General features: G+C 43.0%; 1 non-coding gene across 1 annotated transcript; it reads left to right on the top strand.

The window, feature by feature from the left end:
• Window positions 1–56,145: 56,145 nt before the first annotated feature.
• On the top strand, window positions 56,146–56,259 carry LOC114770915 (U5 spliceosomal RNA). The gene has a single exon (XR_003743502.1). It is a non-coding gene; the product is annotated as a U5 spliceosomal RNA (small nuclear RNA).
• Window positions 56,260–72,089: the final 15,830 nt, after the last annotated feature.

The raw sequence follows: 72,089 nt of genomic DNA, 5'->3' as shown, positions 1-72,089 counted from the left end.
CATTTTAATAATATGGCGAGCTTTTGCTCTGCGCTCATTCTGTCTGGAATAAGAGCTTTTTATTCTACAAGCTGGAAGCCAAAGTCAGCATTGCAACATGCCCATTCTTTACTTACTGACTACTGAGAATGAGGCTGCTTTTCTCTCTGGCATCACTGTGAGGGAAATGTTAAAGCAAAGTGTTTTAATGTAAAAGAAGTGTCTGCTCATCTACACTAAATATATTTACATTTACATTTATGGCATTTATCAGATGCCCTTATCCAGAGTGACTTACAATCAGTAGTTACAGGGACAGCCCCCCCCCCCCCCCTGGACACACTCAGCGTTAAGTGTCTTGCTCAGGGACACAATGGTAGTAAGTGGGATTTGAACCTGGGCCTTCTGGTTAATAGGCTAGTGTGTTACCCACTAGGCTACTACCAACCTAGTGGGTACCACTAAAATGTGTTTAACCACCATAAAACACACATCTCAACATGCAACATTCAACTATCTACATCCAATCAACTCATTTACTTTTCTTTCTCTGAAGTGAAGCAACACAGTTCCCAATCAGAGCAATGGAGTAACTTCACGAAAAAAGGGGTTTAATACATGGTAGACAGGACAAGGGGAACATCACCAGCAGTTCAGCGAGCAGTGTGTGTTGATGAGATGTGAGCTGAGCTGTGACTGAGCTGACTGAGGTGGGACAGCAGTGTGAGTGGTGGTGTCTGCAGCCGACGTTGAGGACAGCATTCTGGTTGAATCAAACATGTTAAAGAGGTGATTCAGTTTAAGAAGATAGCAGCACCTAGTGTTGTTTTAGTCAACGATAAACCTAACCCTTTTCACACACAGGAAATATGAAAAATCCTTTTGTTAAAACGCATTAAATTAAATTAGATACACATTTACATATACAAAAAATCCACATACACATTGATGAAACTTGATATAATCAAACATTCACCAATGCTATTTATTAGCTTTTGCTACATTTTGTAATTTTAGGCTTGCTGGGAAAGGATGATGGATGGCAAGGTGCCAGGTGAAGAACAGTTTATTATTAAAGTTTAACGAAAAGCCAGGGAAATGTCCAAAAAACAGTCAACCAATCCACCACGCCGTGCGCTGAACAAAGTGAAGGGGCAGGGTTCCACTCGACCCTCGGGCTGGCACTGCGGTTGTCCGGGAAGTCCTCTCCTGTATGAGATGTCAGTCAGGATCGTGAAACTCCGCCGGGTTCTTGGATTTAAACACATACACACGCACACTCCACAGACACAAAGGGATAAGACTCCGGATGTCGCGTTGGGAGAATCGCTCTGTAGACTCCAGATTAGATGTAACCAGCCGAACCTGACGCTCGTTATCCCGTAAGGATCACTATCCGTGCCGGGGGAGCCTGGGGAGGAAACGTGTTGAACCCATGACTCAGGACTGTGATAGCAGACACGCCCAGTGCACACTAGGGAATTGGTACTTACAAGGGCACCCGCAGCAACACGACATGACAGGGAGACACAGACGCACAGTCTAATACTCTGGGGAAGGTGAGCGTGCCGGGGGGGCCGAGATGGCATGGACGTGACACTTGCTTTATATCAAATATAGTAAAAAGAATGGGGTGGTCAAAATATTAGCCCCATGTGAATGTTTGCTTTCAAAACAGACCTACAGTAATTAACCAATCAGCTTTGAAACCATACATATAGTCAATTGGCTTCCTAACTACATTCAGTAAGCATAAAAAGACTCCAAGAAACAGGACACTTTAAATAACTTTGGATAAAAGCTTCTGCTAAGTAAAGCAAAGTAATGGCTACAGCAATTTACAGTCTCTTGAGCAGCATTATGCTGCATAATTGCCAAGTACAAGGAGACTAGTTCTGTATGAAACAAACCTGGTCGTGGCTGTAAGCGCAAGATTTTGAGGTGCTGGAGAGGAAAATAGTGAGAGATGTCAGCAAGGAGCCCTGGACATCTGCCAAGATGATTGTTGCTGACTTGACTCTTTTGGAGTCAGTATTTCAAGGAACACAGTTGTTGGAGGTCTTCATCGTAGTGGGCTTCAGGAAGAACATCTCAGAAGATCACAAAAAACACAAAAACATCAGAGCTTGACTAAGGATTACGTTTGAAATGCAAAGATGAGTTTTGGAAATCTGTGCTTCTGATGAGACTAAACTGGAACAGTTTGGGCACATAGGATGCTGCTTATGTTTGGCAAAGAAAGGCAGAAGCCTTCAACCCTTAGAACACATTTCCCACAGTTAAAAATCATGCTGTGGTGGTTTTAAGTGAGAATATGCAAAAATCTGTGGTCTAGTCTTTGTCATTGCTGGTACTTCCAACAAGACAGTAACCTAGTTCCTTAAGGACAAAATCATGGTCCTGCAGTGGCCCTCACAAAGCCAAGATCTCACTCCTATTCAAAATCTGTTGTGGGTGCTCAAAGTACATGCTCGGAAACCATGCAATTTGAACCAACTAAAACAATATGCAATAGATGATTGGGCCCAAATCATGACCTGTGTCAAACCTAGTAAACAACTACTCTAAGAGATTGGTGTTAGTTATGGCTCAGAAAGGGTACACTATTGATTATTAATGAACTTAAGTGAAAATGTAAGTAAAAGTGATTAGTTAATGGACAGGGGGCTAACAATTGTGTCTCATTTTGGCCCTTCCTTGTTTTAACTCAGTGTACTAATATAAATAACAATGTCCACAAAGTTTATTTAGGATTTGTTTCCAAAATTAAAAAAAACGTATTGTTAGTGGCCATTTACATTAAGAAACCAAGAGTGTTTTCTAATTTAATGGGGTGGTGGGGGCTAACATTGTTGGCCTCAACAGTACAAGTGAAAAGCTTTTACGTACATAACTGACATAGAATGGGTAAAATTACAGCAAAAAGTTAAGGAAGCTAAAAAAAAAGACAATATAATTACATTGTGCTGCTTTATTACATAAGAACATGAATATTTAATTTAATTATAATGAAATTGATCCATCAAATTTTCCCTGTACATTTATAACATTTAGTAGATGCCATTATCCAGAGCACCTAACAAACAGTAGTGACAGGGACAGATCCCTTGTAGACACTCTGGGTTAAGTGTCTTGCTCAGGGACACAATGATAGTAAGTGGGGTTTGAACATGTGACTATGATCTTCTGGTTCATAAGTGAGTCGCTTACCCACTAGGCTATTAACACCCACAGTGACTCATTAGTATAATATAACAACAACAACATTTATTTCTTATATAGCCCAAAATCACATACAGTATGTCTCAATGGGCTTTGACAGGCCCTACAGTTGACACCCTCCACACTTGACCCTTCTGCACACAAGGAAAAACTCCAGAGAAAAAAACTCTAGGAGAGAGAAACCTTGGAAAGGAGGGACAGAGAGGGACCCCCTTCCAGGGTAGATTGAGCCTGCAAATGGTGTCAGTGCAGGGCTGGTGATGATTTGTACAATATAATAATAAGTCCTACAGTTGTAGGGTTGGAGAAGTCCAGAATGTGGTCCAGTATCATGGTCTAGATTACGTGTCCATAATGATGCTACTGGTCCACTGTAGTTGTAACGGTGGTGGTGGCTGTGGTGACCCTCTGGTTCGTTTCATGCTATGTCCTCGTTTAGCAGTTGTCAGGAACCAGGATTTATTTGTTTGACTCTTCACTGGAGTCTTCCCGTAGTCTGGGTGCTTGATTCCGTGTCTCGGAGAAAACAAACAGAAGTAGCAGCAGACGGTGGCTGTACGACCGATACTTAAATAGTAGTATATTGGTGCTATAGTGGCCCGGTACCCTAACTAGGACAGCCTAACTAGGGTGAATTTAACTTTGTCTGTGACTGTGCCTAACAGGGGGACTTCTGTGATAGAGTGTCAATTCTAAACTCCAGTTTGTCAAAGTGAAGTTAAATGAGTGTCTAGGACTTTAACAAAAAGCCAGAGAAAACAGATTGTATTTAAACACTGAGACTGTGTCTGAGTCCCGGACACTGACAGGCAAGCCGTTCCACAACTGCGGAGCTCTATAGGAGACGGATCTGCTCCCAGCTGTGACTTTCTGTACCTTTGGTACCAGTAGTGACCCCTCACCCATTGATCGAAGGGGGCATGGTGAGTCGTAAAGAACTAAAAGTTCACTCAGGTACTGCGGGGCAAGATCATTTAGAGCTTTATAGGTCAAAAGTAGGATTTTGTAGTCAATCCTAAATTTGATGGGTAACCAGTGCAGTGATTGTAAGATGGGTGATGTGGTCAAATTTCCTTCTAGTTAGAACTCTGGCTGCAGCATTCTGTACTAGCTGGAGTTTACTCATGCACCTACTAGAGCATCCAGACCATAATGCAATATTTCTAAGGTGAAAGAATGCTATCCTAGTGACATTATCTACTCGCGAATTGAATGAGAGTCCTGCATCAATGATGACACCTAAATCCTTTACTTCAATACTTGGTGAAATAGAAAGGCTATCCAGGGTTATGGTGTAGTCAGCCAGCTTATGCCGGGCTGCTTGAGGCCCAAGTACAAGAGCTTCTGTCTTGTCAGGGTTTAACAGGAGAAAGTTGGTGAGCATCCACTGTCTAATGTCCTTCAGACAATTCTCTTTTTTGTTCAGCTGCTGTCCCTGTAAGTCCAAAGTGACTTACAGGGACAGTCCCCCTGGAGCAAGTTAGGGTTAAATGTTTTGCTCAGGGACACAATGGTAGTAAGTGGGGTGGTTCATAGGCGAGTGTCTTAGTCTACTTCCACCCTAGATGCCACTGAGGTATCGGCGAGCAAGGTACCATCCCCGCTCACTGCTCCTCCTGCTCACAGGAGCCAATTCTATCACAAATTTCAATAGGCTTTGAAAAGCCCTACAGTTGACACCCCCCACACTTCACCCTTCTGCACACAAGGAAAAACTACACACAAAAAAAACTCTAGGAGAGAGAAAAAAAGAAAGGAAGAAACCTTGGGAAGGAGTGATACAGATTCCAGGGTAGAGAAGTCCAGAGTGTAGTCCAGTGTCATGCTCTACATTACATGTCCATTATGACGTTACTGGTCCATTTGAAGATTACTGAAGCTGTAGTTGTTACAGTGGTGGTGACCCTCTGGTTCGTTTCATGCTGAGTCATCGTTTAGCAGTTTTCAGGAACCAGGATTTATCTGCTGGCATTGTACGACTGATACTGAAATATGTGTTTATAGTGGTATATTGGTGCTACAGTGGCCCGGTACCCTAACTAGGACAGCCTAACTAGGGTGAAATTAACACTGCCTGTGTCTAACAGGGTGACTGTGTGATAAACTGGACTTAATTGACACTGTGTCAAAGTGTAGTGAAATGAGTGTCTGGGACACAAATGCGGAGCTCTATAGGAGAAGGATCTGCTTCCAGCTGTGACCTTCTGTACTTTTGGTAACAATAGTGACCCTGCACCCATTGATCGAAGGGGGAGTGGCGGGACGTAAAGAACTAAAAGTTCACTCAGGTATTGCGAGGCGAGACCATTTATAGCTTTATAGGTCAAAAGTAGGATTTTGTAGTCAATTCTAAATTTGATGGGTAACCAGTGCAGTGATTGTAAGACTGGGGTGATGGTCAAATTTCCTGGTTCTAGTTATAACTCTGGCTGCAGCATTCTGTTCTAGCTGGAGTTTACTGCACCTACTAGAGCTTCCAGACAATAATGCTATCCTAGTGACATTATCTACATGCTAATTGAATGAGAGATCTGCATCAATGATGACACCTAGATCCTTTACATCAATACTTGGTGAAATAGAAAGGCTATCCTACTTGAACCCAATTATGAGAGCTTCCGTCTTATCAGGGTTTAACAGAAGAAAGTTGGTGAGCATCCACTGTCTAATGTCCTTCAGACAATTCTCTATTTTGTTCAGCTGCTGCCTCTGATCTGGCATTGCTGACAGATACAGCGGTGTGTCGTCAGCGTAGCAATGAAAGCTAAGACCGTGTTAGCGGATGACATCACCTAAAGATAACATGTATAGGGAAAAAAGTAATGGACCTAGGATAGAAACTTGTGGAACACCTAACTTTACTATGTGAAGACAAATCACCATTAAATGTCAACAAACTGATACCGGTAGGTCAGTTATGATCTGAACCATTCAAGGGCTGGTCCCTTAAACCCCAACATTCTCTAACCTGGCAAGGAGAATAGTTTGATTGATAGTATCAAACACTGCACTCAGAAGCAGCGAGATGCGTCCCTGATCAGAGACCAACAGCAGGTCATTAACCACTTTAACCAGCGCTGTCTCAGTGCTATGATGAGGTATAAATCCAGATTGATATACTTTATGGATATTGGTACTGTCTAGGTATGCACTCAGCTGCTGGGCTACAACTTTTTCTAAGATTTTTGATATAAACGGAAGGTTGGATATCGGTCTATAATTTGAAAGCCGACTGCGATCAAGACCAGGCTTTTTAATCAGGGGTCTAATAACTGCTACCTTAATCAGGTGCTATTTGTTTAAGGAACCTTGAAGGAAGCGGATCCAAAGTGCAAGTACATTGATTTGACGACGAGATTAGTTTATTTAGTTCATGCTCTTTAATAAGGTTGAAGCGTTCCATAGAAATATCGACAGAGCTGTTTGCTGTGTTTTTAATCTTATCTCTACTCGTAACTATTTTAGTATTAAAGAAATTCATAAAATTGTCGCTACTATGATGATATTGAGTGGTAGTATCCGTTTCTGTCTTATTCCTGGTTATCTTGGCTATAGTGTTAAACAGCAATCTGGGATTATTTTTGTCTATTAACGAGGAGAAATAGGTCGATCGAGCTGCGCTCAGAGCCTTCTTATAGTTAAATAGGCTCTCCTTCCACGTAGTGCCATGTAGTGACCAGCAAGAACAGACTGACTTATACAAGTAAAAACTACAACTTAGTGAATAAAATGACTGTCCTTAATTTCATGTAAATTCACATAAACCATGAATACAGTCTTAACTTTTCTGTGTAGCTTGATGGAAACAACGCTGATGGAATGAATGAACAATCATACAAATAAATTCAAGTAGAGAACCTGCACTTCTGCATATATTCCAGATATTGTCTTACTGGGATACTATGTAAAATACTTAAGTTAAATAAATAAAAACAAACTTTGTATCATTAAAACAGAACATCAGATTTTTATTCAAGTCTTAACCCAAAGTTGCCCTATGGGGACTGTCCCTCTAACTACTGATTGCAAGTCGCTCTGGATAAGGGTATCTGACAAATACATTGAATGTAAATATTTAGGTTGTCTTCTTCGTTGGCCTATCAAGTGCTAACTATCAAGTGCTAAACAACTCCCTATTGCTTTTTTGCAATACAGATAACAGGGGGCAGTGGCAGTTAAGGAAGCGGCCCCGTAATCAGAAGGTTGCCGGTTCGAATCCCGATCCGCCAAGGTACCACTGAGGTGCCACTGAGCAAAGCACCGTCCCCACACACTGCTCCCTGGGCGCCGGTCATGGCTGCCCACTGCTCACTCAGGGTGATGGGTTAAATGCAGAGGACAAATTTCACTGTGTGCACCGTGTGCTGTGCTGCTGTGTATCACATGTGACAATCACTTCACTTAACTTAAAGATAAAAAGGGAATTGCTTAGCTTTCATCACATGCAGATGCTTTTTTTTCCCTCCTGATAAAAAAAAAAAAAAACAAATATTCAAAAAAACAAACAATTAAAAAAACAACAATATTCAAGTAATATTATACAGCATGCTCAAATTCAACCCGGGGAATACAGGGTCAGTAATTCATCTCTAATTATCTGGGAAACTAAACATCTAAGTTGTGTACATACCTAGTCTATAGCAAAGCACTCTCAGAAAAGATGGCCTGGTGAATCAAAAATGGCATTTATGCACACAAATTCCAAGACAGAGATGCATGGTCCAGAAAAAATTATTCTGCTTCATTCTTCAGTTATCATATCCCTGTGTGGTGCCAAATATCATATTGCCATGCTGGTGAATTTCCTGCTGATTCAATTTCGTGAGATTAATTAAAAGGCATTACAGAGCAATCCCCTTCTACAGGCACATCACAGTCAGTTCAAAAGCACTTAATTGCTACTCAAGATTTTTGAATGACATCGTTCCTCTTCAGTGGCTGCCTCACATCTCATAATCGCTTCTTTCTGTTCCCATTCATATCAATCATCCACAAAATGCCAAGCCTGACAAAGTCTCTCTCTGCTGAACTCTCTATATCGCTTTCCATCAACTCCACTGGCTAATTCTTTTATGCACACATCATAAACTGATTACATCCTCTCCTATCTTGAAATAGACCAGTAATCAGCTAGCATTTTAGATGGTCTAATGGCCTATTAATTGGGTGCAGTGAACCACAGCTGATAAATACAGGTTTTTGTAGTTGTGTGCATTTACTTTTTTAGCAATTCTGAAAAAATAATATTTTTCTCCAGTTCAGTTCCAGTCAGTACATTTTGGTTCAAATTTGCATATTGCAAAAGTCATGAAATAAGACATTGTAATTTGATTCAGACTTGTGTCTAAAAATATAGGCTCTCATTCCACGCTATTGTGAATATGTTTAATTTACTTTGACGCCATTTAGGGTAGGGTATTAATAAACCTCTGTGCCGTACTTGATGTAATTGTCCGTTTGTCTCTATAACGAGGGGAGTCTGAGACATATTTTAAAAGCGATGAGGAAATTATCTTAGATCATTTCAGATTGTGGAAGAATAACTATATCTTCTATATTTAAACCGAAAGCCAGTACGAGATCGAGCGTGTGACCGCCTGAGTCTAGTAAAGACAGGACGGCTGTTCTTAGTGAGTCTTCTAATTTATCACCGTGGATGTTAAAGTTGCCGACAATTAGGGCTTTATCCACAGATACAACTAAATTGGAGAAAAAAATCTGTAAATTCAAATTCAAATTGTGTCACATACACAGTCATACACGGTATGATGTGCAGTGAAATGCTTTCTGCAACTGCTACAGACCACAGTATTGCAAATGTTGCAAGTAAACAATGAACCAATATGCAAATATTGCAAACATAACCAAGTATTACACTTTTACGTCTTTTTTTTTTTTTTTACAATGTTTAAAGAAAAGAGAGAAAGAGCCATAAAAGAAAGAGCAGTAAGGACCTAAAAAGTGCAGTCATTTTGTGCAAAGTGGTTTTGTGCAAAGTGATTTTGTGCAAAAGAGTCCGGAGTGATTGGAGTTGAAAGTGCATGAGTTCTATGTACTGTTGTTGAGAGCTTGGACAGCCTGCAGGAAGAAGCTCCTCCTCATTCTCTCTGCGAAAGCGCTTCCCTGATCGCAGCAGAGAGAAGAGTCCATTGTTGGGGTGGGTGAGGTCCTTCACTATCTTCCTGGCGCTGGTACAGCACCGTTTGCTGTAGATAGATTGAAGGTCAGGGAGCTTGGTACGGATGATTCGTTCGGCTGATCGAACCACCCTCTGTAGGGCTCGCCTGTCCTTCATGGTGCTGTTCCCGAACCAGGTTGAGATATTTCCCGTCAGGATGCTCTCTATGGTGCAGGAGTAGAAGTTCCTGAGCACCTTGGAGGGCAGTCTGAAGTCTCTTAAGCGTCTGAGGTGGTAAAGACGCTGCCGGGCCTTTTTCACCACGGTGTTGATGTGACAGGACCATGACAGGTCCTGCGTGATGTTAAAACGTTAACATTCACTAAGAAACTCAATGGAATTAACTTGTGGTTTTTATTTTGTGAGACTACATGAGTGATATTGGTATGTAGAATCTCAAAAGAGCTAAATCCATGTCCGGGTTCATGAGTAATACCAAGGTTATCACTATAAATGATAACCTATTCCAGTTAAGCGAGGTTGGTGTACATAGCTGTATCCAGGAAGACTAGACTCGTTCAATGCTACAAATTTGTTGTTTTAACCAAGTTTCGGTCAGGCACAGTACATCAAACCCAATCTGCAATAATTTCATTAACAATGAGTGTTTTAAGGTGTAAGAGATCTAACATTTAATAATCCTATTCTTATATCGGAGGTGCTGGTAGTATGTTCAGAGGGAGTGATGGTAACGGGTAATAAATTGCTGAAACAGACACCCCGCCTAGCCCAGGGAACAGACACATTGTCAGCATATTTATGAGTTTTTTTATTATGTTTCTTTTAGAATCTATTGTTTTAACAGAGCGAGGTAAAGACACAGTGTCAATATTGTACACGCTGGGTGGCGACTCTACGCAAATGGCACACTCAGTTTAGCCAGTCTGTCTGCCGCCTGGTTTTGGCTCTGGCAAGTTAGTTTTGTTTTTTGGCGCTAAGTTGGGGTGGATGCCATCTCGCCCAAAAAGACCCCAGGCTTCCCCCGAAATGTTGGCCAGTTATTAATAAAACCGACTTTATTTTTTGGACACCACTCCGACAACCAGTAATTTATATCGAGGAGCATGCTACAGGTCTCGTCGCTACGCCGAAACTGCGGTAATGGGCCAGAGCAGGTTACTTTATCCGACATTGTTTTAGGCAATTCAAGCATAAAATATACATAATTTTATAGATATTTTATATAAAAAAAATTATCGTTAGTGCCGACGTGAATCGCTAAACTGGAGTACATTACATTTACATTTAAGGCATTTGGCAGACGCCCTTATCCAGAGCGACTTACAACGTGCTTTCAAGTTACCACCGATGAAGAGATCAATTCCGGTTCACTAGGACCCCAAATATGAATACAATCTTTTGATTCACTCTGTTGTAGATTCTGTACACAAGTTCGACAATAAGAAAAGTTACAAGTTAATCTAAATATTCTCTAAAGAGGAAGGTCTTGAGCTGTCGTTTGAAGGTGCTCAGTGACTGAGCACTGAAGTTCATTCCACCACCGAGGGGCCAAGACGGAGAAGAGTGTAGATGAATGTTTTCTTTTTACCTTTAGCGATGGAGGGACCAGGCGAGCAGTACTGGAGGCTCGGAGTAAACGAGGTGCAGTGCGAGGTGTACCTGCGGTTATTTTTTGCCAGCGCTTTTAAATTTGTCGGGCGCTCTGGCTCCAGGAAAACACAGGATTTTATTCGCTGGTGCCGCTATCCTCACGTTCACGCTATCAGTGGAGTCGCCAATGACTAGTGGTTTGTAGGACCCAGCGGATGCCTCGCTGAGGGGGGAGAAGCGGTTCTGAACGCGAACCGGTGTGTGGTGCCCAGGTGGTGGGGGAGCGGGGCGGGTCGCCACGGAAGCTCGCTTGCGTGATTTACGCCGAGCCGTCACCCAGCTGCCCTGCTGTCCAGAGGGCGCTACTTGTACCGGCACCGGGGTAGAGACACTCACCGGCTGACTGGGCTGGTGCGCGTCCAGGACTAGAAAAGAGTCAATTAAGACTTCTGTTTCCCTAATTAAATAAAATTTTGAATGCGCTCCTCTAGCTCGCCTATTTTCTCCGTCTCCTACACTTTCCACAGGTGAAAGGTGAGTTCGTCAAGCTGTACATTTCGTATACTGCACATGGGATTAGCGAGGGAGCCATAATTTACATTTTGTTGAATTTAAGTGATTAATTCTGAGGTAATTCAGGAAGTCCTTGGAAGTAATATCAGCTCACACCAAACAGTGCAGCACCGGAAACGGAACTGGCGGTTTTCCCACCCCTCTCCTCCTCATTTGCATTTAAAGCAACACACCAAAATGGCGCGTTCTGGAGAAATCTCATTGTGGGACTGGCTCAAAGTGGCTGTAATCCCGGACGAGCCCATCTCAAAGGGGAGTGTCCCACACACACTGCTCCCCACCGCCTCTCATGGCTGCCCAATGCTGACCAAGGGTGATGGGTAAAAAGCAGAAGACACATTTTGTTGTTCTGCTGTGCTTCACTTTCTGCACCAAGGCTGAATTTCGGAAAGAGACTTAAGATATAATATTAGGGGACCACAAAGACCTAAAACCAATTCATGTCAGGGAACCTTTAAATTTGAAATAAATCAGAGGTTTATTCCAATCATTTATAGCACAGATATCATGTAAACAAAACTTTGGTGAGGCTTGCAAGGCTTGACTGTTAAGGCTTGGCTCAAGTCGACATGTGACGAACTCATGGAGAAAAGATGGCCAAATTAAAATTTTATTTGTTACATACATAGTCATACCCGGTATGATATGCAGTGAAATGCTTTAGCGATTGCTACAGACCACAGTATTGCAAATATTGCAACATATATGCAAATTTTGCAAACATAACCAAATATTACACTTTAACATAAAAACATAAAATATGTGTAACAGGTAGGGTGAAGGTGTTGTTTAATTTCATGTAAATTCACATAAACCATGAATACAGTCTTAACTTTTCTGTGTAGCTTGATGGAAACAACGCTGATGGAATGAATGAACAATCATACAAATAAATTCAAGTAGAGAACCTGCACTTCTGCATTTATTCCAGATATTGTCTTACTGGGATATTATGTAAAATACTTAAGTTAGATAAATAAAAACAAACTTTCTTATCATTAAAACAGAACATCAGATTTTTATTCAAGTCTTAACCCAAAGTTGCTCTATGGGGACTGTCCCTCTAACTACTGATTGCAAGTCGCTCTGGATAAGGGTATCTGACAAATAAATAAATCAGATGTTTATTCCAATCATTTATAGCACAGATATAATGTAAACGAAACTTTGGTGAGGCTTGCAAGGCTTGACAAGTGGGCTGTTAAGGCTTGGCTCAAGTCGACATGTGACGAACTCATGGAGAAAAGATGGTCAAATAAAAATTTTATTTGTTACATACATAGTCATATGATATGCAGTGAAATGCTCCAAGTAGGCCGTCTTGTTGTTGTCAGAGATCAGGCCCACCACGACAGTGTCGTCAGCAAACTTAATGAGGGTGGTCCACTGGTGGTCCAACTGAGATCCACTGACAGAGAGATGAGCTGAGTCCCAGGTGCTCCATCTTGGTGGTGAAGGGATTATGCTGAACTATAGTAAATGAAAAGCTTTTTCCCTTCCGAGTGTCCAGGTGGGTCAGTGTTGTGTGGAGGAGATGAGAGATGGTGTCGTCTGTGCATCGAGTGAAACGGTAGACAAACTGTGGTGAGTCGAGTGTGTCCAGTAGTGAAGAAATCATGAAGTCTCTGACCCGCCGTTCAAAGCACTTCATCTCTACTGAGGTGAGGGCTACAGGGCAGTAGTCACTGAGTGTCATTGGTCTTATAAAGTTAACAGACTGTCCCTTCTATCCAAGTACAGCGATTTCAAAGAGTACACACTCCAAGGACCCTACCATCAGGCACCTCATTAGTTTGCCATGGTTGCAAGAAGGCTTTGAGAAGGCTTGGTAAAGAGCAGGCATCACACCAGACACTGCACCTGCTCTGAACGACCCTATAACACCAACAGTCAGCTTTGAAACAATTAAAGACAGCTCAACCTCTGAGGGTTCAGTCCCTAGGGATCGGAGAAAAGTTCTAGTTTGATTACTGGTGTCGGCTATTAGAACAGGGCATGGTACTGCCTTAACAATGTCATTGTTACTAGTTAATATTCTGCCCAATGTTAGTTAGCTGAATACGTATTGTGGATTTACCAAATGCATATTAGATGCCTGTAAGCAAGGTTATAAGCAAGTTATATGTACAAAGTATTATTTATGTATATTTTCTTTCTTTTCCCACTACAAACCACATACATCCTCACACACACGTGTCTCCACCCACGCATTCATCCATATCTGTTCATGCACCTGTGCATGCACCACCTCTATTTCTGCATGATTGCATGAATTTATTCATTATGTGCTGGACTGATTAATGCCGGAAAGATTAATAAATACGATAAAGGATATGCTGGCCTTAAGATTTTGTGACTGGAATCTTTAGCGATATTGCTGCTTTGCCATTATAAACTGTTGTGGGAAGTGATACAACAATACAAACAATTAAATAAATAAAATAACTGTATTTTAATGTGTTTAAGCCAAACTATCAAAAGCACTCTTCTTTTCTTACGTCACAGAAATGAAAAATATTTGCACATTGTGCACATTGTAAAATACAAAGAGAGAAGTGAAGACACAGACATTCTTATAGTTGACTTATTCCAAGAGTATTGGCAATAAAACAAGAGTAGTGGCAATTTAAACATTTATATTACGTTTGAACAACAACTTTACTCCCCTCTCAAAACTATTCAGAGTGATGTAGACAGGCTGCTCACTGCAATACTTGTAGTCTGCCGATGATTTCTGTGAACCAGCAGATTATTAATTAATTAATTCGCATCTGAGAATTATCAAGAAAATAAACTTTCACTTTACAAACCCCTATTCATCATAAAGCTCAAATGATTGACTTGACACTGAACATCAGTAAAAGGTTGACATCAGCATACAAACAAAAACAACCCCCATTATGCAGTATAATTCTATAATACATATTAATGAGTATTATGCAGAATATGACCTCAGCAACCATTCTGTACTCCCACTGCAAGTGTGCTTCCTTCTATAAAGAGGGATGACAGAAATAAAAGCTCACCATCACTCCAACCATCCTCTATTACAGCCCTCCATCCCCCATGCCTTTACCCTCTTCTCTCTCTGCAAGGCCTTTCTTCTGTAAATGTGCATTAATAATGCAAGGCACATTTGTCAGTGTCGACCCTGGAGGCACAGGGCCTCTCCTGGCAAAGAGGCGGAGTGCGTAGGAAAAGCCACGATGGAGAAATAAAGAGATAGCTTCCACTGAAGGCACACACATACACACACATAATGACACACACCATGATCAAAGAGAATAAATAAGTGATATCATAATTCAACACACATCTCACACGTTAAATATGTATATGTGTAGCACTGTGGTGATGGTGAAATTGTGTGTCCTTTTCTGTGTGTGCCCACTATTGGACTTGATTTTTTTCTCACTCCTGTCTACTTTCTCGAGAAGAAGAGTTTAATTCAGTTCTAATGTACATTCACCCAGGATTTTATTAAAGACTAATGTTAAAAATCACTCACATTTGATCTTCTTCGCATTTAGTAATTGGTTTTCTAACAGGCATAAAGGCAGGCGGCCTATTGAGGGGCTCCCTGGTGTCCTTACTACTTCTGAGCAGGAGGCTGCATGTCATGCTGCAGGGGAATAAAGGAATTTAGGTAGTACAGAGAGAATTCAGCGGCTGCTGTCATGTGAATGAAGTAATGGACAACACAGGCTGTTGGTGGCCATGTGTGTTAATTTAAAAATGTAGCATAGTTCAGCAGGGTAAAGAGCTTTGCATCTTATTATAATGGAGGAGAGCAGGACCTGAGACAAAATGTAGAATAAGCATCTGCTCATGTTCATAGTGACAGATTGAATGGGAGAGGGAGATCATGGTGATTTGGAGCTATTTTAGTGAGATGAAAGAAAGAAAAGAAAGCTGATTTAAAATAATTGCATGCATTCAAGATTATTTCAGTATGCCAGTTACATTAACATTTAAGGCATTTGGCAGACGCCCTTATGCTGAGCAACTTACAACGTGCTTTCATGTTACCATTGATGAAGTGATCAATTCTGGTTCACTAGGACCCCCAACTATGAATACAATCTTTTTATTCACTATGTTGTAGATTCTATACATAAGTAAGACAATAAGAAGGTTACAAGTTCATCTTAATATTCTCTAAAGAGGAAGGTCTTGAGCTCAGTGGAGGCTTGGAGTATACGAGGTGCAGTGCTTGGTGATAAAAGGGCTGTGAGGTAGGATGGTGCTACTCCATGTTTGGCTTTGTAGGCCAGCATCAGTATTTTGAACCTGATGCGTGCAGCTACTGGGAGCCAGTGGAGGGAACGTAGCAGAGGGGTGGTGTGGGAGAATTTGGGAAGGTTAAAGATCAGTCATGCTGCTGCATTTTTTATAAATTGTAGAGGTCAGATGGTACATAGATGTAGACCAGCTAGAAGGGAGTTACAGTAATCCAGTTGTGAGATTACTAAGGACTGAACCAGTAGCTGGGTTGCCTGTGTTGACAGATAAGGATGGATTACTCCCAGGTTGCAGGCTGTTGTAGAGGGAGAGAGCTGTGAGTTGTCCAGGTAAATAGCAAGATCCTGATGTGGTGAAGAATCTGCTGGAATGAATATTAGTTCAGATTTGGTGGGATTGAGTTTGAGGTGATGTGCTGCCATCCAAGATGAGATGTCGGTTAGACATGCAGAGATTTTTGGAACCGATGACAGTTTTGCCAATCTGGCCACATGTAACTGCTCGCTAACAGCCAGAAGGGCCGTATCTGTAGAATGAGCTGTTCTGTAGCCAGACTGGCTAGAAACCAGGAGGTTGTTTTGTGACCGATTAAGTGATAGCTGATTGTAGACACACCGCTTAGGATTGGAACCCTGGCTGTTTTAAAGGCAGATGGTAAATGGCCAGATGAGATTGAGCTGTTTATGATATAAGAAATGAAAGGAATGAGGTCAGGGGAGATGGTTTGAAGCATTGCGGAAGGTATTGGATCTAGTGGACAGGTGGTTGGATTGCCTGTAGATATTATCTGAATTATTTCATCAGATGTGATCTTAGAAATTGATTTAGAGCAGTTGTAGAAAGTTCAGAGGGTAGAGTAGGATTTGTGGTGTCTCTCAGATTTTTTCAATCTTCCCTGTGAAGAAGTTGGGTTGAGTAGGGATAAGAATATGTTTTTGAGAGTTGAGGGCTGAGGCTTCCAGTTTTGCCTTGTAGAAAGCCGTTTTAGCAGTAGTGAGGTTAGTAGAAAATTTGCGCAGAAGATTCTGGTAATGCACTAGGTCTGAGTGAAGCTGAGATTTGTTGTATTTTCTCTCTGCTGCTCAAAGTACTCTTCGATTACTGCGCAATGTGTCGGAGAGCCAGGGTGCAGGGGGAGAAGTCCTTTTGGGTTTAGAAGATAGAGGACAGAGGTGATCCATGGAAAAGGAAAGTGAGATGAGGAAAGAGGATCAGGAACAGCACCTCCAGCACCATCACACTGAGCACTGAAGCTCATCAGGGCTGTGTGCTCAGTCTGATGCATAGCTCCAACCACATCAAGTTTGCAGATGACACGATCGTGGTGGGTCTCATCAGCAAGAACGATGAGTCAGCATACAGAGTGCAACGACTGACGGACTGGTGTAAGGTCAACAATCTATTTCTGAATGTGGACAAAATGAAGGAAATAATTGTTGACTTCAAAAGACAACCAAGGGTACCACTCTCCACTGAACATCGATGGTTCTTGTGTGGAGATCGTCAAGAACATAAAGTTCCTCAGTGTTTCATTTCGAGAAGAACCTCTCCTGGAATCAGCTCAACAGCCAAGAAAGCCCAGCAGATTCTCTACTTCCTGCGGAGGCTGAAAGAAAAGTGAATTGATTGTCATTGTGATACACAGCACAGCACATGGTGCACACAACAAAAATGTGTTCTCTGCTTTTAACCCATCATTGGGGAGCAGTGTGTGGGGACGGTGCTTTGTTCAGTGGAACCTCAGTGGCACATTTGCGGATCGGGATTCGAACTGGCAACCTTCTATTTACGGGCCTCTTCCTTAACTGGTAAGCCCCCACTGTCCCACTAGCGCAAAACCCATCTCCAAACCACCATCCTCACCACCTTCTATAGAGGTGACAATTGATGACCAGTTGCATTACTGTCTGTTTTGGGAACTGCACTGCATCGGAAGATGCAAGACCCTACAGCAGATAGGACAGCTGAGAAGATCATCGGAGTGTGTGTGAGGGTGTCAGTCCAGAGGGGTGAGTCCCTGAGTGTTCAGGTGTCTGATAGCTTGTGGGATGAAGCTATTGTATAGTCTGGCAGTGACTATGCAGTGACTATACCACACATGCTATACCACACTATCTACTGTCTAACGTGTATAGAGCTGAAATGACAATAAAGCTCAACTTCTATAAAATTGCTCCCAATAACTTGTGACTGCTTGTTTTGTAGGAATTCACCCGAATTATTTTTCATGAGAAGCCATTGATACAACCATTAATGCACACTACAAAAATATTTTAACTTGTCATATGAATCAATTTCCCAAATATAATTAGGTTTCTTTGAGAAACTCTACTATGAAGTCTCCGTTTACACCTTATGCTTACCCCACAGAATCCATCTCTGCTAATATGATTCTTACATCTTTGTTTTCTCTGCACTTTGTGAACATCCAACTATAACCATGCATTTCCCAGACCTTGTAATTGTTCCTGTATATTAATAATGTTTATTAAATTATTTTAAATAACTTTAAAAAAATGTTTCCAGTTCATGGTACTTTAAGTGCTCCTGTCATGGCCAACGCGCCTCCAGCCCGCTAGAGGGCACCTCACCAGCCTGGGAGATGGCAACCCGGAAGAGGAAATGGAAGCGGGCGGTGGCAAGTATAAAAGGGAGGTAACACCAAGGAGACACGCCCGCTCTTGGTATGAGTTAACTGAGTTGTATGAGTTTACTCGCCAGAGACGCTAGCTCTCTCACCCACAACCTACGATAATTGAGATTCCCGTAATACGACCTTCGCCTGCCCACGACTTCGAGAATTGCCTGATCCCCTGGAAACCACGAAAGGAACCCCGACCGGAACTTCCTGACTACAACCTCTTCCTGCCCCTGACCTTGAACCTACCTGACCCCTCGGTTAAGACGGGATTCCATGCTCCCCTACCTTTCTGCCGCCCAAGACCTACTCCCGTCCTCCCAAAGATACCGAACCATCTTGAAACCCGCCGTCTTCCGGTTCTCCTCTGCCCCGGTCCTTCCCAAAGATCCCGAACTGACTCCCCGCTGCGTTGCAGCGCGTCCATTACTTCCTCATTCCTCGCCGGCCAGGCGCCCCCGGTACTCCTGCCCCGCTCGCCCAGCGTCCTCTACCGGTACGACGGCTTATCCCCACGCCGAAAGTATGTCTGCAAGTGCGTCATCGAATTCTCCCTGTGACAGTAAGAGCGGGCCATTTCCTGACGTAGCGGACATAGGGTCCATGCAGGAGACACTGGACCAGCTGATCACGTCCCTGCAGCTGCAGCAAGCCACGATCCAGGACCAACGCGACATGCAACTGCAGCAGCAGCACGCGCTTATTCAGGTTAGCTCCACACTCGCTGATCTGTCGGCGCAGATCCAAGCGCTGCAGTCTCAACCTGGTGGACCCGGTCATTCAGTGTCCGCGGCTGCGGCTCCCCCGCCACTCCCACTTACGTCTGCACTGGCGGGCCTCGCACCGCCTCCGCTTTACGACGGTAACCCCAAGAAATGTCGCGGTTTTATAACCCAGTGCCGTCTGATACTTCGGCTCCAAGCCGCACACCTTCCCGATGACGAGACGGCGGTCGCGTATATAATTACCCGGCTGACGGGACGCGCGCTGGAATGGGTAACGCCGCTGGTAGAACGACGTGACCCGGTCTGCCTCTCTGTCCCCGCCTTCCTGGACCGCCTCCAGACTGTGTTCCAGGGCGAAACCGGGCGGCGCGCTGCGTCGCTGCAGCTCATGTCGCTGCGCCAGGGAAATCGGAGCGTAAGTGATTACGCGATTGAATTCCGAACCCTGGCGAGCGACAGTGAGTGGACGGATGCCGCGCTCCCCGTCGCGTTCTACCAAGGCCTCCGCGAGGCGGTGAAAGACGAGATGGTGAATCGCGATTGGGGAACCACGCTTGACAGCATAATCACGCTGGCCACGTCCATCGATCGACGTCTCGCCGAGCGCGGCCGAGAACGGCGTAACCACGCCCCTTTCCCTAGTGCTCCCACAGCACGCTGGCCGGACGCTCCGACGACTCCGCCCCCCCTGGACGTCGACGAACCCATGCAGCTTGGCCGAGCTCGTCTCCCCTGCTCACCCGAGGCGCAGAGCCCCCTGGTGAGCACCAAAGCCTTCCCCTGCTCCACCACCCGCTGCTTGTTTCCCATCACCATCTGCTGGAGGACACCCAAACCTGGCCGTTATGAGGGACAAGCTCTGGTGGATTCTGGGGCAGCCATGAATCTAATTGATATCGACCTGGCCACCCAACTCCAGCTCCCGGTCACCCGGTGTAACCCACCACGTGCAGTCAGGGGGCTGGATGGAAGCCCGTTGGGCTCGGGTCGGGTCCTGTTCCAAACCAAACCCCTACTAATCTGCCTTGAGCCCGACCATATCGAAACCCTGACCTTTTATCTGACCACGACTCCCCATGACCCCATCGTGCTGGGTTACCCCTGGCTGACCGCCCACGAACCCCACATTGACTGGACCACAGGCACCATTAAACAGTGGGGATGCCAATGCGTCCACCACAACCCTCGACATGCCACAGCAGCGAATCATTCTTGTCCCCAGAATGTCGCTATGGGACGACTCGGCCACACCCCTCAACCCAAGCCATGTCCCCAAAAATGTGGACCCTTCCGAGTGCCTCGCCGCATCGGCCCAGTCCTCCGTGTCTCCCACCTCCGCCAGGCTCACCCATCCCCTCTGCAACCTCCCCAGTCTCCGTCTCCGGAGCGACTCAACGGCTCTCCGACCCACACCCTGATCTACCGGGCCCGTCAGGAGCCGGGCCTAAGAGGGGGGCTCTGTCATGGCCAACGCGCCTCCAGCCCGCTAGAGGGCACCTCACCAGCCTGGGAGATGGCAACCCGGAAGAGGAAATGGAAGCGGGCGGTGGCAAGTATAAAAGGGAGGTAACACCAAGGAGACACGCCCGCTCTTGGTATGAGTTAACTGAGTTGTATGAGTTTACTCGCCAGAGACGCTAGCTCTCTCACCCACGACCTACGATAATTGAGATTCCCGTAATACGACCTTCGCCTGCCCACGACTTCGAGAATTGCCTGATCCCCTGGAAACCACGAAAGGAACCCCGACCGGAACTTCCTGACTACAACCTCTTCCTGCCCCTGACCTTGAACCTACCTGACCCCTCGGTTAAGACGGGATTCCATGCTCCCCTACCTTTCTGCCGCCCAAGACCTACTCCCGTCCTCCCAAAGATACCGAACCATCTTGAAACCCGCCGTCTTCCGGTTCTCCTCTGCCCCGGTCCTTCCCAAAGATCCCGAACTGACTCCCCGCTGCGTTGCAGCGCGTCCATTACTTCCTCATTCCTCGCCGGCCAGGCGCCCCCGGTACTCCTGCCCCGCTCGCCCAGCGTCCTCTACCGGTACGACGGCTTATCCCCACGCCGAAAGTATGTCTGCAAGTGCGTCATCGAATTCTCCCTGTGACAGCTCCGTACACTATAAAATCACTAACTGTAGATCAGTGAACCAGCACTGTCTTAATGTTAATTTGACAAATACATTTACTTCTAGTGATTTAAAGAGTGCCAGTGAACATTTGAGAGCCAAATGTCCATTGTCTTCAAGTCAAAGCAAAGGATCATTATGTTACAGATCCCAGTGCCCTGGAACTGTGACAGATTTAAAAAAAAGTGTATTTATTTGTGTCTGCGGTTTCTGTATTTAACAGAGAAAACACAGGCAGTAATCATTAGTGTTGTCCAATTTTCAATCAATTTTACACGCAACTTTACAAACAATTTACATATACTCACTTCCTGAATTACACTGTTTCCAGTCCTCTCACAGGTTAATCTCAGTGATATATCTCAACAGAAATACATATTATTCGAATATTACATTTGTTCAATATCTGCTATCCCCTTTACAGAATCAACCCACATACCTGTACTTTCAACCCATCGAACAACCATTCTCATTATAGTACAAAACAGTTTTAACTCAATATGAATACAATAATAACTTTCAAAAGCACCTTGTACAGAATCTTTCCAGTATTTTCCCATTCCACAGCACATCAGTGGTCTTAACATATGTACACATACACATATGTATGTACACATACAGCTTTTATGAGTAATTTCTCCATTATACCCAATGGGTGTATTTAGAAATAGTGGTACACTATACTAATGTCAGGATTGACTACAGCTGTGCTAATCACCGGTGGCCAATCCTGACAGCGCTTAAATTCCCTAGTTTTCTGCCCCTTCAGGAGGGACGGCATTTTCATGGACGTTAGAGATCGTATGTGAATGTGTTTTTGAGTTCTGGCAATCGCCACACACCTGCGGGCTCGTTTATGTTCTTTCATTTAGTTAAACAGTTTTCGGTCACCGAGCCGCGTTTATGTTTGTTTATTGTTTGTTATAATAAAACCCCTTCCCAGCATGTCTGACCTCTGCGCTTCTTTTCCCCGTAAGTCCGTAGTCGTGACAACTAACCTGTATTTCACAGAGAAAACACAGGCAGGACTCATTAATGTCGTTCGCTCATGCAGGCATTTCTTTATCTGAAGTAAATACCATGAGAGTTAACACCAATGACCCCCTCCAGTGATAGCTCCCCCTGGTGGTAAGACTGAGTGTGTTCCAAGATATGGGATAAAATACAAGAAACTGAAACACCTAATTATGACCACACTTTTGTGTGTGTCATAATTGCATTGCCATGTTTATAGCTTACCTGAGGACTCTGTCCCTGGTATAAGAGACTTAATATGTTTCTGGTACATCTATTGCCGTTAGCAAGGTCTGATAGGTGGTTAGGATATAATTGCTTAGAATATTGTTTTCAATCAGGCCTTGTAAGTGACAAACCAGGGAAATTTAATATGAGAGACATATATAAATTATAAATGAAAAGATTACACTTTATAGCAATGCCTTTTCTCTACAGCTGATTTAAATAACGTAATGTTGATTCTAGACCCAGTATTTTTTCAGTTCTGGTCTTGGTCTCGACCAGTCTTGGTCTGGGTCTCGCCTTAGTGTTTCTTGGTCTTGCTCTAAGTACCCTCAAATGTCAGCAATGTCTTGGTCTAGGTTTAGACAGTCTTGACTTCCACATAATATGCATGTCTTGAATTCAATAGAAATGAGTATGGGTAGACTATGCAGACTCAGCACACTCTCTGCAGCGGGCACTGGTGCTGCGCTACTGACCTCCTAGGGAAAGCCTCCTCGCTGCTCACCTTCACAGACCTGGAAGGGGTGGGGAATGATGAAGGACTCCCGCCTCGTCAGGAAGTAAGTGGTGGTGCACACAATGCGCCAGTCGCCCACCAGTCAGCCTCGTCTTCACTTACGTCTTCTCGGTTTGCTTTTTCCCAATCCACATGGGTGTTGGTGTGGATCCTGCAGAGGTTCATGCTGGTCAGTGCATGCGCAGTGATGTATGCGATCCTCACGCCGTCGCCCCACGCGTCTCCCTCGTTGCTGACCATGTCTTCCTGGCTGTTCCTCCAGCAACTCACCCACAGCAAACCCGACGTCCAGGTGTCCATGATCACCGCGGGGTCCATCCCGGTGCGTCACGCCCTGACTCCACGGGCGGACTTCCAGAGCTCCTTATTGGCACCCGCACTTACCACGACTGGAGGAGCTTTGCTCCGTCATCTTCCTCTTTTGCCTTTTTGCCTTTTGCACTTCTGATTAATGCTGAGGAATTCTGTCATGTCCTAGGGCTGATGGGGGAAGGAAGCACAGAAACGGGACAACTGGGAAAATTAGATTTATTAAACAAAGCAAAAAATGTCTCAATGGCCAAAACTGGGAAAACAACAAAAAGGATTGCCAGGAGCTGAAAACATATAGTACAGGCCAAAAGTTTGGACGCACCTTCAATGTATTTTCTTTTTTTTTCATGCTTTTCACTTCACTTCAGGTGTGCCTTATGAGGGTTATTCAGTGTAATTTAGCTTTATCAATGGTGTTCGGACTATCAGTTGGGTTGTGCAGAGGTCAGGTTACTACACTGCCGACAGCCCTATTGTACAACTGTTAAAACTCATATTATGACAAGAACCAATCAGTTAACTAAAGAAAAACGAGTGGCCATCATTACATTAAGAAATGAAGGTCAGTCAGTCCAGAAAAAAAACCATCAAGCACTACAGTTGCAAAAACCATCAAGCACTACAACAAAACTGGCACACATGAGGTCCGACCAAGGAAAAGAAGACCAAGATTAACCTCTGCTTCTAAAGACAAGTTCATCCGAGTCACCAGCCTAAAAAAGATATCTCCAGCTCAGATCAGAGACCAGATAAATGCCACACAGAGTTCTAGCAGCAGACCCATCTCTAGAACAACTGTTAAGAGGAGATTGTGTGAATCAGGCCTTCATGGTCAAATAGCTGCCAGGAAACCACAGCTAAGGAGAAGCAACAAGCAGAAGAGATTTGTTTGGGCCAAGAAATCAAGGAATGGACATTAGACCAGTGGAAATCTGTGCTTTGGTCTGATGAGTCCAAATTTGAGATCTTTGGCCATGTCTTTGTGAGACGCAGAAAAGGTGAACGGATGGGTTCCACATGCCTGATTCCCCCTGTGAAGCATGGAGGAGGAGGTGTGATGGTGTGGGGGTGCTTTGCTGGTTATACTGTTGGGGATTTTAAATTAAAACAGCATGGCTACCATAGCATCCTGCAGCAATATGCCATTTCATCCGGATTGCATTTAGTTGGACAATCATTTATTTTTCAACAGGACAATGACCCCAAACACACCTCCAGGCTATGTAAGGGCTATTTGACCAAGAAGGAGAGTGTTAAGATGGATGGAGTGCTGCGGCAGATGACCTGGCCTCCACAGTCACCGGACCTGAACCTAACCAAGATGGTTTGGGGTGAGCTGGACCGCAGAGTGAAGGCAAAGGGGCCAACAAGTTCTAAACACCTCTGGGAACTCCTTCAAGACTGTTGGAAAACCTTGGGGCATCACACTACCAACAGCAACAATATTTCTCACCATATCACATATGGTTAGAATTATTTTTGCTGTTGGTAGAGATGATTAAAATCTGACATTGCTTCAGGACTGAATTAGTTTTTAAATATGTTTTAAATATGTTTTATAGGAAAGTGTTGCTTATTCTCTGGAACATTTTGGTATCAGTTTCAATTGGTAGCAAAATCATTGAAAAGAGAAGAGAATTAGCATACAGCCTCACACTGTTCAATGTATCAGGGAACAGGACAAGAAAGTGAGGGGAAGAAGAATAAAGGGAAAGACAGAGGCAGAAAAGGGAACTTCGTAGTGCTGACAGATGAGAACACAGAGGTTGGCAGATCATGTGGAGGAGGCACCATGTTGGCAGTGGCTCCCCTTTGGAGAGTAAAGGTAAGGGTAGGCAGGGTGTTAATTCTGTAAGACAGGAGGGTCGCACACATCACTGTGTCTTTCTGACACACTAACTATCAAACAGCACATCTCAGGCGTCTGACAATTCTCTCCATATGCTGTGGTTGATACAGTAAATGTACACACACAGATGCTCACATACACACTTCAAAGACTGTGCATGTTTCACATCAAATTCAAACACTTTGGTTTGAAACATTAAGGACTTAATAAAATATTGATCATTGGTTGACATGTTTTTACTTTTACTGAGGTATTAGCACAATAGACTTAGCTATCTTTTAAATTAGATGCATTATTTCAATTGTACTTTATTGTAGATTTTCTTAATTATAATTTAAAAGTAAAAATAAATACATTCTTTTATACATCTATACATACATTATTACATCTGTACCTTTACTCACTTTACATAACTGATCTTTAGCAGGGTTGCAGCTGCCATAGTATATCCCAGGGCACTGAGCACAGGGCAGGAACTCACCCAGGATGGCGCGCCAGCCCACTGCTGGGTGTGCACATTATTCACTCTCACACGCACATGTCAGTTTACAGAACTTAGTGTGCAAGCCTTTGGGCAGTGGGAGGAATCTAGGTTACCCAGGGGACACCTGCATCAACACTGGGAGAGCATGCCAATCCTACACATATGGGTGAAGCTCTGAAACTTTTACTGTCTACTTTCTTGAGGTCAGGGAAGTCAGAAATATTGACAGAACAGACAAACTCCATCTCATGTTTAACATCCTGTCAATCAAATTTCCCTTGGGCTCCCCACAGTACACAGAGGAGCAAAAACCAACCCTAGAAACCCTCATAACTCTAAACCGACTAATTCCGGGTGAATTAGCCATTGTAAATTTGCTGTCTATTAAATAGGAAATAAAATACAGAGAGTGGCAGTGTTAGGCTATCTTGAACGACATCATAAATCTCCCCGTCTTGCTTATAGCAAGATAAATGAAATAAAAAAATCATGAGCGATCAGGAAGTACACTAATCAGCCACAACCCACAGCTCATCACAAAATTGTCACAACCAGCTGAGGGTGTGCACATTTCTGAAGGATACCATATTTCTGGTTCCAGTTCAAAGAAATCTCTGTAGCACAGGAAACTGGGTCATGGACTATAAAAACAAACAATAACATTTGCTTGCTTGTTTACCAAGTGTACCCCATGTGTTTTGTACTGTTGTTCTTTGTACCACCTGTATTTGTTTCTTAGCATTTTGATTGAGAATCCCACAATTGTTACTTGCTACAAAACCATTTTATGAATTTCTGCTTATTGTTAAGTAATCTCTCTGACTAGTCCTTTGATCCCGTGACTGTGTGCTCCTACACCAACATTTCTGACAACAACAGTAGGTATTTTCTCTTCATGTGATTCTGACCATGCCTTGCTGTCCTACTCTCTCTAACAAATAACAAATATTTTATCAGGTTGAGTGAGAGAATGCTCTAATCACATCAAAAAGTGGCTACTTGAATGAATCAAAATTGAAAAGCATATTCTGATTTGTTTAACTTTCTCATTTAGTATATAATTCCATAGGTGTTTTTTCATAGTTTGGATGGCTTATGAATAAAAGAAATTAATGAGAAGTTTTACCAACATTCTGACTGGTACTTGTCATCCATACAGTACATCCTCATGTAGCATCTAAAATGTTAAATTCTGTAGAACCTTCATGGGTTAGACTTTTTCTCTGAAGCAGGGTTGAATGTAGTTTCAAAAGAAGAGATGTGTGAAATGTTCAGGTATGTAGACTTTTCTCTGTCTTGGCCCCTAGGTGGTGGAATGAACAGCACAGTCACTGTGAATTTTCAAGCGACAGCTTAAGACCTTCCTCTTTACATAATACTTTGCGTCACAAATGCCACTCTACCATCAGGCCCACAGGGGGCAAACAAACATCCACAGGGATGCAGACCCGGAAGAAGACTTCTCTCGCTCCACCACCCGGTGCACACAACCCATTACTCTCAGCTAGGAGAATATTTCCTAATTCTGGGAAGGGGGCTGTAAGGGATCAGAGATGGTACCGCATTCCACAGTTCATTAACATCCTTCCAAAAATAACCCACACAGACCAGGGCAAGATGACCACTCTAAGGATTACAGAGCTCTCTCTGTTGATCTAAAGATAAGAACAAGTGGACCAGGGGAGGGGAGAAGCAATTCCAGCCCTTCTTGCAGCATCACACAATTGGCTAAGGCCTCAACCTGGGGTGTGGTCTTACTGCAGATAAAGTTGGCATCCCATTGGGGCAGGGAAGCAAGAACAAACAAAAGGAACAAAAAAATGATACTGAACCCAACTGAGCAGAGCAGCTAGAGGAACAGAAGAAGATGATTACCAAGCAGAAAAACCAGCAACTTCTTTCACTTTCAGCCTTAACGACACCCTGCCATCACGAGTCGACATGAAGCAAACAGCAAAAGACTCAGCCATATCACCTATAATGTAGGACCGTTCTTTGCCATTTTGTGTAATCATCCATCAGACAGAGCACACGTTATTAATATTAGCATTGACTACTCATTGCATAAGTCTGTGTCTGTGGTACTCACGAAGCCTAGCTGTATTATAAACATTATCGTCTGCACCTTAAATTTGTACCTGATAATGTTATTAACGTAAAATCCAGCAACTTAACATCTATCAAGATAGCTGTATGAATGAGTGTGAATGAAACATACCTCCCTTTCCTCTTTCATATTGTTGGTAATAACTTTAAAACTTACCAAAAAATTACCAAAAGACATTTCTCCTGAGTACATTGAATATCTGCATTAAAATCGGATAGGTTTCTCCTATCCCATTGAAAGAGTTTTTGGTGTTGGAAATAAGACAGCATAGGCACCCTGATGTACCTGCAGCTATGAAGCCACATAAACAAAGAAAAATTAAATTAACTTTCATATATGTGTATATGTGTGACAGCAACCTCTCAGTAGTTAGTGTGTATTCTCTTTATCTGAGTCTATAATTGTATGATGGGTTTTTGTACACTCATTACTGGGAAGGATATTTCATGCTGCGTGTGCTTTCTCAGCAGGAATGACATACCAGGGAAGGGAATACCACACAGGCCTCAGTCTGCTGACAGTCAGTCTGCATAATGGAGACATGCAGTTAAAGCGATGGAGGGCAGAAAAGAGCATTCATCATCAAAAAAAAACTTATTAAGTGTATGGTGTCGTGTATATATTTGCCTTTGCAGAGGCTGAATATAATACGATTTTTACTAAAGTAATTTACAGTTGGAAGGCACCACCCTGCGGCACCACCCTGCGCTATGGTAAGTGGTCGCTGGAGGGTCCGGGACCGCCTCCCTGCACAGTGCAGGTGCGACGAGTTAACTATTTTGATGATAGAATTTATAATATCAGGTGCTACTTGTTTAAGGAACCTTGTTGGAATCGGATCCAAAGCGCAAGTACATTGATTTGACAACGAGATTAGTTTAATTATTTCATGCTCTTTAATAAGGTTGAAGCGTTCTAATCGGTGGTCAGCAATTTGAATATTATTTTCCATAGAAATATCGGTGGAGCTATTTGTTGTGCTTTCTTATCTCTATTCGTGACTATTTTAGTATTAAAGAAATTCATAAAATCATCGCTACTATGATGATATTGAGTGGTAGTATCCGTTTCTGTCTTATTCCTGGTCAGTTTGGCTATAGTTTTAAACAGGAATCCGGGATTATTTTTGTTTTTGTCTATTAACGACAGATACGTTGATCGAGCCGCACTAAGAGCCTTCTTATAGTTAAGTAGGATCTCCTTCCAAGCTATTCGGAATATGTTTAATTTACTTCGACGCCATTTACTGTACGTTCTAATTTCTTTTTAAGCGAGCGCGTGTGATCATTATACCAAGGAATTAAGGTTTTTATATCTTACTATCTTCTTTTTGAGGGGAGCGACTTTATCTGATGTACTATGCAGTGTTAATTTTAGACATTTGGTCGCTTGGTCGAGCAGGGTCTGATGGTGAGTTTATCAGCGTTGATAAATCTGGTAAGGTTACCTCTGTGCAGTACTTGATGTAATTGTCCGTTTGTCTCTATAACGAGGGGGGTTGAGTTTATTGTGTCTGAGACATATTTTAAAAGTGATGAGGAAATGATCTGAGATCATTTCAGATTGCGGAAGAATAACTATATCTTCTATATTTAATCCGAAGGTCATTAAGTGAAGTGATTGTCACATGTAATACACAGCAGCACAGCACACGATGCACACAGTGAAATTTGTCCTCTGCATTTAACCCATCACCTTGAGTGAGCAGTGGGCAGCCATGACAGGCGCCCGGGGAGCAGTGTGTGGGGATGGTGCTTTGCTCAGTGGCACCTCAGTGGCACCTTGGCGGATCGGGATTCGAACCGGCAACCTTCTGATAATAGGGCCGCTTCCTTAACCGCTAGGCCACCACTGCCCCAAGATCAAGCGTGTGACCACCTTCATGAGTAGGTCCTGTTATATGTTGGTTAACTCCAACAGTAGTAAAGACAGGAATGCTGTTCTTAGTGAGTCTCCAAATTTATCACAGTGGATGTTAAAGTCGCCGACACTTAGGGCTTTATCCACAGATACAACTAAGTTGGAGACTAAATCTGTACTGTACTTGGTATGTAGAATGTCAAAAGAGTTAAATCCATGTCCGGGTTTATGAGTAATACTGAGGTTATCATTATAAATTACTGCTACGCCACCTCCTCTTCCAGTTAAGCGAGGTTGGTGTACATATCTGTATCCAGGAGGACTAGACTCGTTCAATGCTACAAATTCGTTTTGTTTTAACCAAGTTTCGGTCAGGCACAGTACATCAAACCCCTGATCTGTAATAATTTCATTGACAATGAGCGTTTTAGGTGTAAGGGATCTAACATTTAATAATCCTATTCTTTTATCGGGGGTGCTGGTTGTACGTTCAGAAGGAATCATAGTAACGGGTAGTACGTTTCTGAAACAGACACCCCGCCTAGCCCAGGGAACAGACACATTGTCAGCATATTTATGAGTTTTTTTTATTATGTTTCTTTTAGAATCTATTGTTTTAACAGAGCGAGGTAAAGACACAGTGTCAATATTGTACACGCTGGGTGGCGACTCTACGCAAATGGCACACTCGGTTTAGCCAGTTTGTCTGCTGCCTGGTCTTGGCGCTGTTTTTTGGTTCTAAGACTATGAGCCAAATTTTTAGGCAACTGAGTGGCGCCTGTCCAGTTGGGGTGGATGTCATCTCACCCAAAAAGACCCCAGGCTTTCCCCTAAATGTTGTCCAGTTATTAATAAAACTCACTTTATTTTTTTGGACATACCTCCGACAACCCGAGATTTATATCGAGGAGCATGCTACAGGTCTCGTTGCTACGCCGAAACTGCGGTAATTGTCCAGAGCAGGTTACTTTATCCAACATTGTTTTAGCCAAAATTATCTTTGGTTATTTCCGACTGCCGTAGCCGGACGTCGTTAGCGCCGACGTGAATTGCTATACTGGAGTACCAGCGGTTATTTTTTGCCAGCGATTTTAAATTTGCGCGGATGTCGGGCGCTCTGGCTCCAGGAAAACACAGGATTTTATTCGCTGGTGCCGCTATCCTCATGTTTCTAACTATGGCAACGCCAATGACTAGAGCCGGTGGACTGTAGGACCCAGCGGATACCTCGCTGAGGGGGGAGAAGCGGTTCTGAACGCGGACAGGTGTGTGGTGCCCAGGTGGTGGAGGAGCTTGGCGGGTCGCCACGGAAGCTCGCTCTGGATAAGGGCGTCTGATAAATGCTGTAAATGTAAATGTAAATATACATTTCGGATGCGCTCCTCTAGCTCGGCTATTTTCTCTGTCATTTCGACTAGTCTCCTACACTTTCCACAAGTGAAATCCTCACTACTGACGGAGTTCGTCAAGCTGTACATTTCACATTTTGTTGTGTGCAACATTTGTATCGCAATGACAATCACTTCATTTTTACTGTGGTTCCATTCTGGAAAGACAGATAGAGTAAGCAGCACTATACCGCATGGTGGATTCACGAGTGTCAGACAGGAACTCGACGAACTTATGTAGAATTCCTTAATTTATCAGCCAGTCTGTGGCAGGTCCCATCAAATCACACAAAACATTGAATTTAAGATATTCTCTAGCTTAAAGCACTTTTATTTTACAAAAGGATGAATGTGTAATAGTGTGAAATAGCTGCATTTCATGTTTACAAATGCAAAGAGTAAACACCCAAACAGTGATTGAATGTGATTTGTCATATTGGAGATTTTTTTTTTTTGCCACAATCACATAGTTAAGTGAATAAATATGTTTATAATGGAAAACATTGAATTCATAAGAATTATTTGAGAACAAAATATAACGAAATTCAGCCATGGTGCAGAATGGCATCCACTGTTAGCCAGTCACAATGAGATTTCCCAAGGACACACTGTTTCTGTGTCTTTAGCTTTAAATGCTAATGAAGAAGAGAAACTTAGGACAAGGAGGAGAGCAGCCTATAGAGTGAATTAGCAGTATAGTAGTTATTTACGGAAATTAAGTAATCAATAACATTCACCATTACAATGATTAACAATAAATAATATAATTTTTCTTAATTGACAAATGAGCACACTGACTGCTGATGTAATTTCTTATCCAGCAATGTCTGGGATACAAAAAGCATATATAGTTAAAAGTGAAGTGATTGTCACATATGATTCACAGCAGCACAGCAGACAGTGCACACAGTGAAATTTGTCCTCTGCATTTAACCCATCACCCTGAGTGAGCAGTGGCCCGGGGAGCAGTGCGTGGGGATGGTGCTTTGCTCAGTGACACCTCAGTGGCACCTTGGCAGATCGGGATTCAAACCAGCAACCTTCTGATTACCACTGACCCTACCCCTATAGGCAACTCTACTTACCACCATATGGTTTCACAGATTTCATGAGAAAGTTTTAAAAGCTGACACCTCTGTCAGACAGAGCAGGCGCATTTGGCCTTGCATGATGACGTTATTGCCTTGTTTGCGTTTGAACACAAAGATCTGTCTGCAGGGCTCTCAAGAATTGAAGAAAGGTAAGACTGTCACGTCAGCAAGCTGATGAGGTAAGTAAGCACAGAGACGGGACATTCTGAAAACAAGGATTTATTACTAAATACAAATAAACACGGCGCAATGTCCGAAAACAGGGGACATAAAGGGGAGAACAAAAACTAGCCGCAGGCGTGTGCCAGAACCTAAAATACACATACATTGCAGGGTTTACAAAAGAATTAATGAAAATGCTGCCGCTGCCAATTGGCGACTGCATGGCACCTTTTAACTTCTGGCTTGATTGGCCCCAGTTGATGTCTCCAGCTGACACCAATCCTGACAAAGTCTGACATGCCACTAAACCTTCCCACCACCACCACCCTGCCCCTGGATTGGCTGCATGAATTGGACTGTGTCATTAATAATTTATTATTACAGTTGTTGTTATTAATTGCTCAGACTTGTGGAAGAAAATATTTGATACATTGCACACACAATTCAATTATTTATAAAATTATTTGGCCTATTTGGAGAGAGATGATATGTCAATCATCCTGTGATAACGAAATATGACCTAGACCAGTTATCTGGTTCTCATGCAGGATTGCGAATTAATTCAGACAAACCACAGAGAGAGATGAATGAGGAATCATAGTAAGATTTGTCTGTTTACTGTGAGATCTCGTCATACACGCACACACACACTCATGCGCGCGGTTTAAAAAATGAAAAACAGTAGCACAAATCAGTGCTTATAAACCAAGGAAAACATCACATGAATACAGTTATATCTGTATACTCCTCACTGAAACCAGAAATGACGTCATTAACGTGCAAGACATTGAGATGACATCCCTGACATATTAAACCTACGTCATCACTCGAATTTAAACAGATATTAAGGAAGCAGTCCCATAATCAGAAGAGTGTCGGTTCGAATCCTGAGCCACGAAGGTATCACTGAGCAAAGCACCATCTCTACAAACTGCTCCCTGGGCACCTGTCATGACTGCCCACTGCTCACTTAGGGTGATGGTAGGGTAGGGTAGTAGCCTAGTAGGTAACACACTCGCGAAATGTATCCTCTGTTTTTAACCCATGTCATTTATATTTTTACATTTACAGCATTTATCAGACGCCTTTATCCAGAGCCTTATTCATAGAACCAGAAGACCCAGGTTCAAATCCCACTTACTACCGTTGTGTTCCTGAGCAAGACACTTAACCCTAAGTTGCTCCAAGGGTAACTACTGATTGTAAGTCACTCTGGATAATGCTGTCTGAAATGCTGTAAATGTATAAATGTGATGGGTTAAAATTAGAGGACACATTTCGTTGTGTGCACTGTGTGTTGTGCTGCAGTGTTTCACAATGACAATCACTTGACTTTTTACTTTCTACCTGCTTGTAATGGTGTTGAACAAGCAGCAAGGAGACATAACTGTCTTAGGCAGGATTACTGGATTCTTTAAAGCATGTTCAAGCTGAGAATGTGTCAGTCGACCACCAACACAGAGGAGATCATTCTCCAAAGTTGGGCTGAGTGTCCATAAAGGACTAGTTCTAGACACCATTCTGTTTGCTTGAAGTGCTTTCAGCTCTTTCGAAAATGCTGACCCTTGTACTGCTTTCAGGATGACATCCTTTGCTTGGGTCATTTCGTCAGTAGTGCGTGGAACACAACATCTGTGCATCCCCATACATCTGCTGTTCTAATTAGAACTTAGGGAACGTAGGCTCGGATAAGGGTGCTAGTTTAGCTTTATCAATGACAAGTCCTACCTCTGCTTTGCCATATTCTTGTATTGTTCTAGTATAGCCTTGGTCGAGGCATCTGAGAACACAAACAGTTCTTTGGACACTGAATTGTTAAGTGGGGTTGACACATACATGCGTGTCAATGTGAAGCTGACTCAAGTATTCAAGGAACCTTTTCCAGGTTTCCCATTTTCTTTGTGTTTCTGAAGGGAGAGGATCATCCCACTCACATAAGCTCCCTGAGAAGGGATCTTCCTTGGATGGTAACAAGTGACAGCATCCCCAAGGAATCAAAGACACTATTGACTGAATCAAGATGGCACTGGTGAGGTCGGCTTTTTAACTGCTCCGGATCAGGACATGACGCAAAGAGGCGGCCCCAGGGGAATGAGCCCGCATCAGGTGTGCACAGTGCACACCTCTGCCTAGCATCCTGCTCGCAATGTCCAGTCACTGGAGAACAAGCTTGAGGACCTCAGGGCCAGGGTAAAGTTCCAGAGAGACATCCGGGACTGCCATCGGCTCTGCTTCACTGAGACATGGCTGAACAGCGGTGCCGAATCACGGCAAGGGAAATACAACAGCTGGTGCAACAGCGCTTGTTATTTCTCTCACCTGCTCCTGCACACCAAATCTGACTGTGTTATTAAGTGGACTTAGTAATTGACACTGTGTCAGGGACGCAGAGAGAACGGATGTCTTTTCAGTTTTGATTTAAACAGTGAGACTGTGTCAGAGTCCCGAACAGTGACCGGCAAGCCGCTCCACAACTGCGAAGCTCTATATGAGAAGGATCTGCTCCCATCTGTGACATTCTGTACTTTGGGTACCAGTTGTGACCCTGAACCCATTGAATGCAAGGGGCGTGGTGGGTCGTAAATAACTAAGAGATCATTCAGGTAAGGTGGATTTTGTAGTCAATCCTAAATTTGATGGTTAGCCAGTAGAGTGGTTGTAATACTGGGGTGATGTTGGGTGAAAACAGTCACCGTGCAGTGCCAGAGCAAGAAGTAGACAGGAGAACCATGTGCCATACACTGCTCAGCTGAGGAGAAAGGGTCCACCGAAATGCTGACCGATTTCTGCCTAAGTCGACCTTGCAGTCTTTATTTATACACAGAATTGTGACCCCACACAGGTGAGTCACGTAAAAAACATAGGAATGCAGGCAGAACAGAAATAAAACAACTCCATATATGGTTGGAGACTAAAGGGAGACTGAAGACTAAAGTAACACCTTCTAAAGAGAAGAGTCAAATTCTTCTAACATTTCCCTCCTGTTGTAACTTTGTTACATATATACAAAATATACAAAAATTGCACATTCGAGTACATAAACAGTTAGCATCAGAGAATTACCACCTGTCACCACTTTCAGTGGGTTATCAATAATTGTTCTTCCAACAGACTGACAACTTGGTTAATTAATCAAACAATCAACGCCCTGATACATGGAATACAGCAACATCCACACAATTTCAAAATGGATGTAAACACCATGAGGGATAGGAGTGTTGTTGCTACCAAATTTTTATATCGTCCAAACGCACTCATCCACGAGTCCCACATGGATCAGCCATGGTGCAGCCATGTATCAACTCCAGAGTGTTCTTTCATTTTGTTATTTAATGATCGTAAACTACCACCTGGCGGGGTATTATTGGGAATAAATGTCATCTAACATCGAGCAGTTTCCAGTAGGTACTGTTTCATTCATTAAATCTATGACACACCCGGACTCCACTGGTGCTGGGATCTGTAATATTGGTCTTGGTCCCAAACAGATCACGCAGTCAGTTCTCAGAGCCTGTCCTGCTTGCTCGACCATCAATAACCAATTATTATTTATGTGCCCAGAAACCCCTGTTGACACCAAGAACCAATCATCTGTTGTTGGTTTTCCGGTTATTATTTTAACGGTTTTTGCTTGCCGATCCACCGGACTAGGGATCAGCCACTGGGCTTGGGCTCCACTGTCACCAAGTACCAAGGTTAAGGTAGTCTGGTCTCTGGTCTTACACATGGCTATTGGCCAACAAGGGTCTGCCCCTTTTGCCCAAGCACATATCAGTATTATTGTATAATTTTGACCCCAATTAGGCTTAAGGGACACTTTGGTAGTCCATGCGAAAAGTGACTAAAGTATCAGTGACAGAAAAATTGTAGAACACAGCCCGCGCTCCGTCAGTGTCCCAACCATAGGAATCAGGTTTGTCTGTGAACGACCTGTCAGTTCCTGTGATTGTCCGTGACCAAGAATTGCCCCCACTGTTATAGGTGCGAGCTTCTAAGTACCAGGTGTATCCATTCGAGTTGGTTGATGCTCCGGGCCACAGTCCCCGATTCTCGACCAAGGAACTCCTTGGGATCAACAGGAGTGCGTCCACTGTTCCGTTGTAGCAGAAACAGAGTATCTTTCCTCCAACCTTGTCTCTTGGGCTGAAGTACAAACTCTGATCGTCTGCCGATCCTCCATTACAGGGGTCTCTGGCATGGGGATTGTATCGAACTGCCAGAGCCCCATCCGTTTTTTGCTGAGCTTGAGCTAGGAAGAGAGCGAGAAAACACCACCACACCACACTTGCCATTCCCAAGAGACTCTACCGTATACCCTATAGCTGGGAGCGGGGATCTGTCGATTTCTTCTGCAGCCAACGGTTTTGATACCGGCCGACTTCCACCCCTACTCAGGCACCGGGAGCTCTACGGGCTTGCAGTGACTGATGTGGATCCAGGTGGCTCTTTCCGCTATCTTCACAGCAGTTGGCGTGGTCAGCAGAATCTGGTATGGTCCGTCCCAGCGTGGTTGATCCCACGCCTTCCTCTGTATCACCTTCACCAGCACCCAATCTCCTGGCTTCAACCTGTGTGGAGGAACTACAGAATCTGGCAGATTATTGCTCTCTTGAACTTCCTTATTTTGTAGTGTCCTGGACATCCAATGTAATAAGGTGTGCTCACGTTCACTGCGTTTGAGCACATCATTAAAATTAGGCATGAAAAATGCTCGGTGGTGTTAATCCTTTCGTGGTTTTTGTGATTATCATCCAAAATTTCACTAAACCTATACAATCTTCTATGGGTAAGTTGGTATCTGTTCGTGTTTTTTGTAGTCGTCCCTTAATAGTTTCATTAGTTCTTTGCACTAAACCGGCACTTTGTGGATGGTATGCGCAATGTGTTTTTAGTTCAAATCCTAACACTTGACTGCATAACTGTATTATTTTGTTTACAAAATGTGATCCATTATCTGATCTAAGCCTTGGGTATGCCATATGTAGGGATGTAATGTTGTAATAAACATTTGGCAACTGTTTCTGCATCATTTCTTTTACATGGGTATATTTCTGGTCATTTGGAAAATAAATCAATAATTACTAAAGCGTATTTAGCTCTGCTCATTGTTGGAATATCGATAAAATCCATGTGTATTGTATGTAATGGGTGTGGGGCTTTTGGAAAGTTTCCTCGTGGTTGTCTATATGCGCCTTGTGCATTGTGCTTCTTACATATCATGCAACTGTGTACAAAAAGTTTTGTTGAAGTTTCTAAATGTATAGTGTAATAGTGTTTGTGTATTAATGTAACCATCCCTCCTGTTGAGACATGGGTATTCCCATGGCTCACTAAGGCTGCTGTTTTGTGCAATGATTTAGGTAGGATGGGTTTGTCATTCATGTAATATATATTATCAATTTGTGTAGCTCCTTTTTTTTTATCCATTGTTGTATTTCTTTGTGCGGTGCAGCTAGTTGAATCGTTTTGAGAATGTCTGTGTCTATGGTGTGGTGTGTGGGTGCAATTTCAGTATCGCTTTGTAGAATGGCTGTCAACGCAGCTGCTTTAGCTGCCTTGTCAGCAAAAGTTATTTCCTGATGTCAGATGTATCTGTTAGATTCGTTACAGCTTTTGTTTCCCATTGTTTTTGTATTTTACAACTATATGGAGTACCTTGCGTTGGTATTAGGAGGTGTTGTGCGGGATTTGTAGTAGTGTGTTTCTTGAATGAGACGTGTGAGGATGTGAGTAACTCCTGTACTAACCTAATGAGCCGTGCTTGTGTCATGAATGGTAAATGTGTTTGTAGCAAAATGTACGGGATGTCATGTGATGTGTGTATCTTTGTTGGATGAGCTAGGATAATAGTGGATGCGTCTTCTAATGCTAACTTTGCTGCTTCACAGATCTGGACGCATGTTGGTAACCCTTTGGATATGCTAATACTTCCATTGTTTGCATTGACTTTTTCATTTTTTCAAATGCTTGGGTTGCTTCAGTTGTCCATTCGATTACGTCTCCTAAAGCCATATCCTTTCCATATATTAATGCTAATAAATCTTTTGTTAAGTAGGCGAAATCAGCGACAAACAGACGGCAGTAGTTACATAATCCTAGAAAAGCCATCATTTGTTGTGTTGTTTGGAATACTGGTTTTGGTGCATCAGCTAAAGCTTGTAGTCTCCGAGGGGTTAACCTACGGCCATGCTGACTAATTTCATGTCCCAAATATATTACTGTCTGTTGCACATATTGTAATTTGTCTAGTGAAACCTTATGACCTTCCTTATGAAGGTGTTCCAGTACTTTTCTTGTATTTTGTATACAGAGGAGTTTTGTAGGTGCTGTTATCATTATGTCATCTACATAACAAATGATTTGACCTTGTTCAGGACTTGGTAGGGACAACAATGAATGTTTCAACAATCTTGAGTAAATAGTAGGGCTGTTTTTGAACCCTTGTGGTAATCTAGAATATGTGTAATTTACCCCGTCAAATTCGAACCCAAATAAATATTGTGAATCTTTGTGTAATGGTACAGAAAAGAAGGCATTACTGAGATCTATTACTGTGAACCAGATGTCCTTGTTTGTTAGTCTATTCAAAATTGTGTCATTTATGTCATTATGTCATTTATTGCTCTTAAATCTTGCACCATACGCCACTTTCCTGTAGCTGCTTTCTGTACAGGAAAAATAGGTGTTAATCATGTATCATTCACTCTCTTAATTATACCTGCTTGTAACATGTCCCATATTACTGTGGCTATTCCTGTTTGGGCCTCCTTTTTCAAATGGTACTGTCGAATTTGAGGTTAAGTTTTAGACTTGACCTTGCACTTGACTGGCAGAGCAGATTTTATCAGGCCTACGTCTGTAGGTCCCGTGGATTTTTGTCCTAATCAGAGTCTGGGACCCGAGTGGGCTTGTACCACATGGTACAATGTAAATAATTTGGGCTCATTGTTTCTTCAGGATGAGGAAGTTTCTGTTTTATTATCTTTAGGACTTCCCCACCCACAGACCCAGAACTCATTTCTAATACCCAGTAGTAATACGGTGAGGTGGGAGAGAATGAGATATTTTGTTCTACTTCTGTTAAAATTTCAGCTCTCATTCCCTCCTCTGTAGGTAGTATGCAGATATTCAAATTACGCATAACGTCTCGTCCAAGTAAATTTATTGGACAGCCTCAGTCAACTATTATTGACCCAGAGGTGTTTTTTCCCGTCTGCATGTCCACTATATCTAATGGGTCAGATTCAAATTGGCAAGACACATGTGGCTGATTTGATGAACAGCCTTTTATTAGAGGGCTTATATTGTAGTTGGTTCAAATGAGCCTCCAAATCAGCATGATCAAATGGGATAGGGTCCCAATTGGCTCTTGCCCCTGTATAATCTCCCCTTACTCTATAATATTGAGATTTAAGCGTCAAAGCAACCACTCGATGCATTTCTACCCCATTAAGATTAAAACTAAGACGCATCCCTTCCAACATTTCTTTCCACTTAAGAAAATCTTCTTGAACTTCCCTTCACACACTTTCCTTATGTCTGTGTTTGTCCAAGGTCGAAAAACTTTAATGGTATCAGGTTGTCCATATATATGGCTTATTGGAAGTTCGTCATCACTTTGACTATCTGACTCTTCGTATACTACATCATGTTTAGAATGAAAGCTGTGTTCAATATCTTTTAGCTGATCTTGTGGGTATATTTCCCGTTTTTTCTTCTCTTTCAATCGGTCACTTTTACGGGGGGGTGACCTATCCCCTCTTATGGGTATTTTGGGACGCACACTGGAATCCCCCTGACCGTCTCTCCTTCCTCCCCCTCTCTCTGGTTCTCTTCCCCATCTCTGTACTTCTTGTCTGAGGGCCTGCGCCTGACCTCTCTGACCTTCTCTCTGCACTCTAATTCCTCCCTGTGTCTCTTCATCAAAACCAACAATATTTGCCAAAACCTTTCTTTCTTTCCCTTCTCTTTTCACCTTCATCTCTCGCTTTACACTGCCCCAACCATTTCTAGTTCTTGTCTCCTTATTTTCTCCGTTTTCTTTTGCTTTTTCTGCTTCAACTTCTCCAAACTTAATACACCAACAATTCTACTACCTCTGTAGTAATCAGTTTCCTTGAGAAACTGTATTTATTCTTCCACTTGTTTACATACACCGTGGAACCTGGACTATATTGGTCCATAACTCTGGCATCTCCCGTGAGATCGAGTTTACTCTGAGTCATCCCCATGATTCCTGTTATACACCCTTAAGTGAAGTGATTGTCACATGTGATACAAAGCAGCACAGCACACAGTGCACACAGTGAAATTTGTCCTCTGCATTTAACCCATCACCCTGAGTGAGCAGTGGGCAGCCATGACCGGCGCCCGGGGAGCAGTGTGTGGGGACGGTGCTTTGCTCAGTGGCACCTCAGTGGTACCTTGGCGGATCGGGATTCGAACCGGCAACCTTCTGATTACGGGGCAGCTTCCTTAACCGCTAGGCCACCACTGCCCCTGTAGTGACAGTCTCCAGTATTTGTGAGTATCAGCCAACAGCAGCACAACATCGGTGATGTTACAGTGTTGTTATTTAAGGGATGAAACCCAGCATCGAGTCACGCTGGTCCGTATGTCACCTTGGGTAAAACAAAAAACGCGGACAACAGACCGGTCCTCTAGGGCCGTATAAATATTGTCTTGTTGTCCCACTCAGATCATTCAGACTTTCACACACGTCTATGCGAAATCTACCTGGCACCCTGGTCCTCCGATCCACGCTCTGACCTTCTTTGATTCGTTGATCCGTCAACTGGTCCTCACCGCCGTGGACCGGTTTTAACCGCTGGCCTGACCCCGAACGTCGCGGTCCAGGTCTTTTGAATCTCACCTAAGGTTGAGACTGCTGGCAGATTTCAGCGTTGGCTTCCCATGGCGATGAAGACCAGTTTCAGGATCCGGCTCGAAGGACCATGAAACAGGTGATGTGGTCGAATTTTCTAGTTCTAGTTAGAACTCTGGCTGAACTAGCTGGAGTTTACTGATGCACCTACTAAAACATCCAGATAGTAATGCGTTGTAGTAATCTAACCTTGATGTGATAAAGGCATGGACCAACTTTTCTGCATTGTACATTGAGATGATCTTTCTTATCTTTGCAAACCTAAAGTTAAAAGAATGCTATACTAGTGATATTATCTACATGGGAATCGAATTAAAGACCTGCATCGATGAGGACACCTAGATCCTTTGCTTCTGTACTTGGTGAGATAGAAAGGCTATCCAGAGTTATAATGTAGTCAGGCAGCTTACGTTTCTGTTCAGTTGCTGCCTCTTGTCTGGCATTGCTGATAAATACAATTGTGTGTTGTCAGCATAGCAATGAAAGCTAATACCATGTTTGCAAATAAAGGTGACATGTATAAGGAAAATGGCAACAGACCTACAACAGAACCTTGTGGAACATCAAACTCTGTTCTCTATGTACCACCTGTGTTCACAGAGATATTCAACTTCTTTTTATTTGTGTTGCTGATCCCCACATGCTTCAAGGAGACCATCATTGTTCCGGGTCCCAAAGAAAACCCAACCTAACGACTACGGCCCTATCGCCCTCACCTCAGTAGTGATCATTTCTTCACTACCGGACACACTCGACCCACTGCAGTTTGCTTACTGCCTAAACCACTGTACAGATGATGCCATCTCCCATCTCCTCCACACAGCACTCACTGGACACTCGGAAGGGAAATTATGTTAAAATGCACTTCATTGCGTACAGTTCAGCATTTACACGATAATCCCTTCCACACTCACCACAAAGATGGAGCACCTAGGACTCAGCTCATTTCTGTGTCAGTGAATCTCCAACTTCCTAACTGGCAGACCACAGGCAGGATGGGCGGACGTGTCACAGCCACCATCACTCTCAGCACTGGAGCCCCCCAGGGCTGTCTTTTGAGCCCCCTCTGTACACCTACGACTTTGCAACCACTACACACTCCACCATCATCATTAAGTTTGCTGACAACACTGTTATGCTGGGCCTTATCTCTGATAATGACAAGACAGCCTACCTGGAGGAGGTTAGAAATCTAGAGAGTTGGTTCTAGAGGAACAATATCCACCTGAACGTCAGCAAGACAAAGGAGTTGATAGTGGACTTTAGTACTAAGCATGAGATGAACTACAAGACCCCTGTCATCAACAAGAGCACCGTGGTGATGCTTAGATGCCTGAGAGACTTTAGACTGCCCTCCAAGGTGCTTAGGAACTTCTACTCCTGCACCCTGGAGAGCATCCTCAGAGGTAACATCACAACCTGGTTCAGGAACAGCACCATGCAGGACAGGCAAGCCCTACAGAGGGCAGTTCGATCAGCTTGAACACACCATCTGTACTAAGATCCATGACCTTAAATCAATCTACAGCAAGTGGTGCTGGACCAGGTCTAGGAAGATAGTGAAGGACCTCAGCCACCCCAACAATGGATTGTTCTCTGTGCAATCAGGGAAGCACTTCCGAGAGAATGAGGAGCTTCTTACCGTAGGCTATTCAAGCTCTCAACCACAACACTACATAGACAGAACACTAACACTAATACACTCCTGCACTTTCAAACATCTTCTGGACTCATGTATAGAATATTTGCAAATCTTCAATACAAAACCAATACAAAATTTCTGTAGAAGCATTGAAGTAATCTGAACAGCTTCACATTACACATTTGCAGATTTTCACTATACTATAAACATTTCCTATGTGTTACATATAATTTATGTTTGAAAATGTATGTTTATTTTGGAAATATTTAGATTAATATTGAGGTCAATAGCAGTCGCACAAGCAAACAAAATTTTAATTTGACTATGGACAAGACTGGACAAGAGGAAGTCTGATCGGATTTCTCACAGCAGACCCACACTCCTCTGAGTGGGCTTTGTTTCTCCACCCAGGTCTATGTCCTTAATGGCAGGGATGCAATCATTGGGTGAGAAAGCTTTTGTAACTGCCGCACAGTTGGACACAAATTTGTAAAGACGGAGATTCGATTAGTCAAGAGAAGCCTGAGTTTGACTAAGAAGACTTATTGCCTCTGCTCCCGATGGCAGAGACATCAGGCCATCGTCAACATAAAAATGTCTCTCTATGAATGTAACAGTGTGTGAACCACCCAAAAACATGTACCTTCATGCAATAGTCATTAATTGCTTTACTGAGGTTGTTGTCTTCATACCACAGAAAATTAAGGTAGTTGCGGTGACACTTGTGCACTAGAAAGCAGTGAAACATCTGTTTGATATCTGCTGCGTTGGCAATTGTCTCCTTTCAGAAACGGAGAAGAATGCCCAAGAGGGCAATGGTGGTTGTACAGAGAGACACCAGGAAAACCGGGCACTAGTCAAAAATCACCCTGATCTGATTGGGTTTCTGCAGATGGTATACTCCAAATGATGGGATGTATCAACACTCCTCATTTTGACCCCTCGACTGACGAAGCCGGTCTGTTGTCGTGTTTGGTTTGCTCAAATGCTAACATTCCCAACAGCACTTCTGGGGCTTTGCTTGGTTACTAAAACTCTGTCGTATCTCCTTAAAATGTTTGAAGTTGGTACAATGGTAAAGATGGAATGGTGGACACAGTCCAGTATATGAGTCTTTAATGTACTGACTGTCAGCTTGTAGGCATTGCCTAAGCACACTTCCCCTATCACGACCCATCCCAGGTCTAGACGTTGGGTAAAGGGAGCATTATGTGGGCCATTTACTTGTTGTCTGACCAATTTGTGGATGCACTCAGTGATGTGCCTAAGGTGCAGCTGATACATACGGATATCTGTACAGTTATTTGGGATCTCTGGACATTCCAGTTAAGGAGGAAAAGAGATCACAGTTTTGCTATCAAGAGATTCAATTAGGAATCCTTCTGCTTTTGTGACGTCCCGTGGCAGACTATGGGTGTTTTCGGTTGTGTGTGTGTGTGTGTGTCATTTACATTTACATTTAGAGCATTTATCAGATGCCCTTATCCAGAGCGACTTACAATCAGTAGTTACAGGGACAGTCTCCCTGGAGCAACTTAGGGTTAAGTGTCTTGAGGAGGTGTTGGTGAAAAGGAGAAGGTGGTGTGAGGAAGAAAAGTGGACGTTATTGGTGATGATAGAATGTTGGTGTGAGAGAAGAATGTTGTTGATGAAGTGAAGGATTATGATCAGAAGACAAGACTTCGACTGCCCAGACCTGTTTTGTGTGTGTTTTGTTGTTTAAATGTCCTTGTTGTAATAAAGAATTAGCCTTAAGTGTTGTTGCGTCGTTTTGGAGTTGATACTCCTATGTCCCATTTGTTATGTCCCTGACCCTAGACCGGGGACGTAACAGCTTCTCTTACCGTATGCCTCCACTAGGCCAGAGCATGTTTGAAGGTGGTACAGCAACGGATGGCTTTCAACATTGAAAAGTTCAAAGAACTCAAGAGATCAATTGCTCTAGTCTTTGTATAGTGACCTGGACGTCACCCACTTCTCTTGACTCGCATACAGCAATTTGCTTACAATGAGACCAATGCCGTGAGATGTGTCTAAATAAGACAGGCCCGATGGCTGCCTTCTTTAGCACAACAAATCACCATAAGTAAATCTTCAAGCTCATGTAATTTAATGTACTCTTTGGCTGCGATCCTTGAAAGGCTGTTGCTGGTCAAGATGGGTCTCATAAGCCTGTGACTGTACATGTTCATTATTACGGTGCAGCTTTGACTTTTCTGAGACCAGATTTCTATTCTCTGATATAGCTTGTCTTTCTGCAGCATCTTCAAGTGCCTTTGCTTCAGCAACAGCTGCATCTGCTTCACAATGTAGTGTTAATACATCCAGCTCTGCATCAATTCTGGCTGTTTCCAGCTGATTTTGCACTTCTCTTGTTATTCTTTCTGCTTCTCAAGGAACCTTCTCCGCTTTTAGCTTAGCTTTCTGGCTAGCGTATAATGCTGTCTCCTTTGCAGCTTTGGCTTTTGCCCTTGCGGCTGTCGTTCTGACACTGCTTACGTCAGATGCTGCTGACTTACTGTTTGTTGGCATGCCAGGAATCACGGGTGCGCCTTTTTAACTGTCATGTACTCATGCAGGATTGTGAATTAACACTCAGATAAACCACAGAGATCAATCAGTAAGGAGTCGTAGTAAGATTAGTCTGTTTAGTGTGACATCTCTTCATACATGCACAAACACACACTCAAGCATGCAGTAAAAAAATAAAAAACAATAACACAAAACCGTGCTTTTAAACCAAGGAAATCATCACATAAATACAGTTATATCTTTACACTCCTCACAAAACGTACAGTGTTGCATTTGTGAAATTCCCAGCAACTGATAACCAAAGAATAGTACGCTCATTTTTCTTACAAACAATCAGCGCGTGCTACCTCACCGAAACTGGAAACCCCCCTGCCTATCTGGGTCCCACACCCACCCCCGGAAGGGTGGCACATACTATTTTTATATAGATTTTTCTAAACACATTTAGTTCATAAAGTACAACGTATCAGAACTGGATCAGAGTCACCAATTCCAATTAGAATTTTACTTATCAGATTACTCTTTGGGATCGGATCGAAGAGGAAATCAGTGGAACATCCCTACACTCTAAAAAACGCTGGGTTGTTTTTTCAACCCAAATGCTGGGTTGAGGCTGCTGTTGGGTTGATTTAACCCAATTTGGGTTGAAAATCGGTCTCGATCTGTAACCCAGCGGTGCTGGGTTGGGAACGCGAACCTGAAAGAGAGCACGCACGTCACGTCAACTACCTGGGACATCAGCGAGAGGAGCCGCCATTGTCTTTGCACCGTCTTTAGTTTCTGAGGGGCGAAAAAAAAAAAATTCTGAAGGGCGAAAAAATTATTTTATGAACGAAAGCCGCGGGGTTAGGAGACGGGCGGAAAAAAAATTCTGAGGCAAAAGCTGCGGGTTGAAGGACAGAGGAGAATTTTTTTCTTGTTAACTAACACTTGCTATGCTAACAATGCTTAATATCTTGCTAACTAACACTTGCTATGCTAACAATGCTTAATATCTTGCTAACTAACACTTGCTATGCTAACAATGCTTAATATCTTGCGACTGCATTGGGGCCAGCAATTTGTGTGTACTCACTCACACGGAGATAGGTAAGCTTTATTTTGCATATACAATGTGAAAGGGGGTTTTGGGGTTTAATGTTGTATTTTAGAAGTATACCTTTCTGTCTACATTTGTCTGTTTCCCTCAAGTTTGGACTTTTTTTTTTTTTTTTTAAAGGAGTTTTGCTTGCTGCAACGAGAACCATTTTGTGGATGAACAAGGTGAGTTGTTTTCTCTTTTCAAATTAGAAACTGCTGGAACAGTTGTAGTTTGAAACATGCATTTAATTATGAGGTCATCTTAAGGGAACAGTGAGCATTTGATACTTGCAGTAATGTGTTTTTAGAGTAGCTCTCTACTTATCTACATACAGTTTTGTAGAATTCAAATTATTTCAATGTAGGTTTGAAAAAGTAAACACCCACTTTCAACATATGCCAGTTTTTTTTTGCACTACTAGTTTTGTTTAAAGCCACTTTAATATGCTTTGGAAATGCAAGTACTATCTGCGAGAAGAGCACAGTTTTTTAAACGTTACAGGCTAAAATATGGAACTTATGCAAGAAGGAACTAAGCCCTTTCCTTGCTTGCATCAGGAATCATGTTTGTTCTTAGACGAGAGGAGGTTGTAAAGGATGAGCCTGACATCAACCAGATGATCCAAAGCTGGCCAGTGCTTTTTTGACTGAAAACCAGGTTTGTGGATGTGTCCTTTAATGTTTTTTTTTTTCTTACTTGTTTTACATACATGATGTTCAGAGAGGTTTATTTGTGTTATAAATAACTCTGCCTGAATATCAAAACTGACCATATTTAATATTTTTCAGGTTTACCTGGAATTTAACAGGATTGTTGGTAGAAACTTTAAAGAATAGTTCTTTGGTGTTCTTGATGGGTTGTGTCCAATTTTGATGGAAATTTCAAGAGGAAGACAGGTTGGATAGAAATGCAATTAGCTGACCTGCTACAACACAACGGTGGGTTGATATTTCTCTTTTCTTCTCATAATGATATTGATGGTTAGTTCAATACATAAACTGTTCTCTTGTGGTATTTCTCTATATGGACAAATAAACTGATATAAGATTTATTTCCTTTGTTCTACATTCAAGTGTGTTTTATACCACTTTGCAGAGCACAGAGCTAACAGCCATTAGATGCCTTGTCCTGAGAGGACTTCCAATAATTCTTGGAGATGATGCATCTATGTTCTTCAAGAGCAGTTCAGTGAGTAAACCCTTTCTCCATTTGTACAATTCAAATATCAAATTGTGTAATATACCACCTACTGTCACAACATGAAAGACGCCTATATATAAACACACAAAATAGATTGTTTACAGTGCCTAAAATAAAATCACATTGAATTACAAAATCTATAATATTAGATAATTCTATACAGTTGATTGTAGACAAATTGCTGTTAACCTGCATATTCTCTTTTTGTCATGTTTCTTGCACTATGTAGAGTCTATGGAGACTCCATGGACATCCCAGTGGGAATCCTCTATTATGAGGACAACAGTTCAGCAAGCCCAGCATTGCCATAACTCAACCCCTCAAGACTGGGCATCAACCGAGAGGGCAAGGGAAGCACTCACCAACCTACCTCAAGCAATGTGCCTCTTGTTTGGCTTAACCTACGCACTTCACCTGCAGCACCCAAAGTGCTTGAAAACACGTTTACCTTCATTCAGCAGGCAATGTGAAATTAAGGTAGAAGTGAGCTACCTCCAAAGGTTCAGAAGCTGAAGAATGAGCTAGCAGGGTAAGACCCAATTATGCTTATAGCACAGCTCTTCATGCCTGATTGTTGTACAATTACTTTGCAGTGATTAGAGCAAATAGGCTTGCAGTTGTTCATTTTGTATCTGATTCTTCTTGTGCTTGATGTGTCTAGTATTGTATTATTATTTTTTTTACAGAGGGCACATTTTAGGAAAGTTGCAAGTTTATTTTGACCAAATCTGATCCTTACTGCATAGATGTTCTTAATGCCTGCTTTGTTGTGTGTTTCTTACAGATGACTCTTATATCTTAGTTTATGCATGATAAGAAAACTTTTTTTCATTACATTTACATGTCAAATTGTGTTTTTCTTAAGTTAATTTGGCTTCAATCTGATTCATTGTTACTGACTTTATTCCAGAAACACTGTGACTACAGTTTGATACATTTTCATAAAAATTGTCTTAATGTTGAGGTGGAGATGGAAAAAAAAGTCTTAAATTCATATGGACACATTTTTTACATGTTTTGTCATTAATAAAATTCCATTATTGAAATATGTATTGCTGTATAATTGTTTTTATTTTAGTAATTTTAATCACAAGTTTCTATATTAAATTTCTGACCCATTTTGGGTTCCATTCAACCCAGCAGCGTAGTCATTTTTAACTAATAGTTGGGTTAATAATCACAACCCAGCATGCTGGGTTAAACGTGTAACCCAACTTGTTGGGTCAAAATAACCCAGCGTTGGGTTGGTCCCTTTTTGACCCAGCGCTGGGTTACCAAAATAACCCAAATTGGGTTGTTTTTAACCCAGCAGTTTTTAGAGTGTAGCGTGCGAGGATCTCCATTGTTTTCCTCCATGGTCCCACCTGAGCATCTAACCCCATGCACCATGGTAATGCCACAACATTAAGGCTACATGGCGGTCTTTACCTCTGCCCAAGAAGGCTCGATCCTCCTTTTACCCCATGCCCACGTCTGCGTCCTCCAACTTTCCTCCTGACAGCACTACAGACAGGACGTTTGTGTTTGCTGGCTAACCCAACTCGAGTTTGACAAAAATGATAGAAATTGAGTAAAGACTCGACCAAGCACAGGCCGGAATTTACAGCTCTAATCTACATAGCATACAGGATTATAGAGTTTTGGGGTGGGGTGTGCTTTTGGAATTTTATACATTGTTAAACTGAGGACAATGGTTATAAACTCTCTCTCTACACACAAAAGCACTGTATTCAAACTACTTCAACTTGATGTTACCTGGCAGAAAGAGGCATGGCACAATAGAGGTTAAAAGGATGAACAGTTTTTAATTTATTAACACCAGTAGATTATTATTGCAGTTACATGTAAATATTGTAAGTAAAAAAGGTACCAATGTTACAGAGAAAACCAAAATGAAAGACAGAAGGAAAAGATTGAAAAAAGACAGAAAAGCCTTAACCAAGCTTCAGAGATATCATCTGATCCAGGATAAAGGCCTGGAAGGCCCAGTTCCGATGGAAAAGAAGCTGAGAAAAACATCCTTTATACATTTGACCCACAGGAAGTTGTCACAGACCAATCAGAATTTGTTGTTTCTGTCGTCACGCCCTCAGATTCTCCGGTCTGGGGCAGACAAAGAGAGCAGGCGATCTCAAAAAACATGGCTGGCGCTTCACACCTATTATTTACCAAATGGTTGCAAGAACAAAGAGCAGGAGACCGACCCCCACGGACCATCACCACCAAACTGTCTCGAGAACAAAGAGGTGTTTGCCTCTCCAAAAGGCAAAGTTGCAGAAGTACCGTGGTCCTGCAGAATGCCCCATCTTACAACATTTAATGTTTTTAAAATTGAAATTTTAAAACTGCTCCTATGAATGAGGTCATCATTTGCTGTGTTGTTTTTTACCCAAATACAATGTTGTTATTTTCTGATTGGTTATTGTATAGGCCCATCCTTTTTTTGATTGGCTGGTAAGGGTCCGGCACCAGGACCCAAAGGAGAGACACTACTGTGCAGTGTTCTGAGAAATATTGGGTGCTGCAGCATATTAGACTGCAACAAAACAGTAAGAATGCTGGGCGCATTCTCCATCAAAGTAAAACACTTAAAACTGACTAATTATTCACAAAACGTTGTTGATTTTAGTAATGTGAGTAAATGTAATGCGTTGTTTTCCACCTCTGTAAATGTTGTAAATGTAAATACATAATTATTTTAATAGTTATCAGTGGCAGAATAATAAAATTATCAGAGTTGGTGTGACTCTGGAGTCTGGTATGTTTAAGTGGAGTGTGTGTGTGCGCAAGTTCATGCAGTTTGGTGTTTTTCCTGTATGAGTTATCCTTTCCTTTTCCCCAAAAACAGTCCTATATGTTTGTTCAGTCTGTATTTCAATAAATGTTTTTTGTTAAAGAACCTATGCCTGAGTCCTGAGTCATCTAGCTCACTATGGAAAACAGTGAAAGAAAAGCATCACTGGAAGAAAGGTGATATGCCATCAAGTGAAATCAATGACTATGAATTTGAGGATCTGACTCCTCACTACTCACCTCAAGAAAATTACATTTGGACATTCACATCTGGTGACTAACCCCGTGCAGAGAAAAACCACACAACCAAAAGCAATTTTTTATAGTCACACACCAAAGTAACTATATTGGCGACAGTTACGAGATTCCCCAGTCAGATCAAGCGTGCACATTCCCTATGTCCAACAACAGCCCATCTGCAGTTGCTACAGTACAGTGCAGGAAGTACCTGATGCGACATGAGTTGGTGATTACAGGCCTGCTGAAGTTTCATGATTAACCAGAGAACTACTGGGAATGGAAGGCATCCTTCATCAGCTCAAACAATGACTCGCTACTCTCCACGAGAGAGGAACTTAATCTGCTGTCCAAATGACTTGGCCCATCCTCATCTGAGCAAGCTATATGATTCAGAGCAGTACACATCCACAATCCACCTTAAGGTCTCAGAATGTTGTGGCAGACACTGGAAGACGTTGATGGCTCGCCAGAGGTAATTGAGAATGCGCAGGGACTACTACAGGTTGAGGGAACTTGGATATTTTCTGAAGTGAAGTGATTGTCATTGGGTGCTAGTAGCCTAGTGGGTAACACACTCGCCTGTGAACCAGAAGACCCAGTAAGTCCCATTTACTACCATTGTGTCCCCGAGCAAGACACTTAACCCCAAGTTGCTCCAGGGGGACTGTCCCTGTAACTACTGATTGTAAGTCGCTCTGGATAAGGGCATCTGATAAATGCTGTAAATGTAAATGTCATTCTGATACACAGCCACTTCGCATGCCACTTCGTACAATCAGCCAGGCGGAAAGTGGCCAAGCCCAGCCGCCCCGTAATCTGCACTGGCTCAGCCCAAAAGGAAAGGAGCTTGTTGTCCCGGTGAGGCAGAGGAACCCTGACCCAATCATGGACTGCCAGACAGGAAGGTGTCACCTTCCGTCGGCGATCAAAAGACTGCTTCATCCGGCGCTGAGAAGTCAAACCCTGTGGCGCAGGGCCGCTGCAGTAAGCGGAGGAGGCTGTGGCCGCAGCCGGTCTAATGGAAGCTGCAGCTCCCTACCCAGCATGAGGAGAGCTGGGGAAACTCCAGTGGTGGAATGGAGAGATGATCTGTAATGAAGCAGTGTGCGCTGCAGGGCTGAGGCAAAGACCAAGCCATCGGGCAGGTGAGCCCGAACACCGTTCTTCAAGGTCTGATTAAATCTTTCCACGCCACCGTTAGCCTCTGGGTGGTAGAAAGCGGTGCGTGTGTGTCGAATCCCTCTGTCCCTGAGGAATGTCTGAAAATCCATGGAGGTGAACTGAGGCCCATTGTCTGTTGTAATGGTGTTGGGAAGGCCCCACCTTGAGAACAGACAGTCGAGGAACTCCCTGGCCGCCTGAGACGTGACCGAGCCTGTGGAGGAGATCTCGGGCCATTATGAGTACAAGTCATAGGCAACCACTAGAAAACGCTGATGATATGGGACCCCCTGAAATGGCCCACAGATATCCAGCTGAACGTGCTGCCATGGCCCGGCACAGGTTGCAGTGGCGGAGGTGTGGGAGGGCCCGTCTTTCCACTGACGAGACAGGCTGAGCAGTCCTTCACCGCAAATTCAATATCCCTGTCGATCCCAGGCCACCACACCCTGTCACGGCAGCGCTGCTTGACCTTTACGATGCCTCGGTGTCCCTCATGAGCCATGGCCAGGATGCGAGGTTGTTGGCTGCCGTGGATGACGGCCCGCAGTCCCCGCGCCACACAGACCTCATTCCAACAGGACAGCTCATCTTTAACCCGATGAAATGGCACCAGATCCTTGGGCACCGTGCGTGGCCACCCCTCTTGAATGCAAGTGCAAAGCTGAGTCTTGCGCTGAAGCCAGTTGGAGGTCCTGTAGAGACACAACCTCCCGGAGTGGCCCATGAAGCATGTGGATAAGCTCTGGCTCCAGTGTATCCGTGGTTGGGCCTGGAGGAGTGTCTGGAGTGGCCCTGGAAAGGAGGTCTGCCACAACATTGTCCCGGCCGGGGGTAAACAGCGGAGTGAAATTATATTGGAGGAGCCTCTCCAACCAGCAGTGGAGCCGGAGCGGTCTGTGCCCTGTGCCTGAAGATTCGAGTAGGGTCGTTAGGGCCTGATGGTCTGTGCAGAGGGTGAAATGTCGGCCATACAAGTATATATGCCACCGCTCACACGCCCAGACGCAGGCCAGTGCCTCCCGCTCCCCAACTGAATAGTTCTGCTCAGCCAGAGTCAGAGACCGGGAGGCAAAAGCAATGGGGTGCTCAGAACGTTATGTCGGCTCCCAGGGTCCTGAAGATCCGCTGCCCTTCCGTGCCCAGGTTATGGAGCAGCAAGGCTCGCAGACGCTAGTCTGGAGAATCCGCGAGGCTGACGGCCGTGAGATAAGTCGAAAAGGATTCAAACCAGCGGTCCCAGGGCACCGGCGGCTCGCCGGCCAAAGCCAGAAAAGGAGGTGGAGGAGGTACAAAAAACTCCATCCTCGTCGCCAAATGTTATGTTTGCTGTTAGTGAATAACCACGCAGACTCTCGACACGCGGTCTGCTCCTTTTCTCTTTATTTCCGTATACCCAGAATCCCTTACAGCAACACCCACAACCTGGAACACACGCAAAACGCACACTGCCCATGTGCATATGTAACAGTATCCTGCAGGGCACAGTGAAAAAGCTATGAAGTCATATGCAGTTCTCGATGAGCAAAGCAACAGGTTACTGGGCAGGTAACTACGAAATGCTGCCAGACGACCGGTTTGAAATTCCCCAGACAATATTCCAGCCTTGGACTGTCCTACTCCTTCTGGGACGAGATCCAGGTACACAAGGCACGAAAGCAATGTACTGGGCCTCACACTGCACCTTTCACGCAATGACTTGACCTTGGATGGGTAATCATTGTAGATGTGTGCCTGGGAAAACTCACAGGAGGCCTGACTAGCGTACTGATGAGTGGTCACCAGTCCATCCTTAAACCATGCACCAGCAGTCTGGTTGTCAAGGAGAAGATTGACAGCCCTGAGTCTCCCCATGGCTTCTCAGGTGTGTCTGCAGTCAGTCACAACAATAAGATAAATGGCCTGGGATAAATGTGTTCCAAAACAAACAGCATGATTGCAAATCCAGCATGCCTATTGAAGATGAACTGTTCCTTGACCTTATGGACAGAGAGGTTTACTTGGATGATGCAAACTGCTGGGTAGCACTTTTGATGGACTTTACTCTTTTCCAACTGAAGATGAAGCCATCTCTATCCTGGAAAGAACAAAAGAAATATTAGCAGACAAATCAACAGTTACTACCACCCTTATGCTGTCATGGATGCCTTTCTTCCTGAAGAAAAAAACCTAGTGGATTTGGATTTAGCAGTTGATCCCTTAACACTACAGCAGTCTAGGACTCACCTGGAACCTGCAGTCTGACACATGTCCTTTCATGTATGTAGAGAACAGAAACCATTCACAAATGAACTCGACATAGACATTCACTAGATCACATATTGACAAGCAAAACCTGTCAGTAGGAGATGGAGTAGTGATGAAAGCACTTCCCATCAAAGACTCTAAAGTTCAAAAAGTGGACATAAAGGTGGTTAGACAAGGAACCCAAAGTGTTTATGCTAGGCCTGTTTTAGAAGTAGTTTTTCTTGTTAAGGGGGAATAATGCTATAAAGTGTAATAACAGATAAGAATTGTGACGTTCTCACATTAATAATGGCATATGGGCGACCTCTAGTGGTCAACGATTTCTCATTTTAAATTTGTTTGTACCTTGTGTTTTGCCATAGTTGCTTTGTGCTGCAGGAACAAATGAACAAGCACATTTTCTTAATGTGTGTTATATGGACTGAAATCATGTGTTTGTAAGCATTTTGTATTTAGTTACTCTGCTGGGAGCAGATCCTTCTCCTATAGAGCTCCGCAGTTGTGGAACAGCTTGCCTGTCAGTGTCCGGGATTCAGACACAGTCTCAGTGTTTAAATCCAATCGCAAAACCTATCTGTTTTCTCTGGCTTTTTGCTAAAGTCCTAGACCCTCATTTCCCTTGATTTTGACGCAGTGTCAATTATAAAGTCCAGTTTATCACAGAGTCCCCCTGTTAGACACAGACAAAGTTAAATTCACCAGTTAGGCTGTCCTAGTTAGGGTACCGGGCCACTGTAGTACCAATATACCACTATAACCACATTTTTCAGTATCGGTCGTACAGTGCAACCGTCTGCCGCTGCTTCTGTTTGTTTTTTTTTGTGTGGAGTTTTTCCTTGTGTGCAGAAGGTTCAAGTGTGGGGGGTGTCAACTGTAGGGCCTGTCAAAGCCCATTGAGACATACTGTATGTGATTTTGGGCTATATAAGAAATAAATGTTGTTGTTGTTGTTGTTATTTAATAGTGCCATGTGAATGTCCTTAATGTGCAGCTCTGCCAAGCTAGACACATACTTTTTAGCAGGGGCAGAATAAATCTATTTTAATATTAATCATTATATTTAGAAAAGAGGAGCAACTGACAAAAAAACCCTAGTGGTTTAATGACTACCCATGGAAACTGTTGGGAACTGGGGGGAACTAGTTTTGCGTCAGAGTATCTGCCACAAAAACCCACAAGAGGTATTGTCATGCAGCTGGATTCTACACTTTTTGCCTAGCCCTGCCCCGAAGGGTTGCAGGTTCAGCAGTCAAAGCCGATTTGATAATATTGTATTGTAGAAGTCACTGTAAAAAGCTGGCCCATCAGCCAAAAACAGAATCCAACAGGGCGGTGAATGTTACAAGGGCAGTGAATGTTACAGGGCGGTGAATGTTAGAAAAAACTCAAATTAGAGATGGTGCTGAAAAGAAATTCCATAGAGTGACCCTGTACCTTAGAGAAGCAGGGCTGAAATGAGAATAGAAAAGCCATGAGCTGGCACAGACCAAACTGATTGTCCTTTTGTGTTTATGTCAAACAGAACCCCTGATACAGGAATACAGCAGTCATCCACTCCCAACAAGACCCGGCACTTCAGACCATTTGTTATCCTTTTTGCCACCTGATTATTGTCTTGTTTTGTGAGGGGTCGAACACAGCTTGGAGATAACACAGGGTTCTTCATTAACACATGAAAAGTCAGGGACTCTTACATCATGTACTTGTTAAAAACAAGAAATCTTTTGAGGGCAGTGAAGTTGTTAACAGGAGTATTTGTAGAGGCTGCAGATAAAAAATAAACCAGCATTTAAAAATAAAACAGAGATCATGGATAGAACATACAGTACAGTTTTCTGTACTGTATGTACATACATACAGATTTCTCAGAGCATGTCAAGCATGTCAAGATGTTTTGGAGCAACTGAAAAAAAACATTGACATATGTGAGTGTGTGATCAAAACCATAAGCACTTCTCAACTTTTTAGACACATCTTCTTTAGACACATTGTCATTGTGATGCACCTGTGTGGCATAATAGTGAGCACAGATGGCAAAAGTCAAACACAATTAAAGCTCAGGTGTCACTAGTTGAAGACAACAACTCAAAATGTTGAAATCTCCTGCCACAATTGTCGCTTGGGCTTCTCTTCATCACGTACAAATCTTTCGCCTTTTACTAAAGATTTCCGTGGAGAGGGGTGTCAACAAGCTCACAATATTTTTGGGGGCTCTGTTTCTACAGAGAGAATGAGGAGGAGCTTCTTCCCGCAGGCTGTCCGAGCTCTCAACAACAACAGTACATAGAACTCCAGCACTTTCACTTTCACCTCCAATCACTCTCCGGAATGATCACTTTTGCACAAAATCACTTTGCACAAAATCACTCTGCGCTTTTTACTTTACTTTTTCTCTTTTCTTTAAACATTGTCTTTAACTCATTTGCACACCTTCACCCTATCAGTTACACATAGTTTATGTTAAAGACGTAAAAGTGAAATATTTGGTTATGTTTGCAATATTTGCATATTGGTTCATTGTATACTTGCAACATTTGCAATACTGTGGTCTGTAGTAGTCAAAAAGCATTTCACTGCATATCATACAGTGTATGACTATGTATGTGACAAATAAAATTTGAATTTGAATTTGAAATGTGTCACACTTGTGGCTAATGATGTGAGGGTACATATAAGCCAATGCACTGGTTTGTGAGGCACTACAATGAGTAGAAATCAGTGAGAGGAGGTTGAGGTGGTCAGTGAGGACAAAGAACAGTAATAGCAGATGAAATCAGAGATATTGTGGTTGCCCATATTCTTGTCCATGGTATGACAATGAAGGAGGTTGGACTAACTGTACAACTAAACATCAGTAAATTCACGGTGTCCACAATAATCTGAGAACAGCTATACAGAGTGCCCTTTGAATGCAACTCTTGATAGTCAAAGAGCAAAGATTTCAGTATGTACAGGTTTGTATATCCAGACACACAAATGTAGGTTACTGTGATTTACCGGAGTGATTTACTGGATTTGATCTGCAACATTTACAAAAATATTAAAACAATTTTTTGAACTGGATGTAAAAACTCCACGCTGTCCCTAGACAGACACATTGTGTGCTGCCATCAGCAATCATTGTGTTGTCCACCATCAGGCCAACCTAGGGCCCTACAACACTCACCAGCTCCTCATTTTCCTCAACCACTTGCGATATGCTCTCTTAAGGCAGCAGCAGGATGAGCAGCCAATCTATGTTTGGGACAAGTTGAGTTTTCACAGAGCAAGACACTTAACCTTAAGTTGCTCCAGGGAGACTGTCCCTGTCACTACTGTAAGTCGCTCTGGATAAGGGTGTCTGATAAATGCTGTAAATGTAAATAACTAAATATAATTTTATAGAGATTCTTGAACTGGATAAAACAATGTCGGATAAAGTAAACTGCTCTGGCCCATTACCGCAGTTTCGGTGTTGCGATGAGACCTGTAGCAGGCTCCTTGATATAAATCGCTGGTTGTCGGACTGGTGTCCAAAAAATAGTGGGCTTTATTAATAACTGGCCAACATTTCAGGGGAAACCTGGTATTTTTGGGCGAGATGGCATCCACTCCAACTGGGCGGGCGCCACTCAGTTATCTAAAAATCTGGCTCATAGTCTTAAAACCAAAAAACTGTGTCTGCCATGTGTCTGCCATTTGCGTAGAGTCGCCACCCAGCATGTACACTATTGACATTGTGTCTTTACCTCGCTCTATTAAAACAAGAGATTCTAAAAGAAACATTAATGATAAAACTCATAAATATGCTGACACTGTGTCTGTTCCCCGGGCTGGGCGGGGTGTCACAGCAATTTATTACCCGTTACCATCATTCCTACTGAACAGCACCTCCCATATAAGAATAGGATTATTAAATGTTAGATTTCTCACACCTAAAATGGTAATTTTTAATTAAATTATTACAGATCAGGGGTTTGATGTATGGTGCCTGACCAAAACTAGGTTAAAACAAAATAAATTTGAAGCATTAAACGAGTCTAGCCATCCTGTCTATACTAGACTCAGTTGGAGTTAAACAAAATATAATAGGACCAACTCATGAAGGTGGTCACACGCTTGATCTTGTACTGACCTTCGGTTTAAATATAGAACACATAGTCACTCTCCCTCGTTATAGAGACAAATGTACATTTACATCAAGTACAGCGCAGAGGTTTATCAATATCCTACCAGATCTATCAACGCTGATCAACTCACCAACAGACCCCACTGAACTCGACCAAGCGACCAAATGTCTAGAATTAACACTGCGTAGTACATTACACTGTAAAAAAAAAAAATGTAATTTTTACGAAAAAATAGTGGCAGCTGTGGTTGCCAGTACAATGATGTAAAAATTACATGAAAAATGTAAAGAACTTTACAGAACAATCTGTAAATGTAACAGTTTAAAACTGTTGTAAATGAAAAAAAAACAAACATTTTAAACATGTAACTCTAATGGACATGGTTTGTTGAACGAGCATAACAATGTTGTTATCAAATCTTTTTTTTTGGTAATATTTACATGTAGTTGTTGCTTATTGTACATTGAATCTCACTCAATTTCACTAAAGAATAGTATAAAAACACCAGTATTTAACTGTATAACCCTCATTATAATACCGTGTTTTAACTGCATTGTCCTGTAAATTTTACTCAGAGAGTTCTTTATATTATAATGTATGTTGCAGTATTAAAAACAATTCTACTGTGAAACCATCTAAATCCTGCAACTGAATTCTCTGTAAATTATATTAATTGCAATTTAAAAGCATACAATTATGTTCGATTACTCTTATAAATTGTCTCAAATATAAACTCATACTGCCTACCAGTAGTTCTCTATCATCAGTTATAATTATTTTTCAATGTTACATAAAAACAGCTTCTGGCAGGCAGACAGAAAATTACATTTAAACTACACTGCCTTCTTACAAATGTTTGGCTTTTCCCAGTAACTTGAAAAACAAACCGCATTTAAAGAAGCCTTTAAAAGTAAATTGAGAAATAGATAAAGATTAAATAAGTCAAGTTAGTGTGAGCTTATAACCAAGTATTTATTACGTTCAAAGTAATGAACAAAGCTTCAATCACTCCTCCACATACATAACTGTAATATGTACTTTACAAGTTTGGGAATAGAAGTAATTAACAAATTAGTGAGGACCATAACGGACCTCACTAAGACAACAATAAATCAACAAATCTGACCAATCACAAACACTCAGTGTTGAGGTGGTCACCCCATAGCTCACACAACCAGCCACTACTACACAGGTGTCCTGGTCACAGCAAGTGACTACAGTTTGAAGAACTGAGCAGAACTGTGCTTGAGAAAAAAAAAACTGTGACTGTGGCACATTATCATGTGCTTTAAATATTACTGTCTTTAGTCCATATTCAGACATCATGCCACTCGTGGTCTGAACGTTCCTGGATCAAGTTAAGGACTCTAGGGTTCACATGAAGACAAGATGTGTTTCTTCTCCACTTAAGTGCTTTTTTTCCGGGATGATGGAGAAAAAACACCTTTGGAAAAAGATGAAAACACAGACAACAACATGTAAAGTTTTATTAACAACAAAAAAACTTTACATGTTGGTATTATTTAACCATTACTGTAAAATCGCAAACAGTAAATAAAGTAGCATGACATGCCCTGTAACCCTAAATCAACAGTTATTTTATATCTGTCCAGGTTGAATAAAGTTAATTATTTGGATAAAGTCAATTCAAATTGACTTGCAGAAACTCCAAGGTTGATGCTTGCTCTGATGGGTAATGTATGTTAAAGCAATAATAGCTCCCAAACATCATGTACAAGGCAGAAATGTTGTCGTGTATGATATTTCGATCCACACTCAGCATGAACCGTCCTGAAGAATAGCAGGATTGTCCTAAAAAATGACAAGCAACAATAACAAAAGATTTTTTTTAAAGAAGAAAATGAGGACAAAGAGTTGTTGGTCTGACGAAACAAATTTGGGCATTTTACATGGGAAATATTGTATTTATTATTATTTATGTTTTTTGTAATTAATAGTTATTGCATGTACATTGAGAAGCAGAAATTGCAATATTAAATTAAACTTACAAAACAGGAAAATATGGAAATCCAAAGTATGATTACTTTCTGTAGCAAATGTACGTTTTTTGCTGGGTTAAGGAGAGACCAATGCAAGGCCTTTTTATTACCAACTCGCCAACCATTTAGAGTATACGCTAGCACAAAACACTGGGCTAGATGATTTCTGTACTCATTAATAAATAATAACAAAATAATAATAACAGTGATTATTCCGGTCTTCGTGAACGCTTGGACGACACTTGTTACCGAAACCTTGGCCCAGGCATCCACGATCCATTGCCAGATAAGTGAGTAGCTCGCCTGGCGTTGCCTCCCTGTCTTGGTGAATGTGTGTTCGCTGTGTTACGGTAATTATTATGTCAAACATAATGTGTATTACTCCTCAAGGTGGCAAAACCCCATGGGCAAAATACATTTACATTTACATTTATGGCATTTATCAGACGCCCTTATCCAGAGCGACTTACAATCAGTAGTTACAGGGGACAGTCCCCCTGGAGCAATTTAGGGTTAAGTGTCTTGCTCAGGGACACAATGGTAGTAAGCGGGATTTGAACCTGGGTCTTCTGGTTCACAGACGAGTGTGTTACCCACTAGGCTACTACCACCCTCAGCGGTGCAGCTAGTTCTGTAAACACAGCTGGAAGTGATACACAAGGCGCACCGGTATATAAGGCGCACTGTTGATTTTTGAGAAATATAGGCTTTTAAATGCGCCTTATGGTCCGAAAATTACGGTAATGTTTATTTTATCAGTTTTACTTCTCTACTACTGATTTTGTGTTGTTTTTCCACAACCATGCCCAAGATCATGTTTATTTCGACACAACACTATGTTTCAGAGTAATGACTTGGTGTCCATTAACTATGTATGATAGTAACGAATAAAAATCTACCAAGTCATTAATGTGAAGACATTGCAAGCTTGTACTCTGCTTTGTCACTGCGTACAGATGGTATTCAGAATGATAGTCAGCTTTATTTATATCCATCACAAAATACACAGCTGCATCATTTTTAATCAAAGTAATGAGAAGTTCTCCAAACTCCAAAGACTCATAATTTTGGTTCACAATAAAATGCCCTTTTTCATATGATGTGCCTTTATATTGTATGCTTGTAGATACTGTAGTATTTCTCTCTGAAAAGCCAAACTCTCTAACTGCACATGTAATAGCATCAATGTAAAGGTTAGGATAAAAAGTACAACTGTCTTTGACCTGCAGAAGCTGACTGCATCCTGGCCCAGCTGAAAGATATGCTTGAAACAGCTGATGTCTTTCGGAAAAAGTTAGGCAGATGTTTTTAAAGTTTTTCAGATGCCTGGCACATTTCTTGAAGAAGCTATGCTTACTTTCAAAACACATTGTCCATAACCTAGTCAAGGAGCCAAACTTCAAAATGAGTGCTGGATAATGCCTCATGAAATATTGTTTTGGTTTTAGTGTACTCTCAGGAAATAAACACTTTCTTGATTCTAAATATTCTTGGATTACAATGTCAAGATAGGCTACCTGTGATGCCAAAATCTTTTTGGCACAAATCATATCTACAACATCTTTAAGCTGGAGTGTGAACTGCCACACATCATCTTCTGGATTTTGCACTTTGTCACCAATTAATACAGGCAGCAACCTTAAGAAATTCCAGTTTTGAATGGCTTGACCAGAAAGCTTGGATGCTCCAGAGTTGACAGCACATGTAAGCCATTTCTTTTTCTTAATGAAGTTCTTCAAGTACAGAGCAAGACACCCTCAAAAAAGTCATGACCTAAACAAGGTGGGAGACCAGGCTGGCAAACATGAAAAGATTTCAGAGTATTGAAGACAGAGTTTACCTTTATGCCTTTGATGTCTCTACCATCTTCAGCTTGTAGACCACCAACAGCAGAATCATAACTCTCTGGTGTGTGCGGTGGACCACATACATTTGGATCATTACTCTGAAACTCACTTTGTGTGATTTCACAGTACCTGCAGAAGTACTGGGAACACCTAAAGTTTTCAGTAAATCCACCAATGCTGTGTAAACCTAAATTATCACCAGCATTACAGTACAGAGCCCCTTTGATTGTTTTACCATCCACTATTATTCCATTTTCCTCTAGGTGTTCTACTAACATCTCAGAGAAAACCTTACCACCTCAAATTGTTTTAGGTCACTCTCTCCACACAGTATGACAATGGACATGTGATCAGTGTCACGTCCATGCGGCGGGTGAACGGAGAGGATGATGAGGAGTGACGAGGAATGAAGGACGCTTTCACCTGACATCACGGAAAAGGGGTTTTAATGGTGAATCACAGGACAGGGGAGACATCCAAGACGTAGACACTGGTGAACACGGAACATAACTTCAAAGACCTGACAGCGGACAGAAACGAACAGGGCAGCTTTATACAATTAAACACAGGTGAAAACGATTAGGGAACATTACACAGGACAACAATTAAACAATTAAACCGGATCAGGATCCGGACCGGAGTAACCCCCATTTCGGACCGGATCCTGACAATCAGTACTGGATCGGACATAAGCAGGTAAATTTGCCACAGAAAGATAAACTGCAACAACTTTGTACTTTTTCTTAGCAGAGCCGAGTGGATTGACAATTTCAAAAGCATCCTGGTACAGATATCCTGTATTTTCAATGAAGAACAGGTTGGATCTTGTATGTCACTATAAACATCTGAGTGTGTTTTACAAGACTGTTGTGACACTGAATTCTTCCATAATTCAGATTCTACTAAGCCTTTTAATGTCTGTAACAAAGATTAGATTAGATTAGATTCAACTTTATTGTCATTACACATGTACAAAACCAGGGCAACGAAATGTAGTAAGGTATGTAGTAAGCAAACTTCTGTGTCATATTTTCATCGATTCCAAATGTTATCTTTTTAGGGTCTATGTACTTGAACATCTTTTTAAATGTCTGAGCTCTTGAATATGTTGTTCTCAGTGGTCCACGATGACAGACAGAGAACAGATCTGAATCCTTAACACAATCACATATTTTAGCAATAGCATCATCAGTTAGACCCATGTCATTTTTTAAAAGTGACCGAAGTTTAAATAAAGTGTAATCCTGTCCCAACTCATGCACATTTTGCATCTCTTCCACAATTGTCTGTATTGTTGAAGCTGGAGGAAGAAGCTGCCCTTGCAGTTTTAGGTAGAACAAAGATAAATTCCTAAGGAAAGTCTAACTGAAACTGTCATTTCAAAGCTTATATTTGTTGTGATATCATTTGAGCTCTGCGAAGCATCTTTACATGCAGTAATAGCTGAAGTAGAGGCAATCTGTCACAGGGGGAATTCGATGACGTACTTGCAGACATACTTTCGGCATGGGGATAAGCCGTCGTACCGGTAGAGGACGCTGGGCGAGCGGGGCAGGAGGACCGGGGGCGCCTGGCCGGTGAGGAATGAGGAAGCAATGGACGCGCTGCCACGCAGCGGGGAGTCGGTTCGGGATCTTTGGGAAGGACCGGGGCAGAGGAGAACCGGAAGACGGCGGGTTTCAGGATGGTCCGGGATCTTGGACTGGACGGGAGTAGGTCTTGGGCGGCAGGAAGGTAGGGGAGCATGGAATCCCGTCTTAACCGATGGGCCAGGTCGGTTCAAGGTCAGGGGCAGGTAGAGGTTGTAGCCAGGAAGTTCCGGTCGGGGTTCCTTTCGTGGTTTCCAGGGGGTCAGGCAATTCTCGAAGTCGTGGGCAGGCGTAGGTCGTATTTCAGGAAATCACTATAATCGTAGGTCGTGGGTTAGAGAGCTAGCGTCTCTGGCGAGTAAACTCATACAACTCATACAAAGAGCGGGCGTGTCTCCTTGGGGTTACCTCACTTTTATACTTGCCACCGCCCGCTTCCATTTCCTCTTCCGGGTCGTCGTCTCCCAGGCTGGTGAGGCGCCATCTAGCGGGTTGGAGGCGCGTTGGCCATGACACAATCGTTTCTCTGTACATCTCATTTATGCTATCCTCTGAACATGCTATATGTTTCCTGGACATGTGAGCAGTAAATGATGATTTCACAGTTTGTAACCTCTGCCAAAATGCAATAAAAACCACTACTTCAAAATATGAAGTTAACTAAAAAACGAACTGGAAGATTTTAGTCTCACGCCAATTAGACAGGCCCGATGAGATGCGTTAGCACTAACTGAGGCCCGGTGAGAACCTTGTATTGTCCACACAACCATTGGTCATCTACTTCAAATTCACAGAAAAAAGACATTAGCTTATTTGATATTATACAATGACACAACCAACCAGTGGTGGGCAGTGGTGGCCTAGCGGTTAAGGAAGCAGCCCTGTAATCAGAATGTTGCCGGTTTGAATCCCGATCCGCTGAGGTGCCACTGAGCAAAGCACCGTCCCCACACACTGCTCCCCGGGCACCTGTCATGGCTGCCCACTGCTCACTCAGGGTGATGGGTTAAATGCAGAGGACAAATTTCACTGTGTACGCTGTGCTTCTGTGTATCACATGTGACAATCACTTCACTTTTTTAATCATTTTATCATTTATAATAGTCTAAATAATAAAGAAGCAAAAAAAAACTGATAAACAGGTATACGCTGTCAGTCATTGCAAGTATTAAAATGATGGCCTCTTCTTCCTTTAACCACATTTGTGTCACATGGTTCCATCATGTGACTGGGAGTAACACAGAAACGAGGTAACGTTTAGATGGCCGCTGGCAGTCGCTCAGTCATTGATTGACATGCGTCATTGAGACTCGGCTCCTCTCTCCTCACCACTCAGTAAGACCGTTCCTGCCCTTATCAAATCCGGTCTCCTGAACTCTTTCCCCTAGTCCTGTCCTGTCCTCTATTGTACCCTAACGGCGGTTCGCGTTCACAGAGAAACTCGGAGGGACCTTACCTGCCTCCTTGCGTTCCATCGCACCGAGGTTCCTCGTACCCTCCTCACATTCTGATTCTGGTGACCGTGACAATTTGCTGCTTAACATCCCCCAAGACTCATTTACTGCTTCCAATACAGCTCACAACACATTATGATCTCAAAATAATTTGTGTTATTCAGTTTGAAAATTATAGCTGATTCGTTTACAGGGAGTGCAGAATTATTAGGCAAATGAGTATTTTGTCCACATCATCCTCTTCATGCATGTTGTCTTACTCCAAGCTGTATAGGCTCGAAAGCCTACTCCCAATTAAGCATATTAGGTGATGTGCATCTCTGTAATGAGAAGGGGTGTGGTCTAATGACATCAGGTGTGCATAATTATTAGGCAACTTCCTTTCCTTTGGCAAAATGGGTCAAAAGAAGGACTTGACAAGCTCAGAAAAGTCAAAAATAGTGAGATATCTTGCAGAGGGATGCAGCACTCTTAAAATTGCAAAGCTTTTGAAGTTCTGATCATCAAACAATCAAGCGTTTCATTCAAAATAGTCAACAGGGTCGCAAGAAGCGTGTGGAAAAACCAAGGTGCAAAATAACTGCCCATGGACTGAGAAAAGTCAAGCGTGCAGCTGCCAAGATGCCACTTGCCACCAGTTTGGCAATACTCAGAGACATGGCCAAGGTAAGAAAGGCTGAAAGATGACCACCACTGAACAAGACACACAAGCTGAAACGTCAAGACTGGGCCAAGAAATATCACAAGACTGATTTTTCTAAGGTTTTATGGACTGATGAAATGAGAGTGAGTGTTGATGGGCCAGATGGATGGGCCCGTGGCTGGATTGGTAAAGGGCAGAGAGCTCCAGTCCGACTGAGACGCCAGCAAGGTGGAGGTGGAGTACTGGTTTGGGCTGGTATCATCAAAGATGAGCTTGTGGGGCCTTTTTGGGTTGAGGATGGAGTCAAGCTCAACTCCCAGTCCTACTGCCAGTTTCTGGAAGACACCTTCTTCAAGCAGTGGTACAGGAAGAAGTCTGCATCCTTCAAGAAAAACATGATTTTCATGCAGGACAATGCTCCATCACACGCGTCCAAGTACTCCACAGCATGGCTGGCAAGAAAGGGTATAAAAGAAGAAAAACTACTGACATGGCCTCCTTGTTCACGTGATCTGAACCCCATTGAGAACCTGTGGTCCATCATCAAATGTGAGATTTACAAGGAGGGAAAACAGTACACCTCTCTGAACAGTGTCTGGGAGGCTGTGATTGCTGCTGCACGCAATGTTGATGGTGAACAGATCAAAACACTGACAGAATCCATGGATGGCAGGCTTTTGAGTGTCCTTGCAAAGAAAGGTGGCTATATTGGTCACTGATTTGTTTTTGTTTTGTAAATAATTGAAATGGGTATATATTTGTTTTTGTTAAGTTGCCTAATAATTATGCACAGTAATAGTCACCTGCACACACAAATATCCCCCTAAAATAGCTAAAAAAACAAACAAACTAAAAACTACTTCCAAAAACATTCAGCTTTGATATTAATTAGTTTTTTGGGTTCATTGAGAACATAGTTGTTGTTCAATAATAAAATTATTCCTCAAAAATACAACTTGCCTAATAATTCTGCACTCCCTGTATGTATATTTGACATACTTTTATTGTTATTGTACATAATCTTGCCTGTAAATTATAACATATTTATTTGTAAATTATTATACAGTACATTTCCTCTGTACAAAATAAATTAGATCAACACTGTGATTATGTAATTTTACCTGTATTGTGTAGTTTTTGTTTTAAAATGTTCTATTGATAAAATTCAACTACAGTAAAGTCAACTACAGTTTCCACATAGAAATTTCATTATTTTAACATTTACTTACTGTAAAATAAACAGTTTTGTTTGGTTTAGTAGTTTAGTAGATATTAGTGTAAATAAAACACTACTTGATTGTATTTCTATTTACATTTTTTTCAATGTCAGTATTTTACAGCACTTTACTGTTAATTTCACAGCCATTTTTTACTGTGTAGATAATGTCACTCCCCTCAAGCCCTTGTATGCTTCAGATCATATCTGACCCATCGGTATCAGTTTGTGGACATCAATGGTGATTCATCTTCACATAGTAAAGTAGAGTTTGGTGTTCTACAAGGTTCTGTTCTAGGTCCGTTACTATTTTCCTTATACATGTTAACTTTAGGTGACGTCATTCGCAAACACAGTATTAGCTATCATTGCTACGCTGATGACACACAGTTGTATCTATCAGCAATGCCAGATGAGAGGCAGCAGCTGGATAGAATAGAGAATTTTCTGAAGGACATTAGACAGTGGATGCTCACTAACTTTCTTCTGTTAGACCCTGATAAGACGGAAGTTCTCGTACTTGGGTCTCAAGCAGCCAGACATAAACTGGCTGACTACATCATAACTCTGAATAACCAGAGTTATCATTGATGCAGGTCTCTCATTCAATTCACATGTAGATAATGTCACTAGGATAGCATTCTTTCACCTTAGAACTATAGCAAAAATAACAAATATAATTTCTATGCATGATGCACAAAATTTGGTCCATGCCTTTATTAAAGGATTACTGCAACGCATTACTGTCTGGATGCTCTAGTAGGTGCATGAGCAAACTCCAGCTGGGATTGACTACAAAATCTTACTTTTGACCTATAAAGCCCTAATTGGTCTCACCCCGCAATACCTGAATGAACTTTTAGTTATTTACGACCCGCCACGCCCCTTCGATCAAAGAGTGTGGGATCACTACTGGTACCCAATGTACAGAAGGTCACAGTTGGGAGGAGATCCTTCTCATATAGAGCTCCGCAGTTGTGGAATAGCTTGCCAGTCAGTGTCTGGGACTCAATGTTTAAATCTAAACTGAAAACACATCTGTTTTCTCTGGCCTTCTGTTAAAGGCCCAGACACTCAGTTCACTTCACTTTGACACAGTGTCAATTCTAAAGTCCACTTTATCACACAGTCACCCTGTTAGACACAGACAGTGTTAAAGTCACCCTAGTTAGGCTGTCCTAGTTAGGGTACCGGGCCATTGTAGCATCAGTATACCACTATTAACACGTATTTCAGTATCAGTCGTACAATGCCTCCATCTGCCGCTGCTCCTGTTTGTTTTCTCCGAGACACTGAATCAAGTGCACAGACTACAGGCAGACTCCAGTGAAGAGACCAGCAGATAACTCCTGCTTCCTGGTAACTGCTAAACGAGGACTTAGTATGAAATTAACCAGAAGGTCCCCACAGCCACCACCAATGTAACAATTAAAGCTTCAGGGATCTTCAAATGGACCAGTAACATCATAATGGATGAACACCATGACGCTGGACTACACTTTGGACTTCTCCACCTCTACAACTGTAGGACCTTTTTTATTATTATTGGACAATCACAAACCCTGCACTGACACCATTTGCAGGCTCACTCTACCCTGGACGGGGGTCCCTCTCTGTATCACTCCTTGCCAAGGTTTCTTCATTTTTTTTCTCTCCTAGAGTTTTTCCTTGTGTGCAGAACACGACTACGTGCTGACGGGGGAGGGAAGCGCTGAAGCAGGACATGCTGGGAAGGGGTTTTTATTAATAAACAATAAATAAACAGAAACGCGGCTCGGTGGCCGAAAAAAAATTAAACAAAGGAGAGAACAAAGTTGCCCGCAGGCATGTGGCGGTTGCTAGAACTCAAAATAGCAAACCGAAACTGACGTTCGTGCTCAGAGTCCACGGAAATGCTGTCCCTACTGAAGGGGTGGAAATCTCTGGCTTTCATTTGCTGTCTGGATTGGGCTCAGGTGATGAGCCCAGCTGCAGTCAATCCTGACAGAGCCCCCGCCTCCAAGGGCTACATCGTCGGAGCCCCAGCAGTACCTGCCCTGCTGTATCTTCCCCTTGGAGGACCAGGTCCCTCGGGCTGGCTCCCCGGCGTGGTCAGGCATGGCGGCCCCGGACCCTCGGACTGGCTCCCCGGCGTGGTCAGGCGTGGCGGCCCCAGTCCCTCAGGCTGGCATGGTCAGGCATGGTGGCCCCGGACCCTCGGACCTGCACACAAAAATCAGGGCCGAGCCATCCGGGTACGTGTGGGCCCTGTCTCCGGGAAGGTGGGTCGGCGACTGGAACTGGGAAGGTGTCAGTTCCGGCAGTGCAGTTGCTGGCTGGCGACCTCCCTTCGCCCTGTTCCACCAGCTTACCCCCGCATCACCGTCTTCCTCCTCGCTGTTGTCGCACCTCTGGGAGTGACGTGGGTCTCCACAGACCTCGCGACGATCCTAGACTGGCACGATGGGCGCTCCGTGGTACCGACCGCCCAATCGGCGTCATCCTCTTCATAGTCCGTGTCGACCTTGAATCCTCGGAAGTCACGTTGGTCTTCATGGATATCGCGACAATCTCGGACACGCACACTGGGTGGAGCCATCCCGGCCCCGACCGCTCACCGAAAATCCACGTCATTGTTGCTTACGTCATCCGTGTCCTCCCACCGGTGACTCCGAGGGTCGTCCACCTTGCTGGCATTCTGGCATCCCATGGGCAGTACTCTGACCCTCCCAAAAAATTATTTGGGGGAGCACCCCCCCCCCGGCTGGACTTAGGGGTACCTTGGTACCCCATGGGAGTCATCCGTGTCGTCCCAGTCCTCGGGGAGCCTGGCCAGCGGAGTGCAGAGTTCCTGGCTCAACATGGCAAAGATTGTGGGGGTCGCATCCTCTGCGCTCGCTGCCCGCGTCACTTCCTTGCTGCTGCCAACGCCATCGTCTTTGCTCCACCCACTCATCCGGCGACGCTATCGATTCCGGGTTTCGTGGATTCTCCCGGGGGTGACGTCATCACGCGGCGCCACGCACCATGGCTCGTCGGGGAGAAAATGCTCCGAAGGCTGCGTCCTTCGCAGTGCTTCTTTTCCGCTGCTTTTTTCCTCTGCGCTTTTGTTGGGAGAGACAGCATTCTGTCACGACTGCGTGCATAATTGCGGCTCCGTGGCCGGAAAAAATTTAAACAAAGGAGAGAACATAAACTTGCCCGCAGGCGTGTGACGATTGCCAGAACTCAAAATACCAAACCAAAACTGAAGTTTGTGCACAGAGTCCATGAAAATGCTGTCCCTCCCGAAGGGCTTTTATTTGCTGTCTGGATTGGGCTCAGGTGATGATCCCAGCTGCAGTCAATCCTGACAGCTTGTCAAAGCCCATTGAGACATACTGTATGTTATTTTGGGCTATATAAGAAATAAATGTTGTTATTTGACCAACTGATATCAGTTTGTGGACATCCATGGTGTTTCGTCTTCACATAGTAAAGTAGAGTTTGGTGTACCACAAGGTTCTGTCCTAGATCCATTACTTTTTTCCCTATACATATTACCTTTAGGTGACGTGATCCGCAAACACGGTATTAGCTTTCATTGCTACGCTGACGACACACAGCTGTATCTGTCAGCAATGCCAGATCAGAGGCAGCAGCTGAACAAAATAGAGAATTGTCACCAACTTTCTCCTGTTAAACCCTGACAAGACAGAAGCTCTTGTACTTGGGCCTCAAGCAGCCAGGCATAAGCTGGCTGACTACACCATAACCCTGGATAGCCTTTCTATTTCACTAAGTATTGAAGTAAAGGATCTAGGTGTCATCATTGATGCAGGACTCTCGCACGTAGATAATGTCACTAGGATAGCATTCTTTCACCTTAGAAATATTGCGTAAAATAAGAAATATCATTTCAATGCATGATGCAGAAAAGTTGGTCCATGCATTTATTACATTAAGGTTATATTACTGCAATGCATTACTGTCTGAATGCTCTAGTAGGTGCATGAGTAAACTCCAGCTAGTACAGAATTCTGCAGCTAGAGTTCTAACTAGAACTAGGAAATTTGACCACATCACCCCAGTCTTACAATCACTGCACTGGTTACCCATCAAATTTAGGATTGACTACAAAATCCTACTTTTGACCTATAAAGCTCTAAATGGTCTCGCCCCACAGTACCTGAGTGAATTTTTAGTTCTTTACGAACCGCCACGGCCCCTTCGATCAATGGGTGTGGGGTCACTACTGGTACCAAAAGTACAGAAGGTCACAGCTGGGAGCAGATCCTTCTCCTATAGCGCTCTGCAGTTGTGGAACGGCTTGCCTGTCAGTGTCCGGGACTCAGACACAGTCTCAGTGTTTAAATCCAATCTCAAAACCTATGTGTTTTCTCTGGCTTTTTGTTAGTCCTAGACACTCATTTCACTTCACTTTGACACAGTGTCAATTCTAAAGTCCAGTTTATCACAGAGTCCCCCTGTTAGACACAGACACAGACAAAGTTAAATTCACCCTAGTTAGGCTGTCCTAGTTAGGGTACCGGGCCACTGTAGCACCAATATACCACTATAAACACATATTTCAGTATCGGTCGTACAGTGCAATCGTCTGCCGCTGCTTCTGTTTGTTTTCTCCGAGACACGGAACCAAGCGCCCAGACTACTGGCAGACCCCAGTGAAGAGACCACCAAATAAATCCTGGTTCCTGACAACTGCTAAACAAGGACATAGCATGAAACGAACCAGAGGGTCACCACAGCCACCACCACCATTACAACTACAGCTTCAGGGATCTTCAAGTGGACACAGTAACATCATTATGGACAAGTAATCTAGACCTGGACTACATTCTGGACTTCTCCAACCCTACAACTGTAAGACTTATTATTATATTGTACAAATCATCACCAGCCCTGCATTTGCAGGCTCACTCTACCCTGTATCACTCCTTTCCAAGGTTTCTTCCTTTCTTTTTTTTTCTCTCTCATAGAGTTTTTCCTTGTGTGCAGAACGGTCAAGTGTGGGGGGTGTCAACTGTTGGGCTTGTCAAAGCCCATTGAGACATACTGTATGTGATTTTGGGCTATATAAGAAATAAATGTTGTTGTTGTTGTTGTAATCAAAATTCCATCCTCTTATTTTAGTTTGATGTCAGAAAAAAATTGTTTCAAATGTTTGGCACAAATCTAATTCCATAAAGGCACAAATAATTTACCTTCCTCAGCCTACTACA

Source organism: Denticeps clupeoides, chromosome 20 (assembly GCF_900700375.1).
Source record: "Denticeps clupeoides chromosome 20, fDenClu1.1, whole genome shotgun sequence".
Lineage (NCBI taxonomy): Eukaryota > Metazoa > Chordata > Actinopteri > Clupeiformes > Denticipitidae > Denticeps > Denticeps clupeoides.
This window is presented reverse-complemented; position numbering and strand designations above follow the sequence as displayed.